General features: G+C 49.5%; 1 protein-coding gene across 2 annotated transcripts; it reads right to left on the reverse strand.

Moving 5' to 3' along the window:
• Nucleotides 1-220: 220 nt before the first annotated feature.
• ADRB2 (adrenoceptor beta 2) lies at nt 221-34,847 on the reverse strand. 2 transcript variants are annotated; one of them, XR_012837699.1, is made up of 2 exons: nt 33,202-34,824; nt 221-3,790 (listed from the first exon to the last, which is right to left on the reverse strand). XR_012837699.1 is itself a non-coding variant. In XM_075766345.1 (2 exons), exons 1-2 carry the CDS (start codon nt 34,619-34,621, stop codon nt 3,756-3,758), a joined length of 1,209 nt encoding a protein of 402 aa, XP_075622460.1. In that variant the 5' UTR covers nt 34,622-34,847; the 3' UTR covers nt 221-3,755. The 2 variants fall into 2 exon arrangements, 1 of the variants encoding a protein (XP_075622460.1); XM_075766345.1 differs by having other exon boundaries at nt 33,448-34,847.
• Between the last annotated feature and the right edge of the window lie 36,570 nt (nt 34,848-71,417).

A 71,417-nucleotide genomic window follows, 5' to 3' on the forward strand; every position in this document is an offset into this window, starting at 1 on the left:
CTTCGTGGAGAGGCCCTGCAAGGTGCTCTGGTGCACTTTGTGTTTTGATCTCCCCTGCCTGCATTCGGCCTCTCCACCAGGTAGCCCCAGCACCTCTCCACGAGCTGTCCTGGCATCCCAAGGAGCACAGCTCCTTTCTGATCCCTTTCTGATCCAGGTGTAGTCCCTCCCTCTGGTGCCACTCGATGAATAGTGTAAAAAAGAAGAGTGGGAAGAGAAGGACTTTTCATTCTTTATTTGTAGGAACAATTTGTTCGGTGAGAAGAACAGAGCTCTTACAATCACAACGGTGCTCCAGCCGAGCGCTGTACACATAGACTCCCCACACAAAGACTCCACGTGCACTGAGCCTGCTGAGCCCCCGTGCTGCTCGCGGGGCACGGGGCTCCCTCCGCGTGGAGCTGCAGCTCCAGCTTACAGACACGATTTTCAGGCAGGACAGACCACAGCTCCCTGCCACCGCACGGACCTCTGCCCCCACCGATCCCCCATACGGCTGCACAGGCAACAGTGGAGCATCACCCACCCGCATTGCTCAGCTTGGGCTTTGCTGAGATGGAGACTTTGTTGTGTACCGTCCCTAGCAGGCGTTTGCTCCCCGCAGCGTACGAGTGCTCATTGCCAATGCTGGTCCGCTTTTGGACACATCTCTGTGTCTGCTCCTTTCCTGCGCCCCAGGTGCTTTGCAATGGGGGAGAGAGCAGCTCCACAGCCGCTGAGGACACCAGGCACTGCCAGAGGTCCTGGCTGCTCCGCTTGTGGATATGGATCCTGGACAAACTCTGCACGGCTGAATGAATAAAAACCAGGCTCATTCTGTGCCGAACTACGGGAAGCACAGGGAGCGGCAACAATCAGGGAGTCAGAGAGGTTCTTGGAGGAGGAAAGAGGAGCATGGGTCAAGTGGTAGAGCCAGACCGGGATGTAATGAGCAGCAGGTATTTGAAGAGCATCACTAGGAATAATGGAATGAAATTTTCAGGAGGAAATGTAGGTGGAATAGTAATAGCAACTCCTGACTTGGACTACAGAGCAGTCTCCCAAAGGACAGCACAATAACCCTGATGCCAGGGCATTTAAAAATAGACCTAACACACCACCAGTAAATGTAATACATGGAACAAGCCTGAAGGGTGAAAGGCAGATGGATTTGTAATACATCTCTTCCATCTCCAACTCTTACAGCTCTGCAAGGAAGCAATCAGCAATAAGCAGGTCATTGCTTTTGGACCATGCTGGCAAATTACCAGAACAACCGTATCCATTTCACTTTTTGCAACCTGCTCTTGCACATGAGAGGATTTGTGAGAAAAAGAACTACAATGATCCTATGCATGTGTCTAACTTGAAAACTAGTCCCAAGGGCAGTGTTTCCAGTACAAAATGCATGACTAAAGCCAGCCAGGAATCTTCTGAGGAACAGGGTTTGGTTGGGAAATATTTCTATTCAGCAGCCACACAGGTTTGGACAAAGCCTTGGTGCGGCATCTCAGAGGGAAGGGTATGGGAGAAGCCAGGCTTCCCTGGAGCAGCTGGGAGCCCTGCCAAGGGATGCCCGGACACCCCGGCTCCCTCCTGAGCGTGGGAGCTGTGGGAGAGCAGCAGGGCACAGGAGAGCCCCCCTCTCCCAGAGAAATGGTTCCCCTCTGCACTGGGACACACAGGCTTTCCATGAAATGGGATACCTGACCATGAGTGGTTACTGCCAGAGTGCCAGTTCTTAGCAAAATGGGTAGGAACAGACAGTGCCAAGCATGAACCGTTACAGCACAGCTACAGCACTGTCTAGAGAGGGTCGTGCCTGCTGGTCTCAAACTGGCAGTGTTAAATGGGTCTGTACATGGATATCTCTTTTGGACAGAGCAGAAAAGACTGCCAGGTATTAAACCTCTGTGAGCATGCTGGTGGGAACTTGCTCTGGCTGGGGATACGGCCCCCTGCAAGTATCCAAAGCCAGGATGTACACATAGTAAGTTTGCTTCATTATAGCTGGGAGCACTGTGAGGACAGGATCTGGGCAAGCAATTTGCACAGAGACACATACTCTGCACAAGCAGGAGAAAATCCGGGTAAAGGGTCTCCGCAGAGCTTATGCAGCCTACAGCTGTCCTGCTGTCCTTCCTAACTTAAAGGTTTGCCCAGCGTATTCTTAATTCTTGAAAGCTCAAAATTGCACACTCACCCCAAGGAAAGTATTTCTGGTTTAACTGCAGCCTTTTCCTTCTGCCTCTTATGCACACCCTGTGTGCGTGCCCAGATCCGGCCCGCTCCAGGCATACACCCGCCCCTTCGCCCGTTCCTGTTGCACAGACACACAGCACGCACTCCCTCTCTCCATCCCCTCTTGGCTGCGGATGTTTGTGGGGAGGGTGCTCTGTTAGCAGCTTTGCATCAAGCAGCAAGAAAATAAATAAATAAATACGATTGCACATGAGGGAAGGGGTTTGCAACTGGAAGCCCGAGAGAGAAGGTCTGAGATGGGGCTCCTGGCACAGTTCGGTACCGGCACGTTTTGCCCAGGACTCTGGGAACAGCTCAGTGAACCTGCAGCTGCCCAGCTGGGCATGACAGTCTGCAGCTGGGACACCACCTGCAATTAAGATGTGCGCGTTTTCCTATGGTTTTGAATCAGTTTTTCCTACAATTTCCTGCCTGAGCCTCCGTCACTCCCTCCGTCTCTGTCTCTTTCTCTGCTGAATTGAGGTTTTTTACAATCCACGATGCAGGAGCTGAGCGTGCAGCCTGCCGGCATGCTCGCTTCCACAGCCACAGGAGAGGAACGGATGCTCTATAATGTTTTGGGGCTCGGGTGTTAAAACTTGGCTCCCAAGTGCGGCTGGCCGTGCTAGCATGTGACTGATTGCAAGTAAAAGGATTGCCAGGCTCAAGCTTTCCTCCTGTCTGAAGTCCAGGCACTGCAGTTGCACATTTGTTGGCATAAGGAGCAAACAAAGGACACATTATGTCTGCATTGTGTAACGTCAGCCCCGTCTACCAACAGCACCGTGCTGGGCAGCACAGCTGTGCACTGGGCAGGACTTGCCCTGTGGTAATACTTCTGCGAGTTTGTGAGGGTCTGTGCCCCACATGCAGTACACGTAGACCTAGAGAGAAAAAGAGGTAGGTAGAGAAGACACCAGAAGGAGAAATAAGCACAGAATAAATCAAAGCAATCTTCCACGCTCCTTCTCTCTCAGTCTTGGTCAGATTCCCGTTTCGTCTGGAGCCCCAGCCAGCACGTGGACAGACAGCTGTGGGCACGTCCTGTCGGTCTCCTGACCTGCTCGTAAGGCAGTGATCTTGCTGTGCCCCTTCCAAACCAGCCACTGGAGACAGCCACGTGGTCCCGACACCCCCTTCCCTTTTGAAAGTGCTTTCCAAGGATGCTCTGCCAGGGAAACCCCTCTGCACCTTTTGTGGTGATTTGGACATTCACCTCCTTCAGTTCAAGGGCTCCTGTAGCTTCTTTCCAGAGCCGGTTTCCTATGCAGTGACTCCTGCAAAGTGCCTCTGCTAGTGCCGGTCCCCCATCTGTGTCCTCTGAGGCTAGTAGAGCCTTTCCTGGTCCTCTGGTTATCCTTTATCAGCTTCTCCTTCAGGTGATGCACGATGGGCTATGGGTTGGGATGAAGACGTTTGCCAAAGCAATCACTTCCCACAGCATCCCCAGGCTCAGAGAAGCAAGGCCATGCTCCCACGCAATCTCTTCAGAGCCCTCATGAGCTCAGGGTGGTGAGGAAGAGAGGTCAGCCCATTCAGCTCTCAACCATTCCTGGACACCCAGGGATCTCTGTGGGACAGAGAAAGAAAGAAAGAAAAAAACATCAGTTGGGCATGGTAGAGGTTGGGGTAGAGGAGAGATTCGGATGCCAGAAGCCAGGAGGGAGATAACACTTCCCCAGGACACTGTCCACCGGCTCTGTCTTAGCCTTCAGGCACCCTCCCCAGCCGCTGCTGAACACCCCCTCGAAGGAGGCAGTGGGTGAGCGAGCACCTCCATGCCGGGCGGTGCCCTGCCCATAAGTGCCACTGCGTGCCGATGCTGCACCTCCTCGAGGTGGGCAAGCTTCTGCCTCCACGGTTTGCAGGGACGATTCTACAGTGCCATTGCACTCCTGAGCTGTGTGATCGACCAAGGCGTTCAGCAGGGACAGCTGGGTGCTTTAGTACCTGAGCAATGATTTTCCCACAGTGTGGGAAATTAATCTTGAGATAGGGAAAGGAACAAATACTAGACGTGCCTGTGCTTTTATTTATTTGAAAGTGATATTTTAATACGTACATGTCAAAGATTATGGTCTGTATGTGTATGTGTGGAAAGCAGAGTTTAAAACCAGAATTGATCTGCCCTGCCAAGTGTGTCTGTCCCTCCTCCCTTCCCCATTTCTCTGTCCTTCCTTCCTTCCTTCCTTCCTTCCTTCCTTCCTTCCTTCCTTCCTTCCTTCCTTCCTTCCTTCCTTCCTTCCTTCCTTCCTTCCTTCCTTCCTTCCTTCCACACAACCCCAGTCCATACTGCACCTTATTGCCAAGAAGAATTCTACTTTGCACAAAAGAAGGAAGAAAAGTCTTTTGCCTGTTGTGTTTCCTCCTCCTAACCCCCCCCATGCACTGCAATTACTTCTGCCGGTGCAGCCTGTGCAGTGGAGTGTGGGCTGGGGCTGGCAATCATTAAACACCCAGCTGAGGAGAAACTGATTGGCTAAATCAGCTGGTTTTAGATGATTTGGATATGTTAGTCACTACTGTTTAGTTTTGTACATGGGGCACTGTAGGCTATCGGGACCTAAAGTGTCACAACTGTAGCCCAGAAATCTTGTAAATCAGGAGCTCTTTAGAAAAATCCCTGAGATTTCCCATGTGGAATAAGAGCAGCTCCACAACTCCAGCCATGTCCACAGGCAACAGCCTCACAGTCATGCCGCAGGGGACCAAAGACTGACAGTTTAACCAGGAAGGAAATCTATACCCAAATATGAAGTAATGACGATGACATCAGTGACTTTCTGCAGTGTGGTATGCTAAACATGCTCAAGTTTTTCCAGATCAAAACCGGAATCTCTGAGTGAAGCTTCTCTGCCCTTTTTCATCAGCTTGAAGATAAAGGGCTCTTCTTCGACTATCCTATAGATGGAGCTTGTAAGCTTACAGGGAAACTTGAACCATGATCTAAGCTCTCCGGGCAAAGCCACTGTTGTAGAGAGTGCAAATGGGAAGCAGGAGGGAATTCTCTAAACAAATTCCACACCTGCATTCAGGAAAGAGCGCCATGAAGCAGAGCAAGGTTATGTTTCTGACTCTGCATCCCTCAGCCACTGTGATTTAATTGCCTCCTTTCCTAATTGGAAAGAGCTTTGCTCCTTGCAGTGGTGCTACTAATCACCCTCATCCCTCACAGGCAGGTCCCTGAGATCCTGACTTAGTTCTTCCTAGGAACCCAAAAGAAGTCAATGTTTCTTGAAATCTGGATGTATTATAACATGATTATTATAGAAGTGACTTTCTGGTATTCCAAATCCAAGCCACACACATGAGTTTTGATAGAAGACGGAAGTCCAGTGTCCTCTTCCTGCTGCCCCATTGGATGAGCTTCACATTCAAGCTCAGGTTTCTATGGCAATAATCACAGTTTTGTTTCACGACTGGTAAACTCTGCTGCTCCCCACCAGCGAACACATCGGCTGAGTTATTCACCACTAGTGAGAACAAAATGCGCGGGAAAACTGTGGCCGTGCTCCCTTATCTCTCATTTCATCTCCACAGTGCCCCCTTCCAGCTGAGTGTGCGGACAAGGAGGTGAGTGTGAGTGAGGTACCTCCGAGCTGCTGCGGGTCACAGGTTCAGCCTGGGCTTCTGAAACCCACGGCTGGAGCTCAGGGCAGCCATCCGTCCCCATGGCTGTACAGCATGGGTGTGGGAACCATTCCGGGCACCCAGCTGGGGTTCCTTGGGGCTGGGAGCGTGGAGAATGGTTTTATTTCCCCTGTCTGTCAGTGATAGCTGTCAAGGCTGGACCCTTTGATAAGCAGGAGAAAGGGAAGGGACTAAAGTTCTCATCTGGTTTCTGAGGTTCCCCTGCTGCCTCCCACCTCTGCCAGCACGGTGGAGGCTGAGAGATGGGTAAAGCACGGCTTCGGCTTTTTTAAAAAAAGAAAGAAGGTGGAGGGTGTAAGTTCCCTGGGACACCCATGGCCCCATCCTGCTCCATGGCACCTCCGGGCTACTTGGTGGTTCGCATGGACCCTGTTTTGACTCGCTGGCTTTAAAGCAGTTATGCCACACATGGCTGCGTTTCAGTATGTGCAAACCGAGCCACTCAGAGCAAACTTGTGCTATTAAAAGAGAAAGTCACTTATGAACAATTAAGAGATTGGCCAGATGCCAATAGAAGAGGGGTGTGAATCAGCTTGTCTCCACTGGCTTTGATGGAGCAAGGCTGACAGATGCTGAGGCGATCACTGGACCCTCTAACTTCCCGAAAAGCAGCCACCAGAAATCCAGGCCCTCCTTGCCAAAGTCTCTTTAAACAGCACGGTTGTTTGGGAAGCCCTACAGCTTCAGGAGGAAATGTTCACTTCTTCTGCTTAAATCCCCAGTCTGCAGGCTGAAGCCACAGCAGAGCAGAGAGAGGAGCCAGCACCTCCTTTACAGCCGGGCTGTCACTTCTAGCCCTTTAGAGACAGGGTGGGAAAACAGAGAGAAACAAGTGAATGAGGTTTACCACCCTGAACACTGCCAGCACAGAAGGCCTGCAGCAACTGCTTGTGTCCTCTCAGAGGAGAAAAAAGTGCAGCCAGCATTCCCAACCCTCCGGACTAGCTCTTAGCACCAATTGCAAGGGCAGCTCCTCCACATGTCGCCCCATCTGCAGCTAAGGCCACCAGTTCCTCCTAGCATCCATCAAGACATGAGGTACCGCTACCACTGCCTCACAAGTATCATCACAACACAAGCCAAATGGTCAGATTCATCCCTGTATGACCGTGACAGGCAATGGGACTAACCACTTTACATAGGAACATTGGTTTATTCTCTTTTCACTAATGGCCCACTACATGGAGCTCTTTGAGACCCAAACTATGGTGAAGGTACAACTCATTTGCATCAACATAATGCCAGTGAAATCCATGGAGTTGCTCTCCATCATCACCACTCTATCCCAGAGCAAACCCTGGCCTGCTATACAGTAACTCAGTGCTAGGACATGCTGAGCCCAACTACTTTTGCTCTTGTTCTGGTGTAAATCAGCAGCAACATTCTGAAGTCAAGGGAGTCTAACCTTCCCTTACACTGCCATTATGGCACTGACGTCAGTGGAGCAATTTCAGATTTATGCTAGTGTCATTGAGAAGGGAATTAGATCTAATTGATTTACACCACTGTAAAACTGATGTGCAAGGGGAACTGGGTTTGCAGCACACAGCCCTGTCCAGGCATTGATGGAAGACAGGGCTAGCTACCCAAATAACGGCATAATCTGAAGAATCCTTATTTATGGTGTCCGAATGTGTGCGTGCACGTAGGAAGGGGGTTTGGAAGATGGCAATTAAAATAAACAGCAGATCACTTCTCCTAAACATCTGTCTCGTAAAAGCAGAAAATCAGATGTTGCCCTGGAACGCGTGCTATTTGCTGCTCCGAGTAACACAGAGAGAGCACAGCTCGCCTGACCTCTTCCAACATTTCCTCTGCCCTGAGATCTGAATTCCTCAGGGTTCACAAGTCAAAACATAATATTCAAAACAGAAGTCAGCTGAGGAATCCTTGCAGCCTCTGTTCTTGACCAGTGCCTGTTCACCTGTGGGAAGTTGGATTTGCTCACCAGCCAAACACGATGAGAGGGATGGACCACCCGAGATGTGTGGAGGAGACAGGCCACATGCATTCATCTTGCTAACTACATAGCCAGCTGGGTATCAAATTTTTATTCCCTTGTTTTGTTTCAGTACAGCCCTAGAAGAGGTGGAAGGCTAATGGTGAAATCACTTTTGGTCATTAGTCATAGTACATCCTGGGCATCCATTCTGCAAGGTGAAGATCTGATGAGAAAATAAAAATGACCTTTTCAATCAATGGGAATCGACTATCGCCCACATAGTCACAGTGGGACTTTGAAACCCCCTAAGGGACATTTCCCAAGGGTTCAAGGGAAGGATGAAGAGGGGGAAAAAGTTCCCTAGGCTGTAGATTGGCAGTAGAGTGTCTTAGTGGTTTGCTAAGTGGTTTTTCAAATCTTAGATGATTTGCTTCACCTAATTTGAGACATGCACACTATGGAGATCTCCATCTGAGCTAGTCGTCCAGGGAAATGGGCTCCTCTAGGAGGTCAGTCCTCAGACTAATGTAGCTATCCGCAAGGCAGCTGAGCAGCTCTTCCACTAAGGATCAACTAGATTTAGGGTGGAGTGAGGGCAGAGCAAAACAGGGTTTCACTCGACAGCCTGCCTGCATCCCAGGCAAACAAGACAGTCTGTCAGCCTTGCATTGGACAGTCTCTGCATCTAAATGGGGGTCTTCCAACCTAGTAAAGATTGGCACGGGTTGTCTGCAGATTCTCCCCACTTTCCTTTCCTGTCTCTTCAATCTCTTATTGGAAACTCTTGCTATTTTATCATGTTTCAGCAACCTGCCATCTACCATTTGCCAACAATTCTTCCTATAACCTTTAAATAGCATATGTTAAAAAGTGCAGCGTGTAAAAAGAATCCTAGGGTACAACAACATGAAATGAACCATCAGTTGCTTCTTCACAGACCAAGGAAAAGAAGAATCAATTAATGCATGACAAGATGCTGAGGTGTAACACATGGGCATGAGGAATCCCAGTGTATCAGTCCCAGAGTTAGGCTACTTTATGACCAGACTTACTTAAGAAAGGAAAAAAATACATCTCAACCCTTTTAGTTTGCTGTAACCCAAACTTGTGCTTTAGGGCATCTCTGTATGTGGCTGTACGAGGTGATTGATGTTCTGGGTGACAGATGGTGATCTACTTGTTTTTTTATAGGACTCTGACACAGCATCTTTCCTCCACAGCGTTCATCCATGATTCCTAGGTACAAGTGACAGCTTCGGGAATACCTGGTAGTGCTTCTGAACACTTCATAATGCGTCTGTCAGCCCAGGAGTAGTATTTGCCCCATTATTCTCCCCTGCACCAGTTTGAGCTTATTTTATACTCCTTCCCTACAAGCTCTCCTGAGGGACAGGGACCCAGCAGCCAATGCAACCAAGCCAAACTTTGACACAACTTTCCAGTTAGTATCAGTTCTTAGCACATGTCCAGCTTGCTCCCCACTAGCACCAATCTAACTTCACATCTCCACTTATTGGTTGTGGTATCAAATTTCTCAGAAGACCTAAGTCCTCTTTGTCCTTTATCACCAGTTGCAGAACACAGATATCCTACTACTAAGATATCTCTTGAATCTTGATCTCTTAAATCAATGCAGATGGCAGTCCCATCACTAAATCCCAAACCTGGATCTTCATTTACTTTGCTGAGCAATAATGTCCTCATCAAATTCTAGGTTTGAAGGATTTCTTTTTTTTCCTGGCAGAGGAGCATCAAAGTAACTCTGGAAAGTAGCCAGAATGAGGAACAGCTGCAAAGCAACAGAATTTTAAAAGCTGTGTTATCTTATTTCTCTCTCATTTGCTTGCCCCAGCTTTTCTGAGGAGGTTGTTTGTTTCTTTTTTTTTTTATTTTTGGGGAAGCGAGGACATTGTTTGCTTCGCTTTTTTAATCATTGAACAGATTGAAGGTGGTTCCCAACAGAGCAACAATTCTCTTTGAAACTATTTAATCAAACTGTAAACTCCTGCAGTCCCCCAGCAGGAACTCTTGACTGTTGGAGAGTTGGGAGACTTGTGTAATGCTTTTCTGGAGTTTTATGTTTTTTGACAAATAATGATTTTCCTCCTTGTGTTTTCCTGACAGTAGTGCAATGAACTAGGGCATGTGCTGCTCTTGTGCACTCAACTCTTTGTAGTTGATAGACTTCACTCAAATGTTGCAACTGTGACATGAACTATCAGGACAAGTGGGAGGACTGTAGAAAGGGAAGATGCCTTCTGAAGCCTTAATGGAAGAGGTTTACTCTGAAACATGACCTACTGTGTGTACTCATGATCTAAGTGTAAAATATCCGCATGTGGGATCTCACTATGCTTGAGGTACAGAAATAGTATTTCATGACTACACAAAAACCCACATCCTTTCCATGCTCTGCAAACCTGAAATTATGACAGAGATAAGTGTGCTGTTGTAACCAAAGCCCTGCATGCCAGATGATGCAGGCAATGCTTTTGTCTTGGTTTGTGGCACACTGTAATTTCCTTTCCTTAGTGTGATGCCAACATAGTGTAGACTTGTCCTTAAACTGGGCTTACACCCAGTTCCCTGTGCAGTTGTTTGAACTAATACAGACTTAAAACCAAACCAAAGAAGTTAACAATGAGCAGAACAACCTTCTCCTGTAGGAACAACAGAATACCCGAACAGCACCCCCACTCCTCCACCTGCCTCTCTACTCCACCCTATCGAAAGAAGGTGCTGGGATGGGATTTCTGTTCCCTTCCTGCTGCAATCAAAGGATCGACACAGCTCTGAGCAACCTGCTCTCACTCCCCTGCTTTGAGCAGAGGGGTTAGAGAGGATGGTGTCCAGCGGTCCCTGTCAGCCCCAACTATTCTGCAGTCCTGTGAAATACAGTAGGTGGGAGCACTGCTGTGTGTCAGGTTCAGAAGGTCATGCAACATGAAAAAGGATATACATGAAGACGCCACCATCTCTTCTTTCGTGCCAGCCAGCTGTGAAGTAGCAAAGATTACCTTCTAATTCTCCTGTGAAATGTCTGGTTTCTGCCCTCTGGGCAGCATGCTGAGCTTGCTGGGCTGTCGAAACAGGTTAGCTGCCAGGCTGGTGCAAAGGGGCATTCCAGCGGCAGTTTCCCTAAGGGCTCCTGAGGCTCCCAGTGAATTGCAACAGCCAGAACCCTTCAGTTAAGTGTCCCTCTGGCATTTGAGAGGCAAGGTGTTGGCGATGTGGGCACTACCAGCTCCAGTAGAGACCCACCACTGACTTCTTTACAACTTTACCCAGATTGTTCTAACCTAAATTCGGCCTCCTTGAAGCGAGCATTTCCAGCATGGCTGTCAGCCTGGAACAAGGGACAGGGATACAGGTGGGATTCAGGCCAGGTGAAATTGGGCATTACCATCTCCCCCTTTGGAAACACAGACACTTAACATCCCCATTTGTGCTTTGCTGAGAGCTTTTGAGGTGCTGCTGTGGTTCTGAGGCTCTTCCTGCGGGGAAGAGGCAGCAAGAGAGTCTGAGACACAGAGGACATCCTCCCACCATCTCACATGCAGCTCTGTGGCTGTCTGTCTTGCAGGCGCCGTTCCCATGCAAGGGTCCAGTGCGGATGATCTCTGATCCCAAGGGCATGAGTGGAATGGCCTCGGATGTGGGAAATGGTTTACAACGAAGTCCCTTATCCTCAGGCAGCCTACGAACCCCACGCTAGCCCCAGGGGCTAGGCAGAGAGCAGGGAAGATGAACGAGATGCTTCCACCATGCTGACTAATTGCCGTGCTTTGCTGAGCTGCCACAGCCCGCTCCATAGGCTGGGAGCTGGCGGCCGATGGGGTTTCCTTTCCTGCTGGGGAGGAGCGGAGCCTGGGGAGCCTCACCAGGGAAGGACACGGGTGGTTTGTGTCTATCCACCTCTAATGGTCCTGCCGCCCAGCCCGCCTCCGCGCCGCTCTTCTCCTTCCTCAATTAAAGCCAGAGTGTGACGTGCATCGGGTGCTGACCCCATGTGATGCCAGAAAGGGTCTGAAGCGAGGCCAGACAGAGGAAATGGCTCTTGTGGCCCTCCCCGAGAAGGAAGGAGGTGCTCCTGCCTGCAGCCCCGGCGCCGCGGTGTGCAGCCAGCAGCAGATGTTGGAGCGTGGTCCCACCAGTGGCTGGGAGGAAGGAGGAAGGAAAGGCATTTGCCTGTTTACGTCAACACAAAAGTATTTCCCTCATTTTCAAAATGGTGCATTTCATCTGCTGATCTCGAAGCAGATGGGAAAGAAGTGTTATCTCTCCCACCCAGCAGATAAGGGGTTAGGATCTGAACAAAGTCACTTAGCAAGCCAGAGCCACTAGTGATATGTCTGGTTTCCGAATCTCCAATCCTTAGTCAACTCTCTGCGTAGCTATGACATCCCCAATGAATGTGTGAGCTAACACTAATGCTAGTTTATGACTAACATGACTAATGAGGTAATGCAGATACTAGTTTAGACTCGGAGACATAACAGATGCCATTTTACCCACAAATCTAATTCTTTATTCAAATAAATCCCTTCCTTTCACTTAGAAGAACTTATTCTCCAAAACTGTGTATTATCCACCTGCTTGACTTCTTGGGATTGGGACATGGCAAAGACGACAAGGGACAGGGCAGCAGCTGCCTGTGAAAGGTGATTATGGGAGAAACTCAGTTCTTGTGATTTCAAATCACTCCATTGTGTTACACAAATTCATGTTTGGCAAGAAGATCCAGGCCATGGGACAGCTCAAAAGCGGCTGTTCCTAAATATGACTTTGGTGATGTATTTTTAAGCATTGCCGCTCAGGAAAGAAGGAGGAAGAAGTCACCAGTTTCTGTTCTGCTCCCGTCCTCCTGATGGAGGGGGACCGCACGCAGAGATGTGGTCACACTGCAAAACTCTCTGGAAATATTTCAGGGGCTGCCCAGGACAGATTGGGTTTGTTCAGGGGCTCTGGCTTTTTAGCCAGACTGTGGCAGGTGCACAGGGCAAAAGGGAAGCTTCTCTGAGGAATGGGAATCAAAGTAGAAGGAAAAGCTGGTGACATGTTAATGCTGCAGCGGGGCAGGAAGCACTGTCTCTTCTCAGGAGTGGTTACAAGGCTTGTAAAGGTCAGAGCTTCTTTTTCAGAGCCTTAAATTTTGACAACATTTGACCTGGCAAGGTATTGCTGCTGCCACTGGGAAGTAAGAGATATGCTGGTACCCCTTGGGATAGTCGATGGCAGCTTGAAAACTTGATGCTGGCACAAACATTAACAACTCAGAAGTGAGCCGGCAAAGAGGACAGGGGAAAGCAAATGAAGGAGGGAGAAGAAAGACAAGTCACAGGTTTTTGAGGTTTTTTTTAAGGCAGACTTTGTGGGCCCATATGGTTTGCTAATGCTTGGGGAAAGGCAGTAAGGTAAGTGTAAAAGTGATTCAGCACAAAGAAACCATCAGGAGGAGGCGGTGAGTCCTTCCCCTCCGGTGGCAGCGGCGACTGACTAACAGAGTGCGTAAATACCACAAAAGCAGCATAGACAGCATGGCTGTCCCCGTCACAGCCCTTTCCCCACAGCCATGCTGCAGTGACTGTCCCAGGAAACACTCTGGGGAAGGTGGAGGTGCCATTAACCCCCTCTGAGCTGGCATCCTCCCCACGCACATCCCTAACCCGCACGGGGCACAGCATAAAGCACCTCTCTCCCATGCTGGGGGCTCTCAGCCTGTTTTCTCCACAGCAGCAGTTTCTCATTTCTGTTTCCTAGGACTAAAGAAAGCCTGGAAACTCCTAGGCAGCAATACAAGTGACCTGCCCTTGTCCAGCCAGAGAGCAATGAGGCATCAGAAAAGGATGTGAATGTGGCAGAGCCGTGCAGAACTGTAGAGCACAGCACTGAAACCGGACCTGAGGCGGGTGGGTCCCCACATGATGCTGTCTCCCACCTAAGAACAAGCAGCAAAGTCTTATTTCAAAGACTGAGCAGCATGTTATGCCTCTGAGACATTCTCCCCATAGACTATTTCTGAACTGCCCACATGCATGGCTTCAGTGTAGAGCATCTATCGGCACTCCTTCCCGTTCCCTCTTCATGGTACTTAATCTAATAAAGAACAAACCTATTTTTCACCTCACACAAGAGCAACCAAAAAGCAAACACATTCATTTCACCCTGTGTATGCTGGAGTGACACAAACAACTTGAAGGAGAGTCTAAGCAGCAATTATCTGCAGTCATGGTTATATCATTGGTGTTTGGAGGACACCACTCTTGGGAAGTCCCGCAGCTCTATCATTCCATTAAATCTGTGACAACCATATTAGAAATACATAACTATGTGGACAGGGAGAGAGATGGAGCCCTAGCCATCCTTTATTTCCCTCTTGTGCAACAAACCTCCAGTAATTTTTTCAAAAGCAGCTCTGGAGCTTAAGTCTCATTTTCCAACTTGCCTTGGATAATTGTTCACTCAGAAGTAGCTGTTACTTGATGAGAGTAAGTCTGATTCTTTTTCCTTTATTCTGCACACCCACATCAAGGGGTGGAGCACAGAGGTTTGCACCAGGCCTGATAAAAATTCCCAGGGTTTACAGGGCTAAACCTGTGTGGAAAACGCTCAGCTTCACCATGGCCAAGTTCACACTACACTTTGGTTTCCTTCATTAAAGCAAAGCGACAGCCGCCCGAGCAGTGGCTGGCACGCCAAGATGCTGCACACAGCTGATGGTATCGCAGGCAGACACAACACAGCCCTGCAGCACGCAGCGACCCAGTTCTGCAGCGCAAACAGCATGAAGACAACGGCCAGGAATCCATGGGTGGAGTGGGCATCACACCTGGGTAAATACAACCGCAGCAAGAAGGCCTGTTTTCCCAGAGCCCAGCTTGGAGCTGGTGATTGCATCACAGCAGCCCTCGGGCTTTTCTGCTTTGTTCTCTGGCAAGCACCTTTTTCAGTGAGTGAGCAAATGGTTGGCATCTGCCACGGAGATATAAAAAGACTTCCCTGCGAGGTGGAGCTCGGCTTGTTGATGATCTCATGGTTTCAGTCACAGTGACCTGCTGCACTTGATGGATGCACCCCTTCCTCCAGCACCCCTGCCCTTGTCCTCCTTCACCAGCAGATACTTCTGCCTTCAGCTGAGCTTTCAGCCAGGGAGGCTGGGATCACCTAACGCATCCTTTCCAGTGCAAATCTCAGTTGCACACAACAGCAAGACCTGACCTCCTGGCCCCCAGAAAGGGGGCTAGAAGTGAGACAACCCTTGTAGAAGCTAGCAAAAGGAGAGGAAAAACCCAGAAAAACCTCTCCAGAAACATGCAGAAATGGCAGGGGCAAAATGTTAAAGGGACACCTGGTTCTCATTTCAGTGATTTATTCATTGTAATTTCCTTGCTCTTTAGGAAGGGCCATATCTTACCTCACAGCATCATGACCCTGCAGCAATCCCAGGCTGTGCTGTGAAGCCCAGCTGTAACCTGAGACCCCATTTAAAAATGGATGGTCCATCTGCAGGACTGACAGCCCTGGTATTTATGAGGGCTTCAAGCAGCTCATCTACAGCCCTCTGATGGTCTGATATGGAAGGGCTTTCAGGTATATTATATTTTAAATCAGTTGCATAGTTATGACAGCATTGAAATCCGAAGGCCTTCAGCTTCTTATTGAAGAGTGACCAGCAGCTGTGTACGGTTGTCTGACTCCTCCACATTTGACCCTGCAATACAAGGGCTCACGCGATGGTGACAGAGCAGTGTTCAGGATCACAGGAGTTTCCAACTGCGTGCCAAAATGGACAATAAAGAACCCATGACGTGCAATGAAAGAGTGGTTTCTGTGGCACAGAAATCCATCCTGAGGGAATCTGTGTGGAAATCGTCACTGAGCTTTTCATAAATTACTGGAAGTCAAATGTTAACAACTTCCATGTATGGAAGATAAAAGGTGAGGTGGATGAGATGCACATATATATTCAGCTCTATTATCCTCACCTCAAAAACCAGTCCAGCCAGCCCTTTAATCACTCAGCAGCTCATCTCTAAATTGTCTCTATTATTAACAATAAAGTGCTTGTTATTTGCATCGCCATCCTCTGTAGGAGCTGTGGATGGGGATGAGGATGCCTGTGGTGAGAGGCACGGCACGGCACCGGCACGGCACCGGCACGGGACGAGCAGTGCGGGCAGGGCCCTGGGGTGCCTCTGCTGCCCTCCTCGAACAGAGAGCTCGGGAGGAAGGATCGGAACCGAATAACTGCAAGCAAAGGGGTAAAACAGGAGACACAGGCACAGGAAATGGTGTGCCTCTGCGGTGTCCCAGACTCTTCTGTCAAGGGAAGAGGTGGGCACCCCATCATCCTGCACAGGGCAAACACAGCATGAAAAAGTTTCAGGTGACTTCTGAGCACAATATACCCATCCCTATGTTTACACTATAGCAGAGAAATCCTCCAGAAACCCACAAGAAGACCTAAGAGGTCTAGTTTCTATTAGTCATTTCCTTGTAACAAACAGTAATTGGAACTCAAGGGCTAAAATCACTGGGGATTTCCTGAGGCAAAGCCCTAGCTTGGACCTGGCTTTGCTGATGCTATAATTAGCATGTGTACAGAAAAGTATCCATTAGCATCCACGATTCCTCTGGCCCGATTTGCATTGATGTTTGTGATGCAATTGCCTCCTTAGAGCCTGCTTCTTGTATCACAGACAGAAGAATGCGGCATCCCTGGATGAATCATGCGAGAAGCAGGAGGGAAGGAAGAAAGTTTTCTGAAAACGCACCCTTATTTCTCATCAGCTGAAGGAAGGATATTTAACACGTACTTAGGGTTAATGAAAACAGGAAGCTTTTGCAGGGCATGCAGTCACTTTTAGATTAGGCAGGATGACTCAAGACTAACTGATAAATATAACACAAAATGGCTTTCTACTGCTACTAGGCAAGGGTTGCCCTCTTGGTGCAAAGGGTTGTGCCTTACCCTTTGGTGATCTAGCCCCAGCCTCTCACCCTCTCCGTGGTGAGGCGTAATGACCTAGTGGCAGTTGCCTTACAGACAACCTCACAGCACTCTAGGTAAGCTCTGGCAAAGTAACAAAAAGGTTTATTTGTTAAGTGAAACTGGATCAGGCTGAGGTTCAGGTTCCTGCTGCGGAAGCCAAGAAATTACAATATCTGGCAGATGTGAAGCATCTTCTCTCCAAACTCCAGGACCTGGAGAGCCACTGCCCTCGCAGGCACTGCGCATCTGGCAGGCTCCATTTTGCAGGCAAGCACGCCGAGGCACGGAGATGTGAAATGAGTCACCACAGCGGAGCACAGACCTCAGCGCTCTTGGTTTCTAATCTGGGTCCTGCATTGTAGATGTTTGTCACTGCGGAACAGGGTGATACTTTCCTGCTGTATTTCTTCCTGCGACTCAGCAAGCACTTCACATAAAAGCCTTTGTGCTTCAGAGAGGATTGAGGTCTTGAGGAATTATGTACAAAGCCTGAACAAACATTTTGGCTCTACCGAGTTGCACGTGCTTCAGTAACAGCACAATCTCTACCCAGTGGCAATATAATCCAGGCTGCTTTTCAGGGACCGCTACAGACACTGGAGACTGGGGGCATCTCCGTGTTGCTCCAAGGGTGCCTTGCACAGCAGGACAACTCCAGCCCAGATCTGGACCATGGATAGGTTTACACCCCTAATATGGCCAGGGTCCTGCCCAGGTCCTGCCAGGCTCCCACCTCCCCGCAGGAGGTCTGACTGTCCTTGGGGACGGTGCAGCTGCGGGCCTCTCCGCACGTCCCCTGGAGCTGCTCATGGCAAAACCATCTTGGCAAAGCAGAGTTGATGCACGCATTCATATTACCGCAGGCTCTGGAAATAGCAGGCCCGTTCGCCGTGCTGACAAGTGTGCACGATGGGCATACCAGGAGAGGTGAGCTGCACTGACCTGTCCCTTCCAAACCACAGCTGCTGGCTGGCACATCTTGCATTGTGGAGACACCCCAAGACAATAAACAAAAAGCAAACTAAAAGCAGCAAAACTTCTAGGAGCGATGCTGATGCCAAAGCCCAGGCAGCATCCCTGGTGCCACCCAGGTACCCAACCCCTTCCCGTGGCTCTCCTCCCAGTAAAACCCCGTCTCCCCACTCACACATTGCAGCTGCATCTCCCACTTATTGCCAAGGCCATTGCCATGTCGGGGCTGGGAGACGGCTGTCCTGATTTGTTTCCATACCTGTCAGACACGTTCACTGCAAACGCACGCGTGCTTGCAGAATGACAGAAACGCCTGCTCCACACCCTCCCTAATCGCGCCTTGGCAGGCAGCAGAGCGGCCTCCGAGAAGGAAGCAAGCTTGCTGTTCATTTTTAGAGGAAATCATCGCTCCACACAAAGCTTCAATAACTCGGGAAGGAACCTGGGAGCTGAGAGGAAATAATGAATTTTTGCTTTATATAATCCTGCCCTGCACCAAGGATCGGGAGGGGACTTTCCAAATGCATGGGCTTGCCTGGTGTCTTCTACTAGCAAGAGAAGGAAAAAGATGCTCGAGGAAAGAACCAGGATGCAAGACTTAAATGCCCCAACTTCAGAAGAGAAGGGATGGAAAATAAGGGAAATAAAGATGGTGTATTAAGATATGGACATCAGGTTGTTTTCATCTGTTGTCCATCACTGGTTTTCTCTGGGTATCTCTATCTATAGGTGGAGGCTCCTAATAGAAAAAACATTAAAAAATGCTTTTTTTTAAGCCACCTTCTAATTCTTTCAGCACTCATGGACATCTGAAGTTAAAAACCTTAGCTAATGCCAGCCAGAGAACAAGCAGGCACTACACAAGCATGTCTGCTCCAATTTCCCAATCAAGATGCTGCTCTCCCCAGCTATGGCTTTTATTCAAAACCCAATACATTTGGCGGGGACTCTTCTTGCCGTTTGATTTGTGGCCCTTTGAAATGCTCACAAGCATTTCATCCCATCTATAGGAACTCTTTCTTAAAATAAACGCAAGAAGAGATTGCCACATTTTTCACTTGACTCCAGCAGAAGTCCGCTGGGAAACTCTAATTTTGCCCTGAAATAACTTGGCCCTGGGCTCCCAGGTGCCCCATGAAGCCCTGTGAGCTTCGCTTCATTCCTACACAGCATACGGGCTTGTGTGGGTGCTGTGGTGCCTGACAGGAGTGCCTGACTCCCAAACCTCCAGAGGTTTTTTGTCCCTGCAGCCCTGAGCAGCAGGCTGCTGGAGATGGCTCTTTGCTCAGGCTACATAGTTAAAACCAGGTCTGTCCCCTTTCCGCCATCAGAGCACCTGCTTGGGCTGAAGAAACAACTTCCTGACATGTTGGGAGAGGCATTTCACCAACAGCAAATATTGCTTCTGTGCTCAGAGGTTTTACGCTTGGATGCAGTAGGCAAAGCTCATTGCCAACACAGGAAAGGTGATGTATTCCGCTCCGCCAGCCACGCAGGCTCCCACGTAGGCATCGTGTTGGCAAAGCACAGCACCTATGCCAAGATTCCCCTCTGTGGTCACTGTGTGGACCATCAGCGGCTGGGTCCTGGCTCCCCACCTCCAGCTCCCTGTGAGCTCCAGTGCAGATCCCAGCAGAGTGAGCGTGATGCGCGGCGCTCTGCTCCCAGTTAGGGCAGCTCTGCCAGCACGGGTCCTTGGGGGTCTCCCACTGCCCCAAGGAGATGACGAAAAGTCTTGGCGGAGGCCAGAGGCAGCTCAGGATGGAGGAGAGGAGAGGATGAAAGGTTTCCCCTTTCCAAGTGGCAATGTCAGGAATGGAGGGGCTGGTGGGCATGTTGGAGGGGTCACAGACAGGGATGCCAGAGGTGCATGTCCTGTGCAACAGGAGGGTAACACACAGATACAGGCACCAAAGCACAAGCAGAAGAAAGCAGCTGGGAGCAGCTGGGGGTACAGGGATGGTGCTGGGCACTGGCATCATAGCTTAGCTCTGGAGCTGGAAAATCCTGCAGGCTGGGCTGCAGGGCAGAGCCAGAGTGCAGAGACACAGCCACCACTCCCCAGGCAATGCCTACACAGGGTGATTTCATGTCAACTTTCTTTGTTTGCTTGTTTGTTTAAAACCAAACCACAGAATTTTGTGCTGTTTGTGAGCTGTGACAGTGTACCCACTGCAGTGATTCACATGAAACCCATTGCAGCTAAAATGCCAGTGAGGTCCTGAATGCATCTGCAGCTATTTGGCTTATATAGTCATCATCCTCTCCCTGCATCACACACACCCACACCAACACACACAGCTTGTCCCAGTGCTCTAGAAGGGTTAGGTAACCCAAGGACAGCTTTAGGCCACCTCATGTCAGTTTGACTGTCATTGCATTTGCACCAGCTGGAAGGGGAGACAGGAGCAAGAAATATTGGAAGCAAGACTGTAATATGCAGCACAGAGCAGGGACACCTCCACCCAAACCCAAGGCACAGTCTGATCCTGCGGGTGATGCTAGAGTGAGCAGCACACCACCAGGGACATCCCTGCTCCTGCTCCAACCCCACTGCAAGAGGACACCACCATGGTGCGGGACTGCTCTCCAGTGCCCTGTCAGTCAAGATGTGACACTTTTCCTACACTGAAGGAAAGTAAACACTAAAGACAGAAACAGTCCAGTTGTTTATGGAGCATCTCAGGTTTGCAGTAGGAGTTTCCTCCCGTGACAAAATCCTTGGCTTTTCTTCCCACTCCAGCAGTGCAAAGGAGCCATAAAGTTGCCGTAATGAGCCTCCTGAAAGTTTTGGCTGGCAAGGGAGAATACCTGAGCAGCACAGCAGTGTGACATGCCCTGTGCCTTCTCCAGTGTCGGGCTGGGATGGGGCATGACTAGGGACTGGCTTGATACTGCTGTCTTGTGACCCCTGGCCCTGAGACTGGCAGAGTGAAAAAGTGACACCCAGGCTGGACACCCAGGGCCAGGATTTATTGGACTTCCACTGGACAGGAGGATCAGTTGTGTCTTTTTCACTCATCTCCAGTGGAAATGCCCTCCCCATCCCTTCATTAGGTCCAAATGTCCTGTCCCAGCTGATTTAGTCATCAGTAGGGACAGGGCTCTGCTCACTAGCATAATTCAAACACCTAACTTGGACCACTTAAATCCTTACTTGCAGTTTGCAGATGCAGAGAGCTTTTCCTTGCATACCAGTTGCGTGCAATGAGCCAGCTCTTCCTCAGCATCTCCCATCCCCAGAAGAAACCAAACCCTGCATGAGGCATCGGCAACAAGGGAAAGAACAGTCCGTCAAGCAGTCTGCTTTCCCTCTGAAATGCTCAGCTGAGGCAGTGCTCAAACAACACCTCCCTTTACCTCTCGCTAGTCCTCTGGGTGAATCAGGCGCTTGTTCTGCCTCGGGTGGAAAAATTCCAGCTCCAGTTTGTCACCGGTTCCCCGGCGCAGTCCCATTGCATGGCCACCTGGCTCAGACTAGTGAGGTCTGAAGCTACCTGGCACTGTGTGCTCTCACTATGCTCATCGCTCAAGTGATTTGGGTTTAAACATAGCCCTGCTGCCCTGTGCCAAGACCTGCCCCACCACCTGCCTGCTCCCTGCTCGGGTCATCTTCCCGAGGTGCTGGCTCGCAGGGCCAGGGCTTCCAGCACTGGCTCTGTCAGGCAGGAGGGAAGAGGAATGATTTGAGACAAAAATATTTGGTGCCATTTACAGGTAAAAGGAGAATGCTGTAGTTTGGTTGGGGTTGTTTTTTCCCTGCTCTTCCTGAAACTGGAGCCCCGCTGCAGGAGGTAGCATGGCACAAGGCAGAGGAGACCGTCTTTAAAAATAAAACAACACTCACCTTCCCTGCTCTGGGAGCATAAATTAAGCTGGACACTTGCCTTGGACAACTCCCCCAATGCTGGGAACAAACTGTGCATGCATTGCCTCTCTAATGGACATCCTCTCACCCACAGTTCTCCACCATTTCTCTATCACTGAGAAACTGTCCCCTCTCCCTTCGTCCTGCTGCCTTCCTCCTGCCAGATCTGCTAAATCAAACTCATACTGGCTGAAAGCAGGCAAGAAAACTACTAATGTAGGAGGGAAGAGGCACAAGCCAGGCTGCCTGCACTGAAATGCAGATCCTGCTGTCATGGCATTTTCCAGCCCTTTTTCTTCTCCTTCTGCAATCCCTTTCCAGCTTCTCCCTCCTCTTCCACATGGGATCCAGCCTCTTGCTTTCCACCTTAAGTTTCCCTGCTGGTACTTGAGTCATTGTCCCTCTTAGGGCCCTTTTCTCATCTCCATTTGTTTCTTCGTCATCTTTTTTTCACACTCTCCTTGGGCTATATTTAATTTTACCTCTGTTCTTCAGTTGCCACTTTCTGTTCCTTCAACCATTCTCCTTTGAGTGCTCCTCTTTCTCTCCATTTTTCATCACCAGTCCATACTGGATTTATGACTTTATTGGCAGAGTTGTTGGAAGCCTTCTTACAGACACAGTCACTTAGTAATCTGCATTGTCCAAACCTATGCTAAAAAAGTTGGCCCTGTCCAAACAGTTTTATCATTATTTTTCCCCTCTTGATTCTTGCATGTTAAAGGGAATTCTTAGACAGAGAAAGAAAACATCCCTGAAATCACTCTGACGTTGATGTAAGCCTTTAGCTTTGCAAATCATATTAGAAAGGAAAACCCCCAAAGTTCTGCCATCTAACTGCAGCAAACTGAAATCCTATCCTGCAGCCAAACAAGCGAGTCCAGATGTGCCGCGCAGCAGTGGCTTGCCCCCAGCACGGAGGGTTCGAGCCAGCCCAGCCTGAGACCAAACCCGAGCAGTTGCAATGGCAGCACTCCCTCTTGGGGTCCCTCTAAAATCTGGGGGAGCATTGCAGACTGGTAGAGAGAGCTTGTCGTGCCCTTAGCCAGCACTTCTGCAAGCCCCATCCTTCACTTCAGACCAACAATCCTTTCCCCTCTCTCCAATTCATTTCTGTCTCTCCTGGCAAATATCCACAAGTCATGCCTAGAAATCACAGCCCCCCCCGGCCCTGCTGCCACCGCCCTGGCTCAGCGGCTAATCACGCCACGGCTCCGTGCCCTGACCTTTCCTTTCTGGGAACAGCACGCACCCCTCGCCTCCCATCACTTGACTCTCCCCCACCGCCAAGCCAGGGGCAGCCCAGCACCCTGCCCCTCTCCCTGCCTCCTCCTGCCCCTGCCAGCCCGGCGTGGCGGCAGCCGGTGTGTCATCACCTCCTGCGCCAGGGAGAGATGCTCGCAACTGTCCCTTACGGGTCTGCTAGCAAATGTCAGCTGGGCCCCTGAGAAGGAGGGGCTGGGATTGCAGGAGGAACAGCCTGTACATCGCTCTGCTGCCGGCAATGGGGAGATGTTCATTCGGGGCTGGATGAGTATCCTGGAGGGGTTTCCACACTATAAATAGGTACCTTGAGGATTCCCTTTTAAGAAGGGTCTTTCTCTGCAGCAGGGAGCCCCAGAGGGACAGGGAACAACACAGACAACTTTTAAAAGAGCTGAACAAATCATGCTACGCAGTAACTGAGGAACGGCCTTCTATATCTGAGTCACAAAATGTCTTTCTGCGGTTCTGCTCCCCCTTTTTCCTCCCATGCGTCTCACCACTACAGTTCCCCTTCGCCTCAGCTGCTCTGCTGAAGTGATATGAAGTAACTCCAACAGCTGTGGATCGTGCCCCCAGCTTAGGGCCTTCCCGCTTCCACACCTATAACTGTATATACTTGTACTCTGTATCTCTATATTTGTATCTCAGCTGGAAACAGCAGGACCTCCAGGTTTGGGTGGGAATTGCCTTCGTTGCCTCTCCACCGCCACCACCACTGATGTTGCTCAGGGCCCCGTCTCTCATGGCAGGGAGCGTGCTAACACCTCTGTTGTGCAAAACTTTGGCAAGTTCACAAACGACTCCACTTTCATGAAGCTGAAAAGAAGAGGACAACCTGTACTTGCCAGGTGAAGACAAGGGGAGGGATGTCTCTGAGCTACAGCAGTTCAAAGGGCTGGTCTTGGTGAAGGGCAGGTCCCTACCAGCACTCATCGCAACCCAAAGCAAAATGCCGTTCAGGGTGAGACACTGCTCTGATGTCTGTGCTAGAAAAGATGTCATGCTGAGTAACACCTACCCCTCCAGCCCAACCATGAAAGCACCTCTTTCCCTCCCACCTTCCACTCCAAAGATCTCTGTAATCAGATAGGCCGAGTGTCGACTGAGTCCCTGTCATGACCAATTTCACGAGTTACCTTCCAGGTTACATCACTGCATCTGGCACTGCAGTCCAGCTCAACAAGAGCACGGGAACAGAATAACATGCATCCCAGTGGAAAATCTGTGACCTGAAGGTTTACAGCAGGACAGCCAGGTGAGGAGAATGGAGAGTAAGACGACATCTGTACAGTGAGAAGGGAGTCCTCAGTGAGCAGGTACGTATGCAGCTCCTCCACCCTGCTTCTCTGCACGTAGATATATCGGGGCTTCCACTGCCTGTGATACATGCAGACACACTTCCTTTCTCTGCTGAGTGTCGCAAAATCAGTATCTCTCTCACTGAGCCATTTGCTTCCAGGGCCAGACATCAAGAAACTTATCCAGGGCTTCTGCTCCATTTTTTCTAGGGAAAAAAGTTGCCATGCATTTCCAGACATGAGTCCAATGCAACAGGATGGGACTTTCAGGCTTTGGAACAGGGACCCTGCAACCCCACGGATATTTTGTACTGTTTTTGAAGGCTTCTTCAAGGCTGCCTAACCAATTTGCTGTCCACACGCTACACCCACGGGACCTCCATCCAACAGCCACTGAAGGAGTGCAATGTCCTGACAGGCACCCATCGTGATAGGCACCATTTGATCTGATGCCAGTGGGCTTAGGAGACAGGAAGTGGCTTTGGGGGCGATAAGGAATTTTTCGGCAGTGCGGTTCTTGCTTCGGCTGACGGCTGCAAAATATCAAGATGAGGGCAGTCCCCACCCAGGGATGAACAAGCATTTCCCTCAGCCAGAGAGAAAAAAAGATTAAAGAGGGATTTTTCACACTCGCATACACTTAAGAGGAAAAAATATTTACATGAGGGAGAAAGGACTTGGCAGAGGCTTCCCAGAGGCAGTTTGCTCTTTACGTGTTTCTCAGGACTGGGCTGAGGCTGTGGAGCTCAGCAGTGGAGCCTCAGCCCCCCCCAGTCACCAAGGAGGTGGTGCGAGTGGGGACCTGCGTTCAGACTGTCTCTGGGGCTGGTGAGAGATCCTCTTGCCTTTGCTCCTCTTGCCTACGCCTGCAATGAAGTCATGTCTGCGAGACTGCAGGTAGCTCTGGCAGTGGCTGCTGCAGTTTCTTAATGCCTTTCCTTTGGCATCGCTGGAGGACCAGAGCCAGGAGGGGCTGCTGGTAGCCTCAGGGCAATCACCAAAGGTGCTGTGAAGTAGGGACTGGGCACCTCTTAGGATCAAGCACCTTTCCATAAGATGGGATATGAAATGTTCTCCACTCTGAATGTCGCATTTTAACTGGGGTGGGGGGAACTGGATGACAGCTGAGGCTCCCCCCCCACAGATGCTGAAGATCTGAATTGTGATTCCCTCCTCAGGACCCCTGCAGTTAGCAACAGCTTGTATTTCTAGATGAGGCTCTCTATCCCTTGAAAGCACAAAGTTACAAACCCATAAATTACTATAATTTGGGCATCTGCCGTGTTTTGGAAGTGCCTGGTGTAATCCCTCCCTGTCTGAGCCGCACAACTCCTCCACGGTTGTTGTTTTTGGAAAGAAGCCTCAAAACGTGCAGGGCACACACTGGCCTCTGCTGCCAAGACTTTCATTGTGGTCTTAAGTGGCATAAAGAATGCAAAATACTTGTCATTGCAACACACTGGGCTGGGATCCTGCTTGACATGAACCATGCTCTTCCTTCATCCCCACCTGAAGCAATAAGAGCACCAGGACAACAAGGCTGGGCAACATGTAATAGAGAACAGGCCAGGAGACTAGGATATTTTTCCAAAGATCCCTCTCCTAGAAGCTTTTCCAATCCTAATTAGGAGATAAAGTAACCTAGGACAGATAGAAGTGACCTACCACACTGTGCTCCTGTCACCCCCATTCCTGCAAGGCAATTCATAGAATCACAGAATGGTTTGGGCTGGAAGGGGCCTTAAAGCCCATCTAGTTCCAAGCCCCTGCCACGGGCAGGGACACCCCCCACTAGCCCAGGTTGCCCAAAGCCCCATCCAACCTGGCCTTGAACACTGCCAGGGAGCCAGGGGCAGCCACAGCTTCTCTGGGCAACCTGTGCCAGGGCCTCACCACCCTCACAGGGAAGAATTTCTTCCGAATATCTAACCTAAATCTGTCCTCCTTCACCTTAAAGACATTACCCCTTGTCCTACCACTCCATGCCCTGGTAAACAGTCCCTCTCCAGCTTTCACCCCAATATCCCTTCTTCCAGCCCAAGCTCCAAACCAGCACAGCTGGAGAAGTTGCAGCACGGTGTTTGCACTGTGCTGAGCCACAACTAAGGACCCCTGCTAAGGTGTGCAGTGCTCACCCCAGGCGAGGTAAGACCTTGCTCAGACAGCTGAGAGGGAGCAGAGTCATTCAGTCCTGCTGCAATGCCAGCGTGGGGGCTGACTTCTGGGCCGGAGCCGAGCAGAGCCAGCACCAGGCTTTACGGACAAACCCTGCATACATGTTGCAGTGTTTCACCTTTCCCATCCCAACACTCTCTGCACTGGACATCTGTGTTTCCTCCCAGTCCCAGGGAACACTGGCACCGGTGACCAGCAACAGAGGATTAAAGCCACGAGCTGTACTGGTCCGTGTGTCTGCAGCAGCCCTGCTCTGCCACAGGAGCCATCCAAGACTGCCACTGTTTCAAGTCCAAACAGGCAGAAGAGCAGGTGGATTTTTAAAAACCACTTTGCCTGTGAACCTTGACATAAGAGGTGAAAACCAAAGAAGCCCTTTAACGGCGAGGTGCTGAGCCCCCGCAGCTTCCTCACCGTTTCTGGGCTCAAAGCGCTGCATAAACGACTGAAATTCTCATCTGCTCGGGGGTCTGTGTGTGCCTCACCGCCAGCACCAGGCTATTCAGGTGTTGCATTCTTTTCTGAGCCCTGAAGGATTCACTGGAAGAGTGTTGGAGAATACGGGGGGAAATACAGCCAGCGAATCAGCTTTTAAGCAAGAACGCTTGACTACAAGCATACCATAAATACTCTTTATTTAAACACAATGTCAATCAATAGGACCTGCAATAAATACTCGAACTTTTGAACATACAGATCTTCATCTATGCATCTACCTAGCACAACAAAACACCTTTACATTTCACTGTATATAGATAATGGAGATATATATACCTATACATACATATATCTAAATATATATGCACTTGTGCAAAAATGACCTTACCAAGGACAGTAAACAAGTAAATATTTCCCAATCCACTCTCACTGGCACTGGAAATATTGCACTGAAATTCAGTTGTATGCTCCTGCCATTGGAAGAGTGAGAAAATAGGAGAAAAACTGAAATTGCATGCATAGAGAAGCAGCAAATCCACTTTTTTTCATTATGAAGAACATTTGTAGAGGTTCAGTGCCCCTGCTTGATTCGTCACCCTTACACACAGCGATTTTAGCAGATGATACCCACTGCCAAATCCAGCTGAACTAGGGTTGTGTCCTGCTCTTAAAACACTTACCAGGAGAGATAACCTCCTTCCCGCGTAAACTCCAGTTTCAAGCGTGCACTGCTCTGTCTTGACCTAGACTGTGTCACTGGGACCCCAGGGGAGCGGCTGTGCTCCTGACTGAGCTGGCTGTACTTTGTTCTGCAGCAGGCAAACACGAGCCCCAGTCCTTCTGCCGAGGGTGCAAGAGGGAGCAGTTGTGCCGCAGGGTCTGCCTCTGCCACCGGCTGCAGCTTGGGCCCTTGAGGAACAGCTGTAGTGCATCTCCCAAGAGGCAGCACTGGGTGAAATATTGCTGCCCTACTCTGTAATATGACAAAAAGCACCCACATGTCCCCATGGGTGCCCCGTGCAGCTGGTTACCCCACAGGAATGTCTCTGATAAGAGGGTGTAGCTAGCCCAGCTGCCAAATGATGGTGTCCTCATTGCTGGCCATGATGGCTAATGTGTGTTCCTTGCAAAATGTTCTCTTTGCCCCTAGGAGGAAAGGTTAGGACTAATGCTCGCTTTCAAAACAGCTCCAGTAAAAGAATAACAAGGGGAAGAAATGCTCGGGCTGCTGGGTTCAAGTCTCAGAAAAAGCCATGCTTTCATTGAAAGAGACTTTGTTGCACAGGGAGAAGACGTCAAAGAGTGGCTGCAGTCCTACTCGTGGACCTGAGAAACCATGGACAAGTGTAAAAGCAGCAATGAAAAGAACCATAATCCTTGCAAAATACTAGTCTCAGGGAGCCTGGGGTCATACCACCTCACTGCTGAGAACAACGTCCAAGGCCAGGGTGGCTTTTCAAAACAGTCCTTGCCCATCTGAACCTGAAGAACCACCCTGCACCTCGCACACTGCAAACCTGAAGTGCAGGCACTGTTACTGTCTTACAAGTTAGCAAAAGATGTGGGTCACCCGAGGTAGGAGGTGCCTCACTAGGGCTGGGTGCTTCTGCAGGGGCCGCTGAGGAGGGGGAAGACTGGGGTGATGCTGGTGAGCAGACCAGCAGGCACCTTCCCCAGTTCTCCCTTTCCATCCTCACTGTCCAGGGACACAGCCAGGCACTGCCACATTCGGTCAGGAAACCTTTGCTTCCCTGCTGCTTTTAGAACGATGGCACTTTCTGTCTGCTGACAGAGAGCAGAGAAGGGAACAGGCAGGATAGGACATCCTCCCTCCTGCCAGAGGAATGAACATGCTCATAAACCCATCTCTTTGGGAAATGGATTTTTCATACCAGTGAAAACAAACGCTCAGAGGCAGAGGACTGGCAAAGGGAGGGGGACAAAAGCCCTTCCCTTAGCCAGAGCGGGTGTTTGAGGCTCCTGGCAGCAGGAGCATTTTAATACCAGAAGGGCAAGAGATTCTGGGAGACAGATCACAGCCTGCTGTTTACTCCTAGCCCTGTCAATACCCTCCCCTCTACAGTGAAAACATGTCCCTTATAGTAAATAAATACATAAATAAGCCCTTTGAAAAGCCCAGCGGCTGTGACGTGGGAGAGCTGAAGAGCACGTTGTGTGCCTGCTCACACATCCGCTCCCTCTCCAGAGGAGCTGGGCTCTCCTTTCTACGCTACTAATCCCTGGCCTATTTTCAAACATTTGGGTGCCTTTGGTAACTTAAGTCTCTTCTCTCGCTCTCTGCTGTGCCCACTGCCTTGGCAGTGTGCTTAGGCCGGGGCCCCACCTTCACCTGAACCACAGGGGAGGTCACCAGGTGTGGACCTGGCTCCGCAGGTGAGGCCAAGCTCCACGTGCCCACCCTGATGCCCCATGGCAACGCGATGTGCACTGATGGGCAATGCTGTGCGTTAGGAATTGCTGAACAATTCAGGATATGAGGTGCTTTGGGAACAGCCAGTCCTCAGGAGATGATCAAGTCGAGCTCCCAGTGGGAATCTGCACCCAGACTCCGTCCCCTCCTCCAGCTCCCCTTGCACTTCCACACCTCCCCAGTGCCGGAGCAAGCAGCAGGTTATATTTCAAGGCCTGGGCTTCCCAGAAAGCAAAAGCTCTCCAGGAATGCTCCCAAGAGGCAAAGGACTGACATAACTCAGCAGCTCTCGATACTCTGTCTGTTTTGGAGGACAAAGCAAAGACAGCCCCTGATGTGGAAACTACAGCTGCTCGAATCACAAGCAGGACCTACAGCGAGGACAGTATTTTGTAACAACACAAAAGCTGCATTTGTGACGCTCATCCTGACTAAGACTTAAAAATAATAACAATCTGTTTTGCCGAAGTAGCTAAAAGCAGTGAATGTACCACAAAGCTCCGGTTAGCTGTACACCCTGACACCCAGGGGGTGGACAGTATCCCACCCATGCTCTATCCACCTTTGTGGCAGTGGCCATAAGGTTCCAGCCAGCAGCACGGAAGCTAGCCTGCTCTGTTTGCCATAAGAATTTGGTATTTTTTCAGTGATTTTCCTCAAATGAAGTCACCGCTGTGTGGCTTATCAGATGTATTTAACCTGAGCCAACTCTCTGCTAGTCTAAAATCCTAAGTATCCTAAAATCAATTGAAGCAGCTAGTGTCCTGACTTCAATGCTCCAGTTTTTAATGCCTAGCATATATCTATAAAACTATCTTTTTATTATCAAATATTTTAACAGGCCAAAGGACTCCTCTACGCAGCTTTTCTTTTTCAACCATGGAATAGGAAAGGTTTATCAAGTTTGGCTTTGGTGGTGCCATAACATTTTTTCCTCCAATATTTCTCTCTTTCGATTCCAGCTGCCCTCAGAACCACACAATTTGTATTTCACCGGTTTTACTACTGTTGCCTTAGAGCAAAGAAATCAGTTCTTCAACACTCAGACTTCATTGCAAGCCTGAGGTTTCCTAACACTGTAGCTGAGCGCTGGAGTACTGAGGTCAACTGCCCACTGCAACCAGCCCAACGTCCCCTGTCCCTTCCACGTCCAGGTACTCTGGATGCTGTAGCGGTTCCGCAATTAGCCACTTGCTCGTCTCTCAGCTTTGGCTACATACAGTTGCAACATCTGATGTATGAACATAGCCAGCCAAACAAATAGAGCAACTGTTTGGACAACAAAGTCCTGGTCCACAACATGTGCTACTGAAATGCAAATGGTTAATAATAGTAAAAATACAGACAGCAACTGCAACGTGGACACTGGATTTCTTTATGCTGGAGGCTCCTGCCCCACAGCCGGTGGGAGTTTGGCTGCTGAGTCTGCTGGAGGCGGCCCCCACTCAGGAGCTGGCTGTCACTGTGGGACACCTCCTCCCTCTGTGCCCCTGCTACCCGCTAACCTACGCTGCCAGCGCCTGGCAAGGTTAAAAACGCAGAAGATATAACGACACAGGAGATACCAATCGCTACAAGATGTTAATTTTCACTTCCCCTTGAGTGCTACATAATAATCACAACCCTCACTGAGCTGAAGTGCATCTCTAGCCCCAGCCTGTGCACCCACACAGCCCCCACTGCACACCGGCCTCTCGCATTTCAGTCCTGGTGCAGTGTGAAGCAAACAGCACCTGACTGCCAGTCCCAGCCCCGCGCTGGGTCTCCTCCTGCTCGGACAGCCTGTTAATGTTTATCTGAGGAGCAAGTGTTTTCACCGACCTGGGGCCTCACACACCACGCCATGCCATCACACCCCTCCTTTGCTCAAGTGGCGCAAGTTCAAAGGACTTTGGGCAGTGCTGACAACCCCACCAAGGCAGCGGGTGAGGGCACTGACAGGCACAGGCATCAAAGCAGACAGCAACAGGCAGGAGGGAAGGGCTCTCAGACACATTCCCTGCCTCTGCTGTAGTGCTGAGCTGGAAAGGCTGCAAGCGGAGCTGAGCCAGCACCCATCACAGGGCTAGAGGAGGAGAGGGCTCTTAACAGCTGTTCCTCCTTCCCAGCACCCTTTCCAAGCAGGATCAGGATCACTTTGGGAAAGAAAAGAGGGAGCACTAGGAGTTTCCAGACCCCAGTTCCACAAAAGCCAGGTGGGGCTTTACCGTGAGGCGTGTGAGAGTTTGTCACTGCCCTGTACCTTGCAGCAGCAGCAGCAGACGCCAGCAGCAATCCCCCCCTGCACTTCCGTTCTAGGGGAGATTTCCCTCCATCGCACCCTGGGGCTGCCCTGTTGGGTACCAGCGCTTGGGGCAAGTCCTTCTCAGAGCACCCATGACAGCCAGGGCCACACGGGGACTGAAAAGCGGTGTCGGCAGCCAGAAACCCTGCTCTATTCCCCCTCCCAGCCACCAACCTCCCCAGCTTCCTTGCAGTGCTGCCCCAAACCCCCCCTGCCGCCTGCAGCGACGGGGTGACAGCCCTAGGGGACTCAGCTCCGGGTCACCCCGGGTGGCTGGTCACCCCACTGAGCTGCAAAGCCAGCTCTCCCCGGACTGTCCACGGCATGTCCCCAGCAGCAGCACAAGCAAAATCCCCGAGGTGCAGGGCAGGTGAGTGGAACTGCGTGGGGGGGGGGGGGGGGGAGAAGACCCCACACACACGCGGTGCCCGAGCATCCCCCCGCGAGACACCAGGGCCCCACGGAGCGCCGGTCGGTCCCGTGAGCACCGTTTTCCCCCAGCTCTCCCGAGTGTTTCTGAAAAGACCCCGCACTTGCACATCCTCCCGGCCCTCGGGTCCGCCCTTCCACACGTAGCAGCCGCAGTTGAAGGCAATGGGCGGGGGGGGGGGGAGAGCTCCATTTCCCACCCCGGCCGCTGCTTTCCTCCGGCTGGGGACTTTCAGAGAGGAAGCCCTCGGCAGCAGTGCCACCCCTGGCCCCGTCCCGTGGCGTCCCGCAGCCCGCACCTGCCCGCCCGTGTCTGCCGCCCCCCTGACAGCCCTGTGCGCCCGCCGCCAACTCTTGTAACCCGGGAACAAAATGCAAAGCCTGCAGCAAGGGGGAAAAAAAAACCAAACCCGAACCCCTCAACAAACAAACCAACCAACCTACAGCCGTCCCGCGGCCAGAGCTGCGCTTCCAGTCTGCCACAGAAAATAAAACATCTCCTCCCTTCCTACCTCCTCGGGCTCACTGTCATTTGAGACTTGAAGTTAAACAAACCGGGCAGTTTAAAAGCTTTGGTTGGAGCCTCAACAAAAGGATGGTCTGTGGTTGTAGCAGCATTTCGCCCAGCTTCCCAGGACCACATTCCTGAGTCCCACAGTCACAGTCTCACATTCTGGGCAAACAGTCCATTTATTTCTATCATTATTATTTCGGGAGAAAGTCCTATAGCATTTGGTAAAAAAAGCGTTCGTTGTTTCTGGGCGTTGTTTAAAGCGTCCCACTGATGGCAACAGCCGCGGATCCGACACAGCCCTGCCGAGCCGCGCTCAGCCCCGCTGCTAGCATCCCTTCCTCGGGGATTTTGTGGCTGGGTGCCATCTCCGCACAGTCCCCTGGGCAGCACAATCTGCCCCCACCGCCCGAGGCCGGGGAAGGGTCCCACGGCCACCGGCTCAGTTGTGAGAAGCGACCCGGGAAGACTCCCGCGGGGTTCCCGGCTCCGCAAGCGGGGCTGCCGCCGGGCCGGGCGGCTGCAGCCCTGACCGCGCTCCCGCCGCCCTGCACGGAGCTCCCGCCGCAGCCACCGGCTGCGAACAGCAAGGTCATGAGGTAGTTCAACACCGGCCACCGCCAGGAAGTTCCTCCGGGATCGAGCTTTCTGCACAGCATTAAATTCCCCACGACCGCCACCACCTCTGCTCAAGGGACCCACGGCCGTGCCCCCGAATACGTACACTGCCAGCAGCCCGCCCGAGGCAACCCCACCTGTTTGCAGGAGGTTTGCTGAGCTTTAGGTTTCTCGCAGCCATTAGATTTTAGGTGCGCTCTAGAACAGGATTATTATTATTATTATTATTATTATTATTATTATTATTATTATTATGGGGTGTTTTTCCTTAGAGTGAAAGGCTCCTCCTTATAACCGATGTGCGCCACGCCAGAGCCCATCGCGTCGCGAGGCTACCCGCTAGGTACGGTACCTTTGCAGTGCAAAAAGTCCTCGGGGTGAGGGAAGGACCCCTCTTCGCAGAGCAGCTCACAGGTTTTGTCCGATGCCAGGGGGTAGCCGTTGTCCTCCTCGTTGTAGTCGCTCTTGCCGTTGCTGTTTGAGTAGCCGTTGGCATACATCTTCAGGGCGGACCTGCGGAGGCACAGCAGCTCCTGGAAGGCATACCTGAAGTCCGGGCTCCGGCAGTAGATCAAAGGGTTGAAGGCAGAGTTGACATAGCCCAGCCAGTTCAAGAGGATGTACACGTACTTTGGTATGATGTCGTCCTGGATGACATGCACGATGTTGACGATGAAGAAGGGCAGCCAGCACAGCGTGAAGGTGCCCATGATGATGCCCAGGGTCTTGAGGGCCTTGTGCTCCTTCAAGAAGAACTTGGAGGAACGTCGGTGCCCAGCTCCCCCTTTCTGCTCCTGCTCCTTGTTCTGGGTGTGAAACCTCCCCTCGCTCCTGTCTATCTTCTGCAACTGCTTCTTGGCCACCTGGAAGACCCTGGCGTACACAAATACCATGACCACGAGTGGCAGGTAGAAGGAGATGATGGAGGAGGCAATGGCATAGGCTTGGTTGGTGAAGAAGTCGCAACATGTGTCCTTTTCGTAGCACAGGATGGCCTCGTCACGGTCTGCCCGGTACCAGTGCATTTGGATGGGCAAGAAAGAGGTGAGGGCCGAGACCACCCACACCACGAGGATGACCACGCGTGCTTTGCTCTTGGTCAGCAGGCTCTGGTACTTGAAAGGAGAGGTGATGGCGAAGTACCGGTCCACAGCAATGACGCAGAGGGTCTCAATGCTGGCCGTGACGCAGAGCACGTCCAGGGAGGTCCAGAACTCACACCAGAAATTCCCAAACTTCCACATCTCCATGATGATGTGGCTGGCGCCGAAGGGCACCACGGCCAGCCCCATCACCAGGTCAGCGCAAGCCAGCGAGGTGATGAAGTAGTTGGTGACAGTCTGCAGGCGCTGGAACCGGGCAATAGCAGTGATTACCAGCACGTTGCCAAAGACGATGGCCAGCACGATCACCGACATGAGGATCCCCATGCCCACCATCCACACGTCCCGCGACAGCGTGGGGTCGGCGGCGCTCTGGTTGGCGCTGACGTTGCCGCCGGGCAGTTCGGTGCCTGCCACCCCCATGGCCCCCCCCAACAGCCCCCCGGGCAGGCGGCGGGGGCTTGGCTTTGCCTAGAGCTCCTCCGCGGCAGCGCTGCACCGGGAACCGCGCATATGGGACGGCAGGTGCGGGGCGGGCTGCGTGCGGAGGCGCTCCCGCTGTGCGTGCCGGGGACGGGACCGCTCCGCTCCGCTCCCGTCCCGTCCCGCCCCGTCCCGTCCGTGCGCGCCCGCCCGACTACCCCAGCCCGTTAGGCGCCGCGGAGCTTATAGCGACACCCGCCGTGACATCAGCCCGCCACAGCCAATGGCAGCCCGCGCCGCGCCCCGCGCGCACCTCGCACCCCCCCGCAGCCCCCTCGCCACCACCGTCTGCCCCACGCGTGTCCCCGCCCCGCGCGCTCCCCCCCCCCCCCGCAACCCCGCGGTGTCTCTGCGCCCCACGTGTGTTCCCCGCATGGTGGTCTCCCCCTGCTCCAGGCGTGCTTCCCCCCCTCTCCCCGGTGTCCCCACGCCCCCCCCTGCCCACGCGTGCTCCCCGCCCCAGGGTGTCCCTGTGCTTTCCACCCTACACACGCTCCCACGCGCTGCCTGCTCTGCAATGTCCCCATGCCTTCCACCTACGGGTGCCACACAGGCATTCCCTGCCTCGGGGGTGTCCCTGCACCCACTGCCCCACATGAGCCCCCGCACCCCATGTGCGCTCCCTGCCCCGGGGTGTCCCCACACCTCCCACCCCACCCATGCACCCTGCGTGCTCCCTGCCCCGGGGTGTCCCCAGGACACACTGCACCAGGAAAACCCCGCAGATGCTGGTGCTGACAGTGTCCCTGGCTGGACACCCAGGTTTTGCTTTTCCCGAGAGCCCTGTCCTCACCAGTGACACTTCATGCCAGGATGTCACCCAGGTCTCTGTGCCTCCCAGCCCCCAGCCCAGCACCGTTGCTGTGGCTTCAGCCTCAGGCCAGCACACCCCAGCAGGTGCCCAGGCAGCCAGGGTGGAGGGGTACATCCGAGTGCTGGTGCTAGAGCCCAGCCCAGGAACCCCGGGGCTGTTCAAGGGCACAGACACCCCTCAACTGTCCCAGCAGCACTGGCCAGGCGGGGAGGCTGAGCAACTGCTGCGCACTGCAGTCCACCACGCTGCACCCAGGCATGTGGTTAGCTCCAGACACTATCACAAGTATTTCCCTCCAAAGCAAACAAATTTGCTAAATAAGGACTAAGGAATCCTGCAAACTTCCTTTTAACCTAATGGGAGATATCGCTGCTGCTGGAGTTTCATTTCTGCCCATTGCTCTGTACTGACACTGTCCAGTCTCGTGCTGCTTTCCCACAGAGACACATCATGCTGCCTGCAGGCCCCAGGGGACCTGCAGAGGCGACAGCAAAACCTGAAGACTGTGGTTCTAAAATTGCCCTGTGCCACAGGAAGGGAGAATAGAAAGAGTTGCTTTTGCCCAGATTTACCCCCATGCCACCGGCTGCACCAGAAGCAGCTCCAGGTCATTGGGCGCTGCACCGTGGCCCTCCCACGGCAGAGGCAATGAAGGACTCCTGCCTTCGTTAGCAATTAAACAGTTAGTAATGTTAAATCTTATTTGAAACGCATCAGCAGCCCAAATCTGATGGGGCTTCCCGATTCTGCCTCATTTTTCCCGGATGGCAAGGCCGTGCCGCAGTGCCAAGGGCCGGGTGCCGGCTGCGGCAGCTGGACTGCGGTGGGGAGCAGCCTTCGCCCCCCGGCCCTGTGCCGCAGCCCGCTAGGTGTCCATGTCGCACCCCATCTGCGCGCAGGTTATTTATAGAGAAGAGCTGGGTGTATGGAGAGGAAGCTTTGTGGTTTAAAACAGAGGGGTAAATGAGGTGCTGGAATCAGGAAATAAGATGAAAGGCAATTTTGGTGGTATGAGGTTTCTGTCTAGGCAGGGATCTTCCTTAACTTGTGGCTTCTCTGGGCTGTTTGTACTTCTGCATGCTTTGGAGGTTTGAAAAATGAAGAGATGTGAACAGAAGAGCCTCAGGGCACCTCTTCCTACTGCAGACAGGCACAGCCTTTGGAAAGCAGGGGCATTTGGGGGAGCCACGTGTGCAGTGCTAATGACCTTAGCTAATTACCAGGAGTTTCCCCTGCCCACCGTTGAGATGAATGGGGCCGTACATTTCACATGGGTACCAACAGGTACAGCGGTAACCAGCCAGTGTGAGTCTGTAGCACTCCACTGGCTTTCAGTCTTCACACCCACTGCGGGTTTGGTCCACATGCAGAGTCAGGCTCAGTTAGCACTTGCCGGGTGCCATATCCGTTCCTCAGCTCCTGTGCACACAGGTACCCACCCCCCCTCTTTGCCCAGGGGCCGGCAGCATGGCAAGAAGCTGCTGGAAAAGCAGAGGTACAGATGAGATGCAATAATGGGAGAGCAGAGCAGAAAGGGGAAGGAAAAGCAGAAGATGTGGGAACTACATGTTGTCCTCAGCTTCTTGTTTCCCCTTCTTTTTTAAGAGATGATCAGAAAGCTCTAGAAAGTGCTCAAGGTAAGTTTCTGGTAATAATCTGGTGAGTTTGCTGTGCTGTCTCCTGTTGGTTAGTCTAACATCTGTGAATACTGTGATATCAAACCAAAGCGTTCAAAAAGCATTAGGTCCCCTAATAGACATACAAATGTTCATCCTTGCGTGAAGCACTGAGTCTTGAAAGGAGAAGCAGGTTTGGCGACTTGGTGGGAAACACCAGCTCTGGGACAGTCAAAGCTAAGTTCTCTGCTTCATAACAAGTGCTTTATCAAAGACAACTGGTGTCCTGCACGCCCCTGGTAATAGTCCTACATCTCTCTCTGTGGCCCAGGGTGCAGAAATCAGCAAGCCCAGCTTACATCTGAACATTTTGTCTTTGTTGTACCATATTCAAAGAAGCCTGAACCTCTGCTTTGGTTAACAGGGTGTGGTGGAGGAAGGAGAGAGAGGCTGATTTTTCTTCCTTGATTCTGCAGCTCTTGCTTGTGTTGGCAATCTTTGTTCACCTATGTGAGGTGTGTCAGGGTGGGCCCGTGGTTTGAGTTCATTTCCGCCCTTGACTATGCAGCTGTGACCCACAGCAAGTGGGACTAGTGACCACAGGTTCAAAACAAAGGCAGGACTTTGGCCCAGATAAAAATAAATTTCATCACCCAAAGTCTGAGTTGCTTTTGAGGTTTGCATGCTTTTATCTGTGCTTTTGAGTAGTTATTAGCTTTCCAGGCTTCTTATTTAAACAGATATAATACCAAACCTCAGGGGAGAGGTTAGGAAGACAGTTAAATTTGCACTTTTAATGCTTCCTAAACTGCTGAGAGCCCCATCCCACCCCAAAATGCGTCCTTCTGGACTCCTTGGGCTTGGAGGTGTCAGAAACACATCTCATTTGTTTCGTGCAGCACATCCGCACCACTGACCCCGCTGCTTTGTCATCACGCTAATCTTTTCTCTTTTTATAATTGGATGTGTGCTCCCTCCTTGCTGGGTGACATTTGAAGAATGGCCTGTGGGATCAATGCAAAAGGCAGGGTTGGTAGAAAGAGGTAATCACTTTTATTAGCCCAGCTGACATAATTGTAAAAAACAGCCAGGCTTTCAGGCATGCGAGACCTTCCTCAGGACTGCGACTACCTGGGATGCTGACCTTAACCCTGCCTGCCCAGATGCTTATCACAAGCTGGAGAGCACAAAACACTCTGATACTAAGCAGCTGGCCAGATCAGGCCCTGGGCAAGCACTCAGAAGTGACAGTCTTCAACAGCGTTTGTCAGGAGAGGAATTTGTAAAATTCTCTTCTTGGGGAGAACTGATAAGTAACAGTATTTGTCTGGTACGTCACTGCGGGGAGGGCTGTGGAGCAGCAGAAGCAGCATGCAGATAGCACAGAAGCATTGCTCGTCCTGCGGCCGCTGAGCAGCCCCAGCCCCTGGTGCAGGTGAGCAGCCCACCCTGGCCTGAGCCACGCCAGGCACCCTTTGGACAATTTGGCAGTGCCTGTGTGCAGGGGCTTCATTCTGCTGTTACCCTTTCCTCTGCTGCATTCGTCTGCGTGTGCCTGGCTTTGGCCGTCGGCGGGCACTCGGCAGTGCTGCAGCAGCGTGCTGTGCTGGGGCAGCCCGCGGGGAGAGGGACGGGGACACTTTCTGTGGGTCACCTCTGCCTTCCTCTGAGGGCTTTTGGCTTCCTCAGAGCAGGCTGGCAGGGCTCAGAGAGCTTTCGGCAGGTTAGCTGTGGTGGCAGCAGCGCAGCCTCCCGGGTCTTGATTTCTCTTCCTCTTTTGCTTTGTAAGCCGTGAGGGGGAGCCACCCGTGACTCACAGCTCCCCGTCTATCTCTCATTTATGCTTGTTTGGAACAACAGTGCACTTGGAAACTAGGGTTTGAGTGATAAAGCGATTTTTTTGTTTGCTTGCTTCTCTCTTGTAGCTCCCTGCACGGTCTGGTGGGAGCCCTGGGGTGTCTCCTTGCTCCACGAGCCCGCAGTAGAAAGGAGAAGCCCAGGGCTCCTTTTGGCACCAGCTGGCAGAAGGGAAGACACCAGAAGGGACAGGAACACTCCTGCTTCTTTTCCACAGGGGAGATGCTGCCACCTCCACCCTCAGGCAGCACTCTGGAGGACCGTGCCCACCCTACGCTGCACCAGCGGACGAGGTGGTGGAGGTGTTCTCCTCCACTCTGGGGGCTGCAGGATGGTGCAAAGTACCTGAGACAGCACCAGTCTGACATGGGAGCATCCCTAACACTTTCACAGGTGCCACCACTGCTAAAGAGTGCCCGTCCCCATATCCTCCCCTGCAAGGGTGCCGTGGAGGTGTGAAGGGAAACTGAACTCGTGGGGATGTCATGCATCTTGCACCATGGCGGGCAGGATCCTCTGGTCCTCTGTGTGCATCTCCAGGGTACCTGAGTGTGGGACATCATGGCTGTTAACCTCTGAAGTGCTGGCATTTGTAGGGAAGCAGTTATTGACCCCTTTTTTTTTTCTTTTTTTTTTTTTTCAGACTAGACCAAGGGAAGAGGAAACTGCTGAATATGAGCAATGACCCCAGTGAAAACTGAAGTGCTTTATATGGAACATGACACTGGCTGGAACAGCTGAACACCAGAGATTCATTGTCTCTGGGCCAAATACTGAACTGCTTGCCTGTAAATCAATACTGATGGTGAACACAGGTTACAAAATGACACAACATGAGGGCAGCAGAGGAAACAGAAGAGAGCATCAGAATAATAGTTAGAGATAAAAGATTGTTATCAAGACTTTTTTTCTTATTATTACTGTTTTTCCCATAATTGAACATCGTTTTCATAAGCAGAGGAGATCACTGTGTCTGTCCCACACCTCCCTCTCGACTTGTCCCTGGCAATGACCTCTGAGCCCATGCTGCCAGCAGTCTTTTCTTATCCACTCCCCAGTATCTTGTTTCCTTCCATGGTGCAAAGCCATGGTGGGAGGCTGCAGCAGGGGAGTTTTTGCCACACAGTGGAGAGGGTTTAGGTCCAAAATGCACCCCATCCTACAGACACCATTAGCACCAAGGTGGCTTCTGCTCCATTACCCCCACCCAGCAGATCAGAGGAGACACCAGTCAGATGCAATGGGCAACCATGGGCCAAAGACCAGATGAGGCTACGTAAATGTAACCATAGTTTCACGGGAGCCTGGGCTGGAGCCATGCTGAATTGCACACTCATAGTGTGAGGCAAACAAGCCTGATTCAAACACAAATGCACCAAGTTGTGGCCATACCGAGGTGCCTCGCTTCTCACTTCCAGCCTCTTTCCCGCCCTCATTCTTGCAAGGTGGTCTGTGCTCCTCAGATAATCCTCAGTATGATTAGGCAGGAGGCAAACTGTATGGGACTTACACTGACCCAATGTAAACCCCTGACTCACATAAATAATGGGCCTGTATTCAGGAGGCACACCAGGAAAGCAACGCAGAAAGCACAGGGCCCTCTGCCGTCTTCCCCTCTCCACCATCAATGAGGGTCTACTGTATGCCCAAGGTGCATCATGGTCCTGGGAATAGAGATCCCTGCTTGCAGTGGGGCCAGGGCTTTACCTCTCATTCCTAATTTTAGAAGGCTACTTCATGAGCTTATAGGAAAGGGAACTCTGTGTGCCGGAATATGTGCCCAGTTCTACTGAGTCCAAGAGGAAATTTGTTTTTTCCTGAGAGATTTCTTATCAAATCTGCTGCATATCAAAACCAAAATAGCTTGTGTGGCTGCTGGTCAGACCAAGCTTTCTCTCAGCTCTGAGGGGTGGTTCAAGAGCTAGAGGATGATTTGTGACTCACACATCCTGGCACACTGCTGCAGGGTGGCATGGCCATCGTGGCTGCTGTGTGCATACTTTTCATTTGATGCAAAACTAAGGGATTTTAGTTTAGTTTAATTGCCTTTTCCACTGTGGGCAAGGCCCTTGGCATGGTCTGAAAGCAGGTACACCGCTGTGTGCTGGGGCCAAGCCAACAGCTAGTCCCTGGGTGCTCTGCACCTGCAGGACAGAGACATCTGGGGAGCTGAGATGTGCATACGGAGAAGATGGCCAGTGCAGATGGGGCTGAGCTCTAACTGCAGCTCTGCTCTGTGTGCATGGCCAGGAGGACCGACAGCAGGAGAAAGGGCTTCAGCAATGTCAAGATCTTGGGCAGATTTGAACAGGCCATGCCGGAGATTATGGTGCCCTGGCTAGCTAGAGTATGGGTAGGTCATGTCTGCCATGCCAACACTGCCAGCCTGGCCATCCTGTGGGCATCTTTCAGAAGCTATGCAATCCCTGCAGAGCTACAATGTCTTCTGAGCCCCTGGGCGAGTGCTTCACATTTGCATAGGTGGCTCCAGGTCTCGAGCATCAATACACACAAGGAGAAAAGACTATAGTCCTTGGCATTTGGTTCCTAGATCACACAGACCTTTTCAGTCATTGTGCCCTTAATTTTCTGTTTTCCCTCAGCGAGGCAGAATTAATCCTTATTCCTCCAGGCATCTGAAGAGGACATCCACTAATGTCTGTAAGGTCTTTTGAAGCAGACTTCACAAAGTAGTGTTAAAAAGCTTGTTTTTCTCTGTGGTTACAACATATACCATCCCATCCTTTCCCTAAATACCTTGCTGGAAAAAGGAAATCACAATTCGGAAGTGGTTTAGGGTAAGCCCAGGCTTGTCTCTTTCTTTGTAATGCCTCGGTCTGACTGCAGCCATCATTCATCCTGTTCTATGCAGAGGATGGACATTTGCAGTGGGAATTGTCACGGAGATTTTGCTCCTGACATGGAAGTGAATGCGTGTCCTGAAAGAAAGCAGACTCAAGGAGTCCTCATTTTATCTGCTCATTAATGAAATCGAGCTAAATTCAGAGCAGCACATGAAAGTGCAAGGCACCATGTCTCATGTCTCCCAAACTCTTTACCCACCCCAGCCCACTCTGGAATGTCAGAACAAACACTGTATGTAACTCCTCAAACAATGTAAGTAATCGCTTTTAGATGGGCTATTGTGTGTGGCATTCATCTAGGAGATGCTATCTGTGAATGGTGTTTTGTGTGTTAGTGCATTTTAATAGCACGTGAGATTACATCTTTGGCTAGTGTTTTTATTTGCTATAGTATGGTAATTGGGTGATTTTAATCTGTGGTTGATAATTTTTTTTAATGTAGCTAGCCCTGAGGGAAATGGTGTAAGGTTGTTTCTTCCCAAAATTAGCCTTGGCAAACTCAAATTCGCCCCTTCTGCCAGCTCACAGCAGAACACTTGGGAAAAAAAATGGTTGCAAGTCCAACCAGCTAAATAGATAGAGAATTTGCAAGCCTGGGTTTTCTCTCCTATTTGGGTTATTAACCTCTTCGATGGAGGCACAGACTCAATGTTTTGAGAACCCTATAACCTCGAGAATTCCTTCCCATTCCCCAAAGAATAGCCATGCTCTCCCTCAGTTCACCAGGAAAGTGTCAAAGGCTCAGCTTTTTGCATCAAAAAAAGGTTGTGCATAATGCCCGAGGAATTTTTGATTGCATCCCTAGGGATGCTGCTGCAGTGATGGTCCAGCCCTGGCAGTCAGCACAGAAAGCAGTGTAACTCTGCAGGAACCCAATCTTCGTGCCCACTGTCCTATCACGCAGTCACCTCTGTCCAGCTCTTTGAGTCCATGGAGACTGCTGTGCATCTGGACGCCCCTGGGAGGAGTTTTCTGCTCTTACAGTTCCAGTTCTAGAAACGTTTTTCCCCCAAAATATCTCTGACTTCCCCACCGCAGCTGAGCTGCTCCCCAGGGCACAGCAGAAGGCCAGGGAAGGTAAACCAAGAGCCATAATGAAGATCTTAATGTATGAGTCAAGTATGACACATGCTGGCTCCTTGCCTTCTCCCCAGAATGAAAGAAATTAATACAATGTTCCTGATGTGCCTGTAAATATTTCTGCGGTGAATTGAGCCCTGCCCAGCCATTGATTTCCCACTTCAAAGGTCAAAGCCATTCGGTTTCATAATCACTTGTGTAACCCTCTGATGGAAGTGGAAAGCAGGGAGAGGTGTCCCAGGGACCTGGAGGAACAGGTGGCGCAATGAGGGAGATCCTGCATTTCCAAAATGCAGAGCTAGATGTAAATATAGATCCAGGTTGAGGATTAGGGAGGGCAGAAGGCAGACGTGCCATTGCCCTCTCATTGCACAGACATCCTCCCTCCAGGCCACCGCAGTTTCATCCGTGCGGTTTCTAGCAGCCCACCTGTATCCTCTGCTGAGACACTCATTATCCTGAAAATCATGCTGAGCTCTTCTCCCTGCTGCTGCCAGGTCCCTCTGAGTCAGGGTTTGAAGGCTCTTGCCAAAAGGTCATGCCTGTGCCTGGCAGCTCTGCTGCACAGTCAAACAGGAGCAGCAGGCATGAAGCTTGTTGAGTTGTACGTTTTGGGGGGGATGCTATAAATGCAGATGCAGTTAAACAAATTGACTTCATCCTTAAAATGAAACAGTCTTGGGGATCTGGCAGCTAGAAGGTCCTGTGAGCTTTCCTCCAGCATAGCCCACCACCAGCAGAGAGCCGCTGTGCTGTGTTGTCCTCGTCCCACCTCCTTTGCTCGGGATGAGCCCGCGTGTTTCCCAGAAGGAGCACAAGGGATTTTTTTTCCATTTTTTAACCTTTCTGCGAGTCACCACAGCTCCACATTCTCCCTGTTGTCCCTGTCACTGATGAATTCAGTAGTCATCACCGTTTCATTTATAATGTAAGCACAGGCAACCAGCTGGATGCATGTGCAGTGTGGTTAAAACACTCACAGGGAGAGACCTGTGTGCATCCCTGTTGGCACCAGCAGCTCCCTCTGAGCAGGATTAGCCAGAAGGGTGGTGGGGCAGGACCTCGGGGACTTCCCAGCTCCCTGTCGGTGCGTGGTCTCTGCCTGTTTAGGGCACATGGGGAAGGTGGCTGTCCCTTTACCAGCACAGCAGCTGCTTTTGCTTGTCAAGACTGAAGCATGGTACAGGAGCAGTGTTCACATCCCAGAGGTGACAGCACAGAACTGTGCACGTTGGGGTGCCAGTACGTTGGTCCAGAAACAGGAACTTTCGCCTGTCACCTGTTCACAAAACCCATGTTTCTCACCAGATATTTGCAACAGATCCGTAGTTTCATCTCCTCAGCTACTCTTGTGCAGCTGAAAGAGACTGAGGATATCACAGCAACCCAAGCACAATGTCACCTTTAAGACTGGGGGCACAGCTTTTGTCGATGTCTTTGACGCTCAGCTGCAGACTAAGGTGGGTCAGGAGCTGTCACCACCACCAACTGAATGCAGAATGGGAATTTCTCCCACAAAAACACGATAAGTGATTGAGATCAAGGCTTCCTTTTGAGAGTAACTCTAAACAGTTTCCATAACAACTTAAATAGCTTCCAAAGACTGCCTGAAGTTAAAAGACCATGGATGATTTTACAGGCAAAGCAGAGGTGTGGAGGAGACCCAGTGGTTCGCCGTGTCTGATGTCCTCTGCACCAGCTATAGCTGTCCTGTGCAGTGTATCCCACACACGATCACTTTTCATCTGGAAAAAAGCCTTGTCCCTTCCCAGATTTATAGTTTTAAGGTGACTGTGGTTGATAGATCCTGATAAGATGGAAACATTTTATAGGAAGGTATGCATTCCCTTTCCTTGTAAATCTCAGTTCATTCCTATTGCATGAGTTAAGGCAGCTGCCGAGTCTGAGTGGGTGCAGTTTTAAAGAGGAAAATCCTACTTGAAGTCCAAAATAAATAATAACAAATATAGCCATGTGAAAAGCAATTATAAGGCTTTAAATAAATTAAAATAAATTAAACAGCAACCCTATCCTTTACCTGCTAGCAACTTCACTTCAGCAGTTGTATTTCTCAGCCAGGGTGGATGTGGATGGTTTATTGAAGCAGGTAAAGCAGTTCAGAGCACACAAGGCAGCTGCTTTTCACTGGTCTCTGGTGCCAAGAGTAACAACCTTCTCCTTCAGACAGAGTGTGGGACCAGGAGGTCGTGGGTCCTGGCTCCATCACTCACTTTGCCAGCCAAGTCACTGAACCTTTCTTTTCCCCCAAGAATTTGAAGCTCATTAACTAAACAACCCTCACAGTCTGTGTTATTGTTATCATTATGAGTGAAGTCAGCAGCTTTTGTGGGAGAGGTGGGAGACCCCAGTTCACAGGAGCTTCGCTGTGAGGGGAGGAATGAAGGCATCTGGCCCAGCCCCGTGAGACCCAGCTCTTGGCTCCTTCATGCCTAGTCACTGCTTCTCTGAAGCTAAAATCTTTCAAAGCGGAGCCCATGTCAGGAAGCAGATGCCTCATATTGAACCCTGAAAAGGCAAAACAGGAAGCAAAAGTGCAGCTGAGCACGGAGTCTGGAACCCCTGCACCATGTCCTTTACATGACTGCACCATCTCATTCGTAGTCACTTTTCAGGCCACTCTCCTGCACTTTCAAGTTCATCATCAGGACTAAGCTAGGGTCCTACTGAGGTCTGGATTTCTTCAAATGCAGACTTTTTCCTGGAGTATTGTTTCAAATCGCACTTTCCATTGATGCCCTTAGATTACACCCAAGAATAAAATGCTGCCACGTGACCTCCAAACCACCTTCAAACAATGTTCACTCCATGCGCAACTTCTGTATCCTATAAAGGCAAAATCTTCATTTTACTCACCTACTTTCCACTGACATATTTAGTCAGCAAAATAAAAAGTGCATGACAGCTGTTTAGCACTGCCCTTGTTCTTAAATGAAAAACAAACTTGTTGCTTAGCTATTCATTATGTAAATACTAATTAAAATTAAATAGTCCAACCCTTTAAGAAAAAAAGGTAGCTGAGCAGTGAGGGTGGCCATGCAGTGTGCCTGGGTGAGCCCTGGTCGGGGGAGTGGGAGAGCTGGGACAGCTCTGCGTGGATGTGCTGGGACCCAGCACTGGAGCAGGGTCAGGAGATGCTGGGTCACAGGGCACATCCCACGTGCTAACCTCAGGTACCACGCAGGGCTTGGAACTGGGGGACTCAACACACCACCTGTGCCCAGGATGAAGAAGGGCAGGCACGGGGGAGGGCAAGAAACGAAATATTTCTGACAGAAGACCGCTGTCAGACAGCCGTCATATAACCAGTGCTGGGAAATGGAATAGGACAGGAACTTGGTTATGAGCCCTTCAACAACCACAGGGGAAACACCTCATTAGTAACTCTGGCTTGCAGGAGGGCTATCTGATCTGCGCGATGTGCACGTGATTATCCCCTTCACAAGAAATGTTTCCATTAATCCCCAGCTTCCTGCTCCTCTGCCACTGACAGTGACTTCAAAGCCGGTATCTGTGCACAGGCTAACACCCAGCCAGGGCGCCAGGAGAGCCACGGAGCAGGGGCAGAAAATAGGACTGAAAGGCACCACTGCCGTCAGTCATGCAGCGTAAGAATAGGGAAAATCCTGGTAGTCTCGAAAGCTGCCTTCTAGGCAGAGAGTTCCCTGCATGTTCTGGACTTGCCCTGAACTCCTGCTGAATTGATTTTCAGCAAGGCTGGAGAAGGAAAGAACCTCTTCACCTCCTCCCAGGAAAGCCCTGGAGACCAGGATGCCTCTGCATGGCAGTGGTATCAAACAAGGGGTGCACCAGCCCCTCAGCCCTGGAGACACATTACGAACCCAGCAGCCCAGCAGCAGCCATGATCCTGCACCTTCCCACCCGTGTCCTGTTTGCCCATGTCACAAACATCCCCGGGACTCGAGGCTCTGGCAGAGCTGCAGGGTGCGAGGACGTGAGGGGCAGTGTCTGCCTGCCAGCAGTGCAGCTGAGCAAGACCAAGGGGCAACAGGCTTGTCCTCATGCAACTATTTAAAATAAAAATGCCTCTGCCTTTAGCGATGATGGTGCCATTGCAGGTGATTGAGGCCTTATTGCTCTGAGCAGCTGTAATACCCAGTAGCCATCTGCCATGACCAGTGGTGCACTGGGTCCTGTGACTTTCTTAGAAACACACACCCCCAAGACTGGAAAGAAATGGCATATATTTGATGGGTCCTCTCTAGTTCCCTCCATCCTACTGGTGGAAGCACTACTGAATTTGTTATCCAAGTTGTCAGTGGAGCCAAATCATCTGTTCTTCATCTATAAAGGGTCTGTTCATCTCTGGAGCTTCCTATCTCTGCTGTTACTGGAAAATTGATAGTAGCTATCCGCTACTTCTTCTAGGATGGTGGCTAGGGAAGCGGGTGCTTTATATGGTTATTACAGTTAATACCACAGTTCAAATATGGCTAGCCATCTGCCACATAACGTATTGATTTGGAATAAGGAAAGCAGGAGAAATACGGGGTGTTTTTTTACCACTGTGTCCATCACTGTTTTCTTACTCACATCTATATATACACCCACTGATAAACCTCAAAGGATTTAACTGGATGAAGGCGTACTTCATCTGGGAATAGGACAAAGCACTTCAGAGAACGGAGCCTTGCGTCAGTCACTTTTGGACCACTCCCCAGCAAATGTTGCTGCTGATAAGGACACAGCATTGTTAGTTTTGGATTCTTCACCCAAGGGGGAAAAAATGAGCATGTAGCTCCTGCTGCAAATTATAAATCATGGGTTTCTTAAAGGCCTATTGGCAGCCAGGATTCCTCAATGGTCTGAGATGTTGCTGACAGCTCCTATTTGTCTAGTTGTTCAACGAAGGTTGATTGATTGTTCTGGCCGGTCGGGGGGGGGGGGGGGGGGGGGGGGGGGGGAGCGGAGGGGTTGTCTCCTGGGAAAACAAGAGAAGAAAAGGATCTAGTGGCAACTGCAGAGCTGAATCATCGATAGCTCAGCCCATTGCTGGTGGCTGACCGCAGAACGTAACGAGCCTGATTTGTTTCTCTCAAAGACTGCTTTCACTTGGCCTTTAGTTTCAGTGAGACTCCTCTGATGCACAGTGAGGAGACACTAAAACCCAGTCATGGGGAGAAGGACACGCTGCTGCATCCTTTGTCTCTGCACAGCAGAAGATCTGATAGCACCCAAGGAAACCTTGTCTTTGGACATCTCTCTCAAGCTCACTTTCACCTGGCACAGCAGTTAGTAAAGCCACAGGAGGAATTAAAACCTTTTAGTGCCACTGTGATCAGCTCAGCGGCTTGTGGCCTGAAGAGCTGGAGATAACAACCGTGCAAGGTGCTGCCTCTGCAGAGTGACACCCTGCAGGGGTGACACCCAGGGACCATCCCCAGGCTCCTGGCAGGCCGTAGCAAAGCACAGCCCCACGTCTCAGAGCTGGCTCCTCACGCTGCATGATGCAAAACAGGCAAGTTTCTAAACATCATGCTGGTGGCTAGGAGAAAAATAGGATGCATGGAGATGTCTAAGGACTTATTCATGCACTAAAGCACATTTTTAAGTTCTGCCAAGACAGAAGGATTAGGGAGGGATTCTTTTTATCTGTTTTTCAAAGATTTCTTTTAGTTGTGGTTTGGCAAAACAGCATTGTAGGTCTTTCAAGGGTTGAATTGAGTAGGTCAGTGTCCTTCATAAATATGCTCTCATGCACTGGGACTAAGGTCTGGTACAGCAGGGAAAGGGCAGAGACAAAGGGCAAAGGCATGCAAACGTGATGGTTGTTTTGTTCTTGTGCTGAAGCCTCTTCAGCATGGGGTTTGCCTGGATCAGGAAGAGATGAAAACAGATGTTTTTGGTGAAGGCTGCTGTGACTCTGTAGTACTGCTGGAGGGATTTCCTGAATTCTTATTCCCCAGCCTTTGTCCCCAGAAAGAAATGTTTTCTTCTGTGCCCCCCCATCTGCTGTTCAGCTATCACTTTGCAAGGGACATGTGGTGAGAGTGCTGTTCACTCACTCACATAGACAGGTTCCATTGCCAGTTTATGAAGGAAAAACCTGATAAAAAAGAAAAGACAGCAGGAAGGGAGAGAGCCCCAGGCCAACAACTGGGGCTCTCTCCCAGTTCACTCATCCACTTCTTCATGTCTCGATGCCTTAACGTAAGTAAATACATTATCTGCCTGCACCCAAATTAACATGCGACACCTCAGTGTCTAGTTGCTGCTTCCTGCAACTCTTTTTACACCATGCTTAGCAGAGTTGGGAGATATTGATTAAAATCCCTTTAGCTCTTATAGTTCGGGACGGCAGAGGAGAAGTAAATAGAGCAGTCAGTTGCCCTAAAGGGCCTGTATTGGAAGTAATGGTTTTCAGAGTAGCCAGGATCTGGAATGTAAAGAGACAAGATTTAGGAAAATGAGGAATCCACCCAAAGGTGAGCACTAGTTTCATTAATGAAGAGTTTCAGTAATTCGATTTTAGGAGACAAATCAAATGATTGAGGGAGTTAAGCACAACAGCCTGGGTGGCTGGGCTGGAGTGGCTGCTGTGTGCGCTAATGAGCCGCCTCTATTCAACAAGGAAAGCCTCTGTGCATGGAGGTGACTCAGAACTGCTGATGTGAAGTAAAACTGTAATGCACTGTCTCTAGTAGCTGTGTAGGGAGGAAAGATCTTTTATTATCCCCACAGTGCTTCAGGAGAGAAGGGAAGTGCTTGTAAAATTGGCCTTAGCATGGACCGGAGACCCTCTACTGAGTCCCTTCTAGAGTCTTGCTGACATGCTGCCAACAGGCTATTGAACATTGTAATTAACTTTAAAACATGCTAACATACTCTACAGTGGAGTAGACAAAGAAAGAGGAATGAAACTAAATAACTGCTGAAGAAATGTTTTCACCTAATTCCAAGATAGGATCACCTCTTTCTCTATTTTTTGGGAGGGTGTTTCTTCCTCTCAGATTGAAGGTTCATTTATTTTCCTCCAGACTGTCACAGGCTCTGTCATTTGTCTCTGTCTCTAAATGCACACAAGCCAGAGCAGGGGCCCAGTATACTGAAGACACACGTCGCCATACAGGACACATATAGCACAGCATGGACGCGAGCCAAAACTGGGAGCTCACAAATCACACACCAGTGTTTACCAGTGCCGTGGTTTAGCCCCAGCTGGTGGCATGGGGAGGAGAATCAGAAGAAAATGGTAAAACTCATGAGCTGGGATAAGGACAGTTTAATAGGACAGCAAAGGAAGAGGAAAATAACAACAATACTAATTGAATATACAAAGCTGGGGATACACAATGCCATTTGCTCACTGCCCGTAACCCAATGCCCAGCCCATCGCCAAGCAGCGATCCCTTCTGCCCGGCCAGCATCCCCCTTATATACTGAGTATGACATCATACGGTATCAAATATCCCCTTGACTAGTTTGGGTCAGCTGTCCTGGCTGTGTCTCCTCCCAGCTTCTTGTGAAAATTAACTCTATCCATCCCAGCCAAAAAACAGGACACCCAGGCAAGCTCTGGACATGCTGGAAGGGTGTGCATGTGCCTGTGCATAATCCAGACACCACAGTGTAAAAATCACAGTTGTGATTGATGGGTTGTTTTAAAAATGATGTTTGTTTGCCTGTGGTTTTTCTTCCTAATGCTCTATGACTGACACAAAATTCTCTGGAAGAGGCTGCTTGGTGCAGAGCTACCACATAAATGACGCAAACAAACTGCAGTCCCAGGAGTCTGGGCATGTCCAAGTTGCAGTGGGCTGTTGTAGTGGCAGCAGGCCCTCCATGTTGGGAAGAAGCAGGTCCTTTGCTGGTGTCCTTATCTCAGCTCTGATCTGATTCTTCTTCAGTGCTTGAAGCCAAGGCAGGTGCTAGCAGGGGAAAAGGTGGAATGAGAGGAAAGAAGCAATGTGCAAGTAGAGGGAATTTTTGCAATGTTGACAAGCCAAGGTTGTTTAGTAATTAGATTAATAAGTTAGTGCTCAGTCAACACCTAAAATTATGAGCCATTCAAGCTTCTGTTTGCCTGTTCCACAGCTCATGTTCTCTGTATTTCATATGGATGAACCATGTGTTCTCTCCACCTCAATAAAGGTTACCCATGTTGGATCCTATTACAGCTTCTTGTCATACAGCATGACAAGATATCTTTCTAGTTAGTTTCTTGGAGATATTCGTAGAATCCCACATCACAGTGGAGCTCAACTTGGCTCTACAGTCAGTGTAATTCAGAACTGGATTTGAAACTCCTGACATCCTCAGGGTAGAGGGACTGAAATTCAACTCATCCTTTTGGATTTCCATACTATAGTCCATCTTCAAGGGATGGAATACACTGCAACAGAGGAACGATTAGGACATTAGCTGGCAGTGCTCCTAGTAGTGAATTGTCTTCATATCTGACCATATAGGGTATTAAGGTCCACAGGCCAAAACCGTTTTAATAAGAAAACAACGTGAAATCTATATTCTGTATCCAGCAAAACTTTGTATTTGCAAGCACTGAAATGAGCTTGTGGCCGTATAATGCACTGAGAAATCGCTCCTTGTATTTTAAATCTTAGAACATTTCAAAGTTATAAATTGGAGTAAAACATGGAAATGTTAGCTGCGCTCTGTGGTTACAAGTAATGAGGACAGCTGTCCTCGCAATATGCAAGGAAAGGGCCTCTCACATACATCCCTACTGTTCCTGAAGAAGACAAAGCACTTAACATAAAAGAAAAAAACTCAGCTATGGTGGGGATGTTATCACGTCTTGTTTGCAGCAAGAAAAGCAAAACTGAATGGGTTTCTAAGTGCCAGGAGAAATATTTCATAATTTGAAAGGTAAATTCATAAAAATTGTGTACTTCCTACATTAGACACAAACTAGAGAAAGGCTAAAACTGGAGCACTAAGATAAGGTCTGTTCTATATGGCAAGAATAGGTCTATTTTCCATGTAAAGGCAAGATTAAGAAGGAATTACTGATACCTGGTTATGATAAGATTGTCCAAAGCCCATATTAAAGGAGATGGAAACAACTTTGTGAACAACACACAGAAACAAGATTGTTTCCTCCTGCTTCAGACATGCAGTGCACAGGAAATAAGTTTTCATACTGTCTATGAAGGTAGAAGTTTGTTCAGCTTTATGAATACCTCCTTGATATCCTTCTTCAAGTGCCTCCAGAGAATATTCTTTGTCCTGAGAGGTGTTTTCTGGATTTTTCTTTTTTTTTTTCCTCCAGCTGAAGGTAAATTAGAAGAATAGCAAGATAAGACTTTGTAACTATTCAGATTATAAGACAGTAAATTAAAGTATCAGTTCAGTGTCAAGGACTTTTATACAACATATTTCTGCTTTTCCTCTTCCAGACTAAGGAAAGGTAAGAACAGGGATCAGTCATTAAGGCAGGAGGTGCAACAGGGTTATTGAGACTGAACCACAGAGACAAACAAAGAGCTTCTGCAGGTTTTCTCCTCCATTATTTGGTGGCGATGACTGGAAATACATGATTCCCTGTGCAAAATGGATGTTCCACTGATGTTGTAGGAGATCATCCCTAGTATAGTGCCTGTTACCATGTCTCCTAGATTTTGAACATTTTGAACTAGTCTGGATACAGTTTGAACGTGCAGAAAACTCCCCGATTTGTACAGTACATTTGGCCAGGACACTAGATAATATTAGCCTCATCCTGGGATTTTGTTGCAAGCTTCCCAGCCCAGTGCAGAAAGTCTGAAGATTCTTTAAAGTTTGCACATGCTGACGTAAACAAAGCCCCTCGCTGCAGAAATAAAACTAAAGAGAATTTCTGGCACAATTCAGAACGATACATAGTTTTGTGGTGACCTCTCCATAGCAAATGCAAAGCTCAATCTCTTTGCTTGGCACCATGTAAACTGTTTGACATGTGAATTTGAATTGATGTCTATCTACAGGACTTAAAAGGCCCTGTGGGCCACAGTATATGAGCCACCTCTTAAGGTCCTTGTCCTCACTGCTCCCTGAGAAGCAGAGAACCAGTATCAATACTCTTTATTTTAATTCAAGAGAAGATGAAATATGGAAAGGTTAAGTGAGTTGCTCAGGGACATGCAGGAAATCAGGAGCAGAGCAGAGCTGCCAAGTCCCATTTCCCAGATGCTCTGCGTGTGCCCTTACAGAAGGTTTTCTCCCACTGCTGAGGTGGTGGTTGGCTGCCCCAGCCACCCATTGCCAGAGGGGAAGCTACAGCCCACTCCAGCCCCATGTGGAATCTGCATCTCTTCCAACTGCAGGTCTGCCTGGTTGTTTCAATTTGTTTCCCAGACTGGAGTAGAAAGGAACCGCTGTAATTTAGCAATGGTCTGACAGCAGTTGACCTTTACATGACAAGCACTATTCCTCAGCAGTGTGCATCAGACGTTTGGTTTACATTTATTTTGTTCAACTTGATCTCTCGTAGGCATCCAAAGTGAAGCCAATTGGATTAGACAGGCAGGATCTCTTAGCATCTTGAAGTAATCTGTAAGGAACCTGCAGCATGATAGTCATTAGGCAAACAGCTTTGGGGAACTTGTCTCCACTAAAGAGAGTTCTTGTGTCAGAGGGAGGATTGGGAAAGCCTTAGCAAACAGGGTTTTGTTTGTCTTGGAAGAACTTCAGGGAATCACAGGGAAAGTTGGAAGTGACTGGTGGAAATGACCCATCCAGCCTTTTACATGAGCCTCTTGGAAGCTGTCACTCTTCCAGTTTCCCTGTATCACTTTTAACTAACCCTTTGCTAAAAAAACAAAGTCATAGCTCCATCCCTGCTACTTTTATCACAGCACAAAGCATGTTTCTTGCTGTAACAATGATGAACTTCCAGCAAAATCAGAGCACGATTTAGGCACAGATATAGAACTCAAAAGCTTTATCAGGGTGTATCGCACACATACATTGACTTATTCAGACAGGGACCACTAAATTGCATTAAAAAGTCCTCAAAGGTGAATCAGCCAGGTAGCAGACCTTCATATGCTGCTTACCACTTTTCACTTTGGGAGTGGGATTTTCCAAGCTCAAAGCTTTGGCCTTACACTGCCGGCACTGAAGTCAGTGACAAAGCCAAGTCTATTCAGGAATCAGTGTTTAGCAGTCTTCCTGACCTCGCGATGGTCCCATCCCTGGAGGATGGCAGCTTTGCAAACTCCAGCAGCAGTGCCACACACCAACAGCTCAAGAGGGTTGGTTGTAAGGAATACGCAGGATTTCAGAGCTGCTGGGCAGACTTAGTATAAAACTGGTTTATAGCTAGAGCTTGGCAAGGATTAATAATTTTGAGAGCTAAAAAAAAAAAAAAAAAAGGAAAAAGAGAGCAAATTACAATGTCTCAGTTTTCAAAAAGTTTCTTTGCATTGGCAAGGAACTGCAGCACACTACAGAGCCCAGCTGAGGTTATTCTGAATTTTTATTGTGCAGGTGGTCACTCAGAGCCTGTGGGCATCTTGGCCTTTGGAAATAGCACTTTTATAAGCAGCTGAGAGGATGCAGTGGTGGGTGAGGCTGCCTCTTGGTCTGGTCCATGCTCCTGGAAAACCTGCACGTGTGGGACTCAGGGTTCCTCTGACGGGGCATGCTGAGAGTATGCTTAGGCTCCCAGTTTCAGAGGGTCAGAAATGTGCATCAGACCTGGTCTTAAAGCATGAAACTTCATGGAGGCACTTGAGGAAGTTTGGAAAGCTTTGGGACTTGAGGCATGGAACATTCTCACCCTCATCCACCGTAAGAAGTCTGTTCTTCAACTGGTTCTTGTTGGCGTGACCTTTTCTACGGAGCTTTTCCCAAAAAGAGCCAATAAACATAGAAGCATGCTTGTACAGACAGGAACAAGAATCGAGGCTCCAGCCCTGACTCACACCCAGGTGGGCTCCTACATCCCCCAGGTAGTGCCCTGGAGAGATGATATAGAGAGGCACTAGCATTGCACTGAGTCTTGGCCCAGCCTCATCACCTTCTTCACTAAGATGACTCAAAGGAAATATCAGCAGGCTTTGAAGCTGCTGAACCAGGCAGCAAAGTCCTGTCAGCTCAGCACCATTCCAGTCCCAGCAGGAAAAGAGCAAGAGCACTCCACCATGCCCAGGGTTACACACTCTTCTAGGCATTAGCCTTTGCATTTGTTTTCATTTGCTGCTGTCAGAGCAGGACAGCACGATCTGGCCATTTGTCAGAGATGTTGGCCATGTTTTATGAGATTGCAGGCTTCTTCACAGCCTCCTGACCTCAGGAATCTGCCATGCAATGATTCGGTTACACAAGGGAACATCCAAAGAGAGTCAATTCATCATCACAGCCCCCTGGCTTATCAACACACTGTCCAGGTGGGAGAACTGGATCAGAACAGTTTTGAGTGGATTGCTTAAGAGTAGTGTCACTGCCAGGAACAGGACCAGAACACTTCATTGCCACGTTACCATTTGTATGTCTGGTGTAACAGTGAATAATGTACTCTGGAAATGTCAGGAAGACATTCTTTCACGTCTTAAAAGTGGAAACTTGTGTAGATCCTAGAGACCCAATAATGCAGTGATGAAACAGAAAAATCTTTGTATTTTTTTATTTCAAATGGGTTGGGCAATATCCAGTGGTTTTTTGGCATTAAAAGGAGAATGAACAGAAAGACCCTGTAAATAAAATTTGTCTTGGCAGGATTTTTTAGTTTAGATCTGAATTAGAACTCACTAATTAGAATCAGAATATGATGTGTGTGTGTGTTGGCATTAAATGATACCAAGGCAATGTCAGCATGCATGTGCCATCAGCAATATGTAGACATGCACTCAGGTTCATATTAAAGACCATATCACCTAGACATCCACACCAGAAATGTCTGTATTCCCACCCCAGTCTAGCCCAAGCCTGCAAGTTCTGATAATTTGCTGGGTGTTTTCCCACGTCAGCCACTACCCACAAGATCAGCATCACCAGTATTGCAACACACCTGTAAACTGGAGGTCTGGAGTGCAAGTGGTCCCACCACTTTCTTCCCCCACGCTCTAACACCATTTCCTCCAGCTCGTGAGGCTTCCAATCTCTTCATCCATTACCTCCCACACAACATCAATTCCCTCCTTGCACTTTTCTGCACGCTGGCAGCAGAGTTCATATTGATCTCGACTGGCTGTCAGTCCATCCCCTTGAATTTCTGCTTGTGTTCCCGCTATGAAACAATTTTGCACGTAAGCATTCAGCCGCCTTTGACCTGATGAGGCTGAACTGCTGTGAACCCAAAAGCGTATGAAGCAGCTCTGGAAAAGGGCAAACCAGTTTTTACTACATGAAGCAGGATGCAGTACTTAGAGTTTCAAGCAATAAAGCTGTCACCTCCCCTGCCCTGCTCCCACAACAAGGTACTTGCTTTCCAAGAAGAGGAACAGCGGGCGGTGGCAGGCGATCAGAGAGGACAGGGATGGGTAGGTCATTTCAGGCTATGTAGTAGTCAAGCATCCACCAAAGTGCCCCTCGGGATGTCCCATTCAGCTCTGACCCCAGCAGTCTTCCCACAGCAGAAGATACCAAGGGCTGTCCACCAACTTTCCACAGATACGTAGAGCAGGATAGAGGTCATGCCTGGAGCTCAGTAATTGCAATACTGGATTATTTTTTTGCTTCCCTCTGAACTCAGTTGGCTTCCTTTTATCTGGAGGCCTCTCAAAGGATTTGTACAGGGGAGCTCTCAGCATGCCTCCCACCTCATTCCTAGCCGGACACTTGCCAACACATCAAATGAAGGGCTAAAGAGAGCATGCTAAGTGAGAGAAGTCTCAGCACCTCTGTTGTGATGGAAGCCACCATATATGGGGACATAATTCCCACTGAGCAAGTTTGACACCAGCAGAAGTGAATCCTTGATTGTTGACACACTGGATGGCAAATCCCGGAGGTTTTTGTCCTCCCTGCCCTGTGGGCACTCAGCAGTGGGAGGGTGGCTGGGGTCACAAGCGCTCTGCAAACAAGCTGTTGCTTCTGCAGCCTCTTCATGCTCTTGATCCTTCTCCAACCCTAAGGTGAAACTTGCCACTTCTCAGAGCAGGAATTCAAGAGGGCTGGACAAGTGTGTCGGTGGGGAAAATGTTGCTGAAGCTCAGCATTAGTTGATAAAAGAGTTATAGCTGGGCAAGCCATCAGACCTTTGAGAAATTCCTTGCACCTTTCATCCTTGAGGTCCCCTCTACTTCCTCACCGTCTAGCTGCATGGTCTCCCCTTGTTCTCAACACATTGAATATCCCAAAAGAAAAAACTCAGGCTCTGCCTTGTCAAACAGTCTCTGTATGGTCTCACTAAGAGACAAATTTTCTCCTGTGGGAAATTAAACATCTCTTAGGAAAACACAAGCAAAGCTGAACTGCTCAGAGCAGAAGTCCAGCTTGACCAGTATTCTACCTCCAGCTGTGACTGACTGGGGATGATCAAGGAGAGATAATAAGCAGCAGAACAAAACTTGCACGAACCCTTCCCTGAGAGGCACTCCCAGTTCTGGCAATCAGCAGCTGAAGGTCTTCCTGAGCCAGAGGTTGCATCCAAATCACAGACATGAGCAGAGGGGACAGACCAGAAATAATAAGATCTCCAAACTTCACTTACGACTTTGGATCATTGCAGAGAAGAACTAGCTGTTCTCAAAGGAAACAAAGACCTCTCTGGACAGCTCATCGGGGGGGAGTCAGGCTTCTGCCATTTGGTCTCCCCCTATGCGTGCTGTGGATCAGCAAGGCACTTGCTTGATAATGCGTCTAGAAGGAGGAGACACATTCACATGAGCTCTGTGCTATTGTGTGTTTTGCTCTGCATTGCAAAGTACTTTGCTTTCACATCATTCAGGTCCACTGCTGGCAGAAAAAACCTGATCATGCTACTGCCACATATTTTGCAGATTTAATGAAGGGTCATTTTTGTTAAACTGGTTATTACTGCTCATGTGCTGTATATGATAATATCAGGAAGCCATGGCAGAGGACTTTATCAGAACATGAGTAGCTAACAAGTGATGTATTCACCATCAGCTATAAAGTACTGTACAGCCAATATACCACCTTTGCACAACTAGCCCCCTCTTGATCCAGGGACATAAAAGAAAATATAAGTGCACTGCTAACACCATAACAGGCGCTGCAACTGTGCAGGCACTTAGCTATTGCAGTGCCATGAGTGTCAGCACGTACAACAAATCCACATTTCCCTACTATTCACTGACCTCCTGCCCTTGCTATGTATTTCATCAGGCAGTTCCAGAGTCCATCAATACCAAAGTTCATCTTCATGTAAAACCTCCATCCCTGAAGACATCAGGAGTCTCGTGTAGCCCTGTAGCTGTAATGTGAAAGGCATGAGGAATGTCAGCACCTCCATGAGTCTGTAAGCAGCACCATCTTGTTTTCAGCTCCTCTGTGCTGAGCAAGCTGGAAAAAACCCTATCACATGCTCTTTGTTCCCAGGGCAGACTCTTGTTTTTATTAGAACATCTTGGACAGAATCTCGTCTCAGTTACATTGATAAAAATCCGGTTATGCTACTACAGACAACTAAAGTATTTCAGACATATCCTGGTGTGGCTCAGAGCAGCGTGTGTCCCTGTACTCACAAGGGACTCCTCGGGGAAGTTGATAAACAGCATCTGGAAGCACAGGAATCCACACTTTGGATAAAATATTGTGCACAATATCATATGTCAAGCCATTCACATCACACAGTTAACAGATGATGACAAGATTAGGTAGACCTTTTCCAGTTCATGTCTGCGTTTATCTTGCTGTTCAAATGCAGTGTTTTGGCTGGGGAACTATGATAGAAAATGATAGGGGATTCCAAGCTGAAAATAACTGAACAGCCACATATTCAAGCTCTGGCCAGAGTCCAGGACTGGTAAAGTAGGTTCGTCACTGTGACTTCAATTCGTTGTTAGAGGAAGGAACAGAGGCAAAGCCGCTAAAGATTCATGTAGTTTCCAGGCTGGACTGATGGAGCTCAGAAAACTATAGCATGAGTGATGCTACCACCATTTTTATCTTTTCCTGAGAGAAATCAGATGAAAACTGAGGAATAGACCATAGCTCAACATAGCTGCAGTCTTCACCTAAACTGCATTGCAAGGTCAGGGAGGCTGAAACACTCAGGGATTCAGTGGCCACCCGCAGCCCGCCTGGTACTCTGACCCTTGTCTTTGTGAGCTGTCGGAGGTAGGGACAGGGATACCCCAAGCTGCTCTTGCTGCCGCTGTGTCATGCAATCACAGCTTAGCTGAGACACGGTGAGTGACTGCTTTGCAAGACACTGTTGAAGAGATCAGTGAGAGCCCAAAGGCAACTCCTAGATGTGGCTAAGCTTTGCTAATATGAGACCACAGATTTAAGAGCTAAATGCAGTTTTAGGGTGCTGGACTAGATGTGAGATACTATGGCCTCACACTGAGATCCCTGAACCGGCACAGATCCATGCATCCAACTTAAGTTTGCTCCCAGTGCTGAGAAATAAGGGTATGTTTATCCTGGTAAACTCTGCTCTGTCAGCTATCATCAGCCCCCCTCAGCCAGCACAAACATCGTGTCTTGCACTCTGGGTCGTTCAGCAGCAGCACGCTCGGATGCAGCCTGGTCCTACTCCAAGCTCGGTATCGCACCGAGCTGGTGGGTAATGACAACATAACCATGGTCTTCCCCGGGCAAGACTCCTAGGGATCCCTCTCTGCTTTCTTGAGGATCATGCACAAATAGACTGAGTCTCAGCTGGTGAAAGAGAAGAACTGTCATCTTGCTGAGGACACAGTACACAGAGGTTGAACTAAAATGTAAAAGTTTTTGAAGGCAAAAATAGTAGACTGCAAGTTTAGCATTTATTTTTCTTTTCATGACTGAGTGCCAGCAGATAGGGCCATGTGATTTTGAACAGATACACACAATTATGGTAACAGAGCAGCTGAACAGATAGTCCAGCCAGCAGTTTCTCTGGTACTGGTGCCCACATGAGACCCAAAAATCAGTCCCTCGATGACTCCAGCGAGACCTTTCCAGGAACAGTGCTTCCAGTCACAGATACAATACCAGGAAGGTTGCAGCTGGGGGAGAAAGGAGGGGAGAAGGAATTTGAAATAACTGCAGTGTTTCAGGAATGGGAAGTGAGGATTTCTGAGGCAAGGCCAAAGACGGGTGCTTGCAGAGACTGGCTCTGTGCAGGGAGGCACATGTGCCAGCACCTACAGCTCTCTTGGGCTGCCCCTCTGCTGAACAGCTTCTCCTGCTGCAAATGAAATGTTGATACCAAGCTCCAGTTGTGGTAACTGAAGCAACAGCTTCACAAAAGTCGTGTGTCAATGGTGTACAAAGCACAGAGAGGGGCGAGCTGGCACTGTCCCACAGCCTTGGCCATGGCCACAGAGGTCTTCCTGCTCCAGGGGACTGCTGCATGGCACACAGCCCTTTTTTACAGATTCCCTTCTGCTAATGAATCAATGGATCCAATTATACCTCTACATTAGCTGAATTTAGGACAAGAGGGAGGAGCAGGCCACAATTAATCACTGGGAGCCCTGGCTGGAAGCGCCATTTCTGTGATAGTAGAGGTGGACTATCCTTGGCCAAATCACCGTGGCTGCTCCCAAGGGGAAGCCCGAACAGCTGACTGGTTCAGGCAGAAGAGCCTGTTGAAAGATCACTTGGCCAGATAACCTACTTCCTGCTGAAGCACTGTTTGCTCTGCTCTGCAAGTGTGTTTGCAAAGGGCTTTAGGTTTATTCTTGGCTATCAAGATGGGACGCACTACAGATTTCAAGAGGACAGAAAGTTCAAGGCCACCTAAGCATAACAACCTGTCATTTACTAAAGGTTCAGCTCTTTGGTGAGCTCAGCGTAGCCCTTGTCCACTGTAGTGAAAAAACATGCCCAGACGGGGGGGTGACATGGCACAGAGACACGGGCAGAGGTGGGTCAATTGCTGAGCACTGGCGTTGAGTGCCAAGAATATTTTTAGCACCTGGGGCACAAGATGTTGAACAGACATCTGTCACGTGCCATGCACTAGCAATTTGCTGCAAGCAGAGCTCATTTTTGAATGGGTGATCCAAGAAACACAGAAATCTTTCTCAGTGAAGTGAGTGGCAATGATGTGCAGTGTTGTGTGGCTGCTGTTGCTGAGTGAGAAGCCTCCACATGGCTGGTCTCTTAACACAATGTATTCTGAAATTACTTGGGTTTTAGAAAGGATCTGTAGAAAGGCCAGAGCTTTTTTCCTTTTTTTTGTTAAATGCTCTGTTTTCTACCAATGTAAATTACTTTCACCTGAAGTCACACAGGTAGCTGTCCTACCTATGCTATTGAGCTAGTAGCACGAAAAAAGGGATGTCATTGTCACATTCTCCCAATCTCAGTCAAATCTCTTGCTCCATCAGTGTAACATTTCTCATTTGTAACTTATAAGATTTGTGACTCATTTATACCCCCAAGTTATGCCTTTTCTATTCAAAACTCAATTTAAATTTTACTATATCATGCCATAAATCAGTGACATCAGAAACAATGGATTTAAACTCTGAGGTTATAAGGAAGTTACTCTGCATTTAAAATGTGAATAATAACAGAAAATCAGTTTGAAGGACCTGGCAGGAACTATAGTTGAAGGTCAGAAGAAGGTCCATGTCTCCCATTGGGTTAGTGATCTTTTTCTGTTTATGCCCTGGCTGATTGGAAACCTTTAACCTTTCCAAAGAAGTTATGCTGTTACCAAATGAGTCAACAACATCTAATCTGGGAAAAACAGCCAAATGTTAAGAAACATTAATTGCCTCTTTCTATGACATGTGGTGAACAGAGCAAAGTTCAGCAGAGTGTGGTGGGAATTATCCCCGGGTAATTGTCGAAGTGCCCCATGTGTGCCTGTGCTCACACACACCTTCCCAAGAAAGCCTCTCTTGTCACTGCTGATTTACATCACCACTTTGGCAGCATTGGGAAATTCACAGTGCTTTGTAAATCAGCCCTACAAACTGTGACATCTCTGTATGTGCCTCGGACATTTCTCAGTCAACCTTTATCACTGCTCCAGAGTCACCATAGGAATGTAAATATCCCTTAGACAGGCCAGGAGTCTATCTTCTCCTTCCTGCACCAAGACTTCAAAACAATACAAGATATCTTTCAGAAAGTGATGTGTGACACATTGGCAGTACTGTAAGGAAACCGAGGACTGGGATGAGCTGAATTTTCAGAGAAGTTTCCTGCCAGTGTGGTCTGCTAGACTGAGGAGCAGTCTCCCAAAAGCATACCAGTGGAAACTACTGGCAAGCTTTAGAAACCAGCCAAGACTTGCAGAGCAGTCCTGTGTTTGTCAGGAGATGGAAGGGAAGACCTAACAGGTGTTTTTTATCTCTTGATATCAAGCATGCAGGTACCACAAGGAACATTACATTTCCCCCTTTTTTTTTCCTGATTTCAGCCCTTTTGATGCATGTAGGGAGGACACTGTGTGATGAACGCTCCCCTTTAACAACCAGCTCCCAGTGCTTCTCCACACCATCCCTTCACCTAACAGTGGCACCGCATAGAGCCAGGCAGGGATGACCACTCTCCTCAAACTGTTTTCCTGAGAGCTGGAGCCCTCTTTTCTACTGAGGTTCAACCCTTCTCAAGAGGCTGGAGAAAATTCAAGATCAACAGAAACTCCATGTGCTGGGCTGCCTTTGTTTATTAGCAATTCTGTTACCCTCTTCCCCTAGAGCTTAGAATTTCACAATAGCAAGTTTTGCGAAGAGGCCACCTCTTTTCCTGTTCCTATGGTACACTTTGCTTGCTGGGGCCAGGCAGTACTGCCAGCACCGCAGGGGACATTGAGAAAGGAATGGCAAGCGGAGGTCAGCTCCAAAGGGCACCGTCCGAGCTGGAAAACACCAAACCATCCCTCCCTGACAGGCAGTAGCTTCCTGGAGAGGCAGTTTAAGAGATCAATATGGCACTGATCACAGGAATAAATGAGTCAGAAAATGAATGTGTCTTCCAGGCAGGACAATAAAGATAAAATAATGATTTGAAGTTGTTTAACTTTTTGCTCAACTTCAAGAGATGGAAGGTTTCAAGGCAAATGCACTCAGTCAATGTTTGAGATCTTTCAGTTGCTGTTTTAGGGAACCAAAGGTCTGTGTCTGACCAGCAGTTTCAAGAAACTACAGATTCCTGTGGCAAAGGCTGAGTGGAAATTGAACTGTGTTTTATAGACATTAACATGATTTTTGCTGTTGAAACAACTGTGACAAAACCAGAGGCCCAGGTGGAACCGGCTCAGGAGCTGGTCTATTGCCAGGTCAATGGCGGGTTCGGACCTCAAGTGTTTGATCCAGGTTTGAACAGCTCAGGAAATCGCATTTCCATTCTTCTTATGAGCTTGTTCCACAGCCCTGCACAGCTCACAGTTAGGAATTATTTCCTGACATTCAGCTTACACTTTCCTTCAATTAGTTATTCTATTTCTCTTAACTATACCCCTAATGTTCTTCTAATTGCTTTCCTTTTCTTGTTGGTGTGTACACCCTTCTTGTGTTTGCAGACGGTTACAGTGCTCTATTAGTCACTGGTTAATTTGTACCGCTTCCATTTTCCTTCATATGTCAACAGCTTGAGGCTTTCCATTTATTGTGTTTCTCTGGCTTTCGTCTCACTGGAGAAAGCAGGCATACTCCCCAGCACAGAGCAGTTACACCACCTCAGAAGACAGCTGAACAAAAACCACTAAGATCTCTGGTCAGAGCTTAAGGAGATTCCTCATCTCACGTCAGCTGATAGTTTTCATGTTGTTTCACTTGTGATGATGCTCTCCATGCTAGCAAAGAAATGAGAGACACTGCCATCTCCCTTTCAGCAAACAAAGCTGGGGATATTGTTCGCTCATGAAATACTTAAGGGTAAAGGGATGAAAGCTCCAAAGCTTTAACGTGGTCAGATGACTTGAGTCACCATCAGCTTTTCCTTGGGCTCTATGGCCCCAGAACATGATGTTTCAAAGCAAAGCAGCATCCCCAGCCACTGAGGGATGCTCTGCAAAGGCACTGAGGGGTTGCACAAGGGCAGGAGGGAGTGGTTTGCATTTGCAATATTAAAACTGAGGCTTGCTTAAACACTTGCCCTCAAGATAAAGCCTGATGGTGCCCTCATCTCATGCTGTTCATTCTGTTGCACAGGACCAGCTTTAACTTGGGTGATGGGTTGTGAATACTCTGCGATCTTCAAGTAATGACTGTTAGCAACACACATAGAGGTGATCCCGCAGTAAGATTGGCAGTGGATCATAAATCCTCGAGGCCTCAAGCAGATAAATTTACCCAGAAATTGCAAATTACCTCCTAGGGAGTTCCCTCTGAGCCAGGGTAATGCTGGGCATGGGTGACAAAGTCATGCTAGTGATCCAGCTGAGCAGTGACTGCACTTCACCAACAGTGAAGGATGTCCATGGTTTGACATCCTCAGGTACTTGGTACATTTGCAGGAAACCTTGTAGTTCTGACTGCAAGTGCTCTGTACAGAGGGATCTAAAAAAATTTGCCTCCTGCATGGCATTACACCCAGTATCTGACACTTTGAAGGTAATCCTGAAAGACAGAGAATGCTACCTTCAAGTTCCCAGATCATAACCTGAAAAGGACCCATCGGCTGCAGGACTTTCATCTATTTGATCATGACTATGGAGAAAAAAAGTCAAAATTTAGGCTGACCAGGAGAACAAAGCCTGATGCTGCCTGCAGCACACGCTTACTGGGTGCTGTTGTTCCTGGGGTAGGGAAGGACGATGGCCGCAGCCCAAAACAATGAAAACCCCTCCTGCATAGGTGAGATACATCGTTAACCAAGCCGAAAAAGATCCAAAGCTCAGTGAGTGTAACATGTCCAGGAGCAAACAAATGCGGACAGAAAGACTACATGGGCGGAGGAAGAAATAAGTGTCTCGTAAATCAGTACTGCAGCCTCAGCTCGTTGGCATAAGAAAAACAGACAGCAGACTTTTAGCCCCTCTAGTCTCTTTAAATAGCCCAGCTGAAAAAAGCAATTCTCCTGTTCATGCTGGTTCTTTGGACAGCGGCTGTTGAAAGAAAATGTTGGGCGTACACCCACAAAAGGACTGAAGGAAGACTTCCAGGGCAGCAAGATAAATTACTGCTTCAGCACCCTCAGCACTGGTCTGTCTTTTATCCCACTGTCAACACAGGCTCAGTGACACCCAGAAGTGGCACTTCCCAGCCTGCAGTGCTCTCCCACAACCTTGGATAAAGACAGCACAGGTGATCCCAAGACCATTTCCATGCCCTACTTTGGGTAAAAAATGAGAGCAATTGGTCTAGTTGATGCAAACTAGGGATGGTCCCGAGTGGCTGGGGGCTGGCGATGCAGCTGCAATTCACCTCGGCTGGACAATTTTGCTTTCAGCCACTGGCGCAGCATTATGGCTGTGCAGGGAAATGAGGTGTGATCATTTCTGAAGGGATGGTGAAGCTGTCTGGCTGAGTCACTCCCAGACGGTTCTCACAGGTACCATTCACAGAAACGGCTCCCTGATGCCCCGGAGTCAGCTGCTGGAGCTGATCTCAGCTAATCCCTAAATCCAGCTACACCCAGATACCGATGCACAGCATTTTGCCATATCCTCGCACCATTCACTGTTTTATGCAAGGCTGGATTTAGCTTTGAGAGTCCTTGGTCCTTGGTCTTGCTTTCGAGAAGTTTCACAATGGAGGACTTCATAACACAAATAACTTCACTCTGGAAGCTGGCAGAGACCTCTCATGTCATTCCCGTGGGGATTTGCATTGATGCATAAGTATGAATTCAAGCCCACCCTGGACACCAGACACACAGCCTCTCCTGGGGAGACATCAGGAGCCCAAACATGCTTTTGGAGCTGGCTTTTTATCCTGGGACATTCCTGAGCCTGTGGCTGATGAGGTGCCAGGGCTCAGCACAGCCCATGGGGGCGGGAGGCTCACACAGACGAGACTCCTTGTTTCAGAGATGCAGCGGGAAGGTGGGTTGGGACTGTCATAGACAGCGTTATTCCAGGAAGGGTCATTTCTGATGCTCTCTGCATCGCCTCTTGCACCCACTGCACTTCTTTCTTCACAGTATTTTCCCTTGGTCTCGTAATAATCTGCCCCTAAAGTCCAGTACCATTTCAAGACGTGTCCTTGTCACATTTTCCCAGAGTGCAAATAACTACCCCCCTCCACCCACGGAGGCGATGAGGGGGCCGGCATGCCACAGTGACCGATGCAGCCGGGCCACTGCCAGCTGCAGGCTAATTGCAGAGACAGCACAGCTTGCTGCTCAAGGAAACAAATTTGGACAGAGAAGCCTGAATATTTAGCTAAGATCTATATAGCCTCTTTCTCTGAAGAAGATGGTGCCATTATTACTTAAGAACTGTTGAATTGTTTTTCTTCTTGCAAATCCCCCCAGAGCTCTTCCTTGCTCCCTTGCTTGCTAAGCAAGGTGTGCAAGTGCAGCCACACCATGCAAAAAAAGCACATGTATTTCCATTAAGAAAATTATCTATATTCACTCCACTCCACCCAGATCTGTACCATGGGCAAACCTGCAAAAGAATAGAGGTGTGAAAGAGAAGCAGCAAGCACAAGGGCAAATAAATTCCTTGGCTATTGCTCATACTGTATTCTACTCATTTAGATTTTATTAAAAATATATCATCTCCTAAGTGTGTGAAAGAGGGAGTGTTTCCATTAGAGGAGCTCTGCTCGCAGAGTGTTTTCACATTTACTCACACCTCTGACTCATGAGCTCTCCAAGCATTAGCTGTGCTGATTTAAGCAGTTACCACCTCCCCTGGAGAACCTGCAGGCGTGAACACCTCATGGCCACGTTTAAATCTCCTCAGCTAAAACTGGCAGAGCTGTGCGTCAGAGCCCCAGCCACGCATCCCCCAACCCTGCTTATATGTCCCACCACTCTGGGGTGATAAGTTGGCCAGGGGCTGGCCGGAGAAGGCTGCGTTTGAATCTGGGACACTTGGGCTTTCCCAGCTCAGCTACCTCAGGGGGTGTCTGAGTGGCAATGGCTGGAGAGATGATGATGGTGTGCAGAACGGAGCAAGCACGCTGGTCCTAACAGCCCCTCCACAGGGCTGTGCCAATCCTACACTGCTATTCGAGGAGCTGTGGTATTGGAGGATATTTTGGTTTTAGTGTTTAACCTTTTCTTTTTCATGTGCTTATTTAAATTACCACAAGCAGAATCTTCAGACTGATCATTTTTTAATTTACTGGAGGAGAGAGCAGTGCCCAGAAATAAAAATTGGGAATAGCTGGCGTGCAATTCCCAACTAAGGTTCTTGGGACAAGGGATGATATTTCAGAGACAACAAGGACCTTAGCACCTCCTTGACTATCAGAGGGGTGAAAACAGGAAAAAAACCCAATCTAGAGTTGTCATTTTAACACCGTTTGTACCACTCCACAGCCAGCAGGTCCTGCCTTCCCGGGGCCAAATGAGGATGAACCTGACAGTAACCAGCACCAGACTGTGCAATCTTTACTTACTCCATTGAGAAGTTTCTCCTGCAGTCAGCCCCGGTGAGGCCATCAGGGGATTCGCCCTACTCCCACGAACGCGAGTTGTTTTATCTGCGTGTGTGCATGGGCTCAGCACAGAGCACACAGCCCGGGACTCGCTGCCTGCCTGCCTGCAAGCTCTGCCTGTACCCTCCCAGGCACAGGCTTTGGCCAGGAGCGTGCAGTCGGGTGACGGCCGCCCCTGTGCTGACAGTAACACAGTGAGCACCAGACATGAGACAGCGCAGAGCGAATGCGACCTGGCACAGGGGCTGAGCTCACTGCCCAGGTGTTTTTGTGGCTTACCAAGCCAGTTGCCACAGCCAGGACCGAGATCCTTGCTGTGGACGCCTGTGCCGGCAGTGCCGGAGGAGGCACTGTGCTCAGGTGGTACCCGGCCGATCATCAACCCCGCTCACACAAGCACACATTTGAGAGTGCAGCCAGCCAGACCCTCTGCAAACATCCATCTACCTTCCTACAAACCTGGCTTACACTGGCTTAAATCAGTTAAGAACAATTTAAGCTGAAACCCAAGTGAGGTTTGAAGGCTCAGGGCTCCGATTCATGGATTCTGGCAATTCCCATTGCAGAGAGCAGAGTGTCTGCGACCAGAGGCAAGCACCCAGCAGTGAGGAGGCAGAGCCGGCACCATGTTGCCCAAGCTGCCACGATCCCTGCACCGGTGAACGTAATGTCGAGCTGCAGTTAATGCCCAGGTGATGAATCACAGCTGAAAGAGGAGGCTCACCATCCTTTCTGCAGCCCCAGACCAAACGGGGGGACAGAACGCTGGGAACAGTTACATCTTTCACTGCTCCCACATGTGCAGCCCACACTGATGATTCAAAAACCCTCCGGTGCATGGGCAAGTCACTGCAGCTCAACAAGTTGCTGCACATCAGCTGGGCCACGGTAACCCATTGTGAAAACACATGTAGCAAACTGCATGGCCGTGGCAAAAAGCATCGGCTTCAGCCTCTGTGAAAGCCACGCTTTGCTTCTTCACCAGTCAATTTAAACATTGCAGGCAGCAATTCCTGAATGCCACTCTGTAGGCACACATTTTGAGAAAATTAATAATTTATGCTACCATTAATAAACTTTTGAGATCAGTGCATGTTTCCATGTGATTGCCAGTGAGACCCCTGGGAACAGTGTCAGCCTAAGAATGGCAGCACTTTAATTTTATTCATTTGTGAATGTGAGTCAGACTTTTTTTTTAATATTCAACCAATTCTGGACTCCTAATTTCTCTCCCAACAAATCCATTCTGTAAATGCACCTTTTCAACTGTTATCCTCCAAAGTATCCTCCTCTGTGTTCAGCTCCAGTGAAACTGTAGAATGGCTTTGAGGTACCATTTTCTGAGATGTATCAGCAGTCTGGGAGCTAGCAGCTCAGAATTTTAATGTATTTGGGGGCTGCTGCACTAAGTGCTCACATCTAGGTGACTTCATTACTTTCTGAAAAGTGATGTGGAAAACAAAGGTTCATGTAGGTCAGCTTTTAAAGTGGACTCATGTCCCTAAGAGGTGTTGATGCATTTGGAAACTCACCTCTCTAAGTCTTTCCCCTCTCTACGGACTCCAGCTTTTCAGGTTCTTTCTTTGCAGCACTGACACAGGTTTTCAGCAGAACAAGATAATGCAGTTTTTCCCCTCTTAATTCTTGGACCTGGCTCCCAGCCACCATGAATACAGCAACAAACGGCACGGGGCATAGCGTGGAGCTTTGAAGTTCAGAATCCCAGTGATGAAGACATAGCAAGGGGAGCCCTCCCTCTTTGTTTTTGCAAAAGGCACGTTTCCTTTTGTGCTGTTAGTGGGTTGCCTGGCATCTTCCTGCAAGAGAGTGCAATGCCCTTCACCCCGCAGGTCTGGGCAGCAGGCTGCACACACTCCCTTCACCTCCTGTGAACATGGTGGGTCCCAGGGCTGCTCTTTACCACAGTCAACTCACTCAAATGCAGTGTGTGGGCATTTTACATCTTTTGGATGCTGCCATTCCCATTCCCATCCTTGCTGGTTGTAGCAGTGTCTAAGGGGACTCAGCCTTAGATGTCTTGTTTCTCCCCCTGCGTTCCCCAAGGCCATCCCTTCCTCGGCACTTGCTTTTCCACCCTTCCACTGAGCACATTGTTCATCTGGGCTCAGGTCTGCTCCTTCCCTTCTTCCCCACTGTTCTTTAGAGTCTTTTTTTCTGACCAATCCCCTCTCCCACTGACCACCATGTTCCCTCTGAAGCCCTCTCCCTCCACTCGTAATGAGCCCATGCTAAGCATCTCCCCTCTGCCCCTTCAGATCCTTCCTGTGCAGCTTCCCACCCAGACTGTCCTCACATCAGTCACTGCCTCTGCTAGCAATTTGCAGGCTCCTGCTGTCATCCCCTGGGTTTGCATCAGTCTGGGCTCCTTGGGATGCAGCTATGGTGCTGGGGTACCATACCGGCTGGAAGAGCACCACGTGCGGCTGCAGTGCTGTGTGTTATGCAGTATTATGGAGCACAGCCTACATAAGCACTTTACGTCTGTCTGGCAGCAAGGGAAGGTTCCTACAGTGGGAGTTCCTCTAGCTTATTAGGAGGGTTTCTGAGAGCTCCGCTTTCTCTCTATTCATACAGATTGGGCCTTTCATTCTCACATGAAGTGGGATGCTAAACAGTGCCGTCTGTTCTCATGCCAGAAGCCAAAACGCTCCTCTTTACGTGTCCCTATTATTTTATAGCCAGGCAGCTGTACAAGCTCTGGGAACATTAGGCTCCAGGGAGAAGTTTATGTCAATCTAAGGTACTTTGCAAACAAATTATCAGGATGTATTTCCCCCCGCTTCACCTCCCCGCAGTTTTGGGGATGTATGTGTGACAGAGTCCTTAAAAAGAATCCCTCCTCTTTGATAACCCCTTTCTTAGTGCTACAGTGGAAAAAATCATGCTGGTGTTGGTTGGAATTTGTAGGAAGCAGAGCTCTCCCCAAATAGTTCTGATTGCCCCTGCCTGTTTTGCTTTAAAACAAGTCTCTTGCCCTCTTCCGTCCCTGGGCAGGGTCTATAAATAGCCTTGAATGTCTGGCTCCTGGAGTGACATCCATATCTCAGGGAAGGTGTATACAGTTACTGTGTTTAACTTGACCTCTTAAATTAGCTCAGTCACAAGAAGGTACAAAAGAACAACAGAAGTTATGTGACGATGTTTATTCCTGGGGAAATAGGAAGGAGGGGTGTTTCATAAGCTGTTCATGTTCTTTAATGCTGGTGGAAATGATGCTTTGACATTAGCAAGTGGCAGACGACTGAATCATAGATACAGCAATACAACCCAACCCAGTCTGCCACAACCCAGTGCAGGACACACACAGACCGCTCTGCTCTTTGTCAGTGCCCCCCAGCCCCGAGATCAGCCTGTTGCTATTCCACATGGCCCTGGCACTGGACCTGCACCCCTACATGGAGAGTCACCAGCTTTTTCCAGTTCTCACCATTTACCAAATGCACATCAGCTTGGTATATTATGTGTTGACTTTCTCCTTGCATAGCTAATGGATTTCATCAAAATAAAGTGCCAGTGATAAGTAGGAAGACATTGGGCAGCTTCCTTGCCCTGGCTGTTTTCCAGCAAGCATCTCTTTTCCCATGTGGCACCAGCCCCTTATCTAAGCAACCCTAGCGTGATCCCCCCAGCAGCCCTTTCCCGGCAGAACCTGTCTGCTCTCCCAATGGAATAGGGAAACAGTGATCACCATGAATTAAGGGGCACCAAGGGTCACCTAGATTGCTCACATACCTAATCTCCAAGCAAAAGCATGGTGTTTGCTTTAGGAGAGCATATTTTTGTAGATAAGGGCTCCCTGCTGTGTTACAGGGCATTTTCCAAAGCCCATTAGAGTCAATGGAAAAGCTCCTGCTGGTTTTGATAGACTTAGTAGGA

Source organism: Balearica regulorum, chromosome 14 (genome assembly GCF_011004875.1).
Source record: "Balearica regulorum gibbericeps isolate bBalReg1 chromosome 14, bBalReg1.pri, whole genome shotgun sequence".
In the NCBI taxonomy this organism is placed as follows: domain Eukaryota; kingdom Metazoa; phylum Chordata; class Aves; order Gruiformes; family Gruidae; genus Balearica; species Balearica regulorum.

Bases quoted from the DNA above. Each gene is read 5' to 3' on its own strand.
- ADRB2 (XM_075766345.1), bottom strand. From the start codon at position 34,621: ATGGGGGTGGCAGGCACCGAACTGCCCGGCGGCAACGTCAGCGCCAAC. The intron at 3,791-33,447 runs GTACCGTACCTA...TCTGTCCCACAG, and splicing joins GGACTTTTTGCACTGCAAAG to AGATCCCTGGGTGTCCAGGA.